We start from the raw sequence: 70689 nt of genomic DNA on the forward strand, positions 1-70689 counted from the left end.
TTTGTTTGGATTGGAAAACAGTGGTTTTCCAACCAATGCACTGGTGTGCAAACTATGTTATAACACGAATAGTACTGTATGTATATTATTGTTTTATGCTTTTAGTAGTTGTGATTAATTATGTAACACAGATTCTCACCTGTTGTTTTAACAATGTTTGAAGTGATGTCCATTTCCCACTTCCTCCTGAACATAAAGGAACCTTACTGTTCTCAGAATATCCACTGGGCCCCCTCCCCCTCCCATCTTATTATTGCTTACGGTTATAAGTTACCCTTTTGTGAACTCACAGACTTGTTTTTGCTTGTTTTTAGTCTGCGGTTGTATTTGCCGCCATAGTGTATTAGTTTCTGTTCTCACTATTGTTTCTTGCAGTTCATACCTTCCGTCATGGATCAACTTTTATTTCCTTGATGAAGTACGTTAACATTACTCTTATTAGAAATGAATGGTCTGTCTGAATATGTCTTTGTTTTGTTTTCTTTTTAAATAACAGTTGAGGGAGACACAAAATTCTATTTTTTTCACATTTCTTAGCACATTGAAACTGATCTTCCATTGCCTCCTGGAATCTGGTGTGCTGAAGAGAAATCTGCTGTGAATCTAATTGTGGCTTTATTCCCCTGTGGGAGTTTTAGAACTGTTTATTCTTGAAATCTTGACATGTGAATTAATATGTACCTTGCTCAGCATTTGAGTATACTTCTAAACTGTGGACTCACACCTTCTTTCAATTGTGTAAACAACAACAACAACAACAACAACAAAACAAAACCCACAAGAACAAAAAAAAAACCCAGCAGAGCTATTAAGTCTTAAAATACTAAGTCTCTTATATTCTATCCTTTTTTCTGGAGTCCGTATCTGATAGATCTTATCCTCCAAACTGATATTTCATATATATATATTTTTTTTTTTTTAAAAAGATCTTTGGGGCGTCTGAGTGGCTCAGTGGGTTAAAGCCTTTGCCTTCAGCTCAGGTCATGATCTCAGGGTCCTGGGATGGAGCCCCGAATTGGGCTCTCTGATCGGCGGGGAGCCTGCTTCCCCCCTCTCTCTCTGCCTACCTCTTTGCCTACTTGATCTCTGTCAAATAAATAAATAAAATCTTTAAAAAAAAAATAAAGATCTTTTCCTTTGAAATTTTTTGTTCTTTCCATACATTCCTTAGTAATATTTTGTAGTTTATCGGTTCTCTCTCTGATTGTGCCTAGTCTGGACTTTATCCCATTTATTGAATTTTTTGTTTTCGTGACTATGTGTTTTTGATTTCCAAGATTTCTAATTTTTAATAGCAATTTGTGCAAGTTCCCTTTTGTGTAATTGCTTTCTCTTCCTTAGTAGACGTTATTTCTTCATTTATCATGTTGATGACATCATCAGCATACACACAAGCCTTCTGTCATATTGTTTCATCAAATGATATTCACTAGATGTGAATTCACGTCATGATATATGATTTTTTTAAAAATTTTATTTATTTATTTGACAGACAGAGATCGTAAGTAGGCAGAGAGGCAGGCAGAGAGAGAGGAAGGGAAGCAGACTCCCTGCTGAGCAGAGAGCCTGACGTGGGGCTCGATCCCAGGACCCTGGGATCATGACCTGAACTGAAGTTAGCGACTTAACCCACTGAGCCACCCAGGCGCCCATGATATATGATTTTGTTGGCTTTCTTACTTGGTGTTAGATTTAGTCTCATGCCCTAGAATTTAGATTTCTGTGCTTAATTTTTTTTTTAAGATTTTATTTATTTATTTGACAGACAGAGATCACAAGCAGGCAGAGAGAGAGGAGGAAACAGGCTCCCTGCTGAGCAGAGAGCCTGATGCGGGGCTAGAGCCCAGGATCCTGGGATCATAACCTGAGCTGAAGGCAGAGGCTTTAACCCACTGAGCCACTCAGGTGCACCACTGTGCTTAATTTTTACTGGGGAGGGTGTCTTTTTGTTACTCTTATCCCATCTTTGCTTACTTCTCTCTGGTGGTTGTGAGGTCTTCTGCCTGGCTTCCTGTGGAAGCGTGGTTTCTGGTCTCTGGTGATATTGGTGGTACCTTGATCTAGCCGGAGAGCTGGGGTGACCCGATTGCTTCTTGGCTCTCCAGTCTCTGTGAGCCCGTGGATTGCCAAAGGTGCCAACCTCAGACAGTGGTTTGCATATGGATGTTTTTTCCATGGCTTTAAGCAGAGCCTGATTCTGGGCTCTTGTCTCACGGGGAGCTTGTAGAGACCATTTTACCCAACAAGAGCCAGACTGCTGGCTGCCAGAGCCTGTGGCTGACAAGATACCAGCATAACCGAGACTTCAACCCTATCCATCGTGTTTTTTTTTTTTTTCCTGTTCCTTTTCTGGTCCACAACAAAAGTTGATTTTGTTGTTAAAGCATTGCTTGTCTTTATGGTTCATTTTTTGGGGGTATTTAATCTATCACTGCTGTGTATTCAGAGCAGAGGGGGTGTTATTGGAGTTGAATTTATCTAGTTATCTTCACTAGAAGTAGGAGCTCGAGTATTTCTGTTTAGCTTCCAACACTTACAAGAAATAGAACCGCAGTTTCTGTAACTCTTTAACAAGGTCAGGAGCCCTTAGGGACCATGCTTGCCTTTTTTGTCTCTATTCGCATGTACTAATTATGATGCCTTGTACATAGGAGGTGCTCAGCCATATTCTTTGAGTGATTAAGTATCAAGTATCAATAGATGGTCTAAGGAGCTGAGACCAAATGCATATTTATCCTAACTTTCTCAAAACAGCTGAGCACCACTGGGGCAGTTCAGAAAAAGCAGAAGATTGATCATGATGCTTACCTGGGACTCATGTTGAAAACCGTCCTATATTATCGTCTCTTTGCAAACAAAGGAATATTAATCTCACTATTTTTTGTCCTTAAAAAAAGGAACATTACTGAGGGTTGATGGGGGGAGGGGGGTTGGGAGCGGGGGTGGGGTTATGGACATTGGGGAGGGTGTGTGCTATGGTGAGTGCTGTGAAGTGTGTAAACCTGGCGATTCACAGACCTGTACCCCTGGGGATAAAAATATATGTTTATAAAAAATAAAAAATTTAAAAAAAATTAATTAAAAAAAAAAAAGCAGGAACATCCCTCCTTCTATTAGACACTCTGCTTTCTGAAAATAGAACAGGTAGAACCCGAACCAGTAAAACGGATTCAGATTAAGGACGTTTCGGGTCTGCCTGACAGTGCTAAGGAGGTTTTCAAAAGGGTATTTTAAAACAGGGGTCTACGGGGGGGCTTCTGCAGAGGGGTTACGGTAACCCTCTGAAATTATAGGCAACTGTGTCAATTCTTTTGCTGTGGAACAAACCACCTCAATACATAGTGACTCAGAAACGAAAACTAATCACCATTTTGTGGGTCTGTGATTTGGGCAGGGCTCACTGGGGAGGTCTGTTGGTGTGGCTGACCTCAGCTGGGCTTGAACTTACCCCTCTGCGAGCAGTCAGCTGCCCAGTCCGCTGGAGGTTTGGAGCACGAGAGGACTCAGCGTGGAAGGCTTCTCTCTGCTCTGAGTGGCCTTCGTTCTCCAACATGGTAGCTCAGGCTTATTCATGCGATGGTTACGGTGGAGCTCAGAGTGGGGCCAGAAGTATCGACATGGCCACTTCGTAGCTATAATGAACCTATAAGGCCTGTTACTTTCTGTTCTGTTGACACAAACTAGTCAATGGGGAGAGAAATAGAGGCACTTCTTAGTGGGAGGAGCTACAAGGCCCTGTGGCCATTTTGGCATCTACCATGCAGGAAAAGGAGTGTTTCTCCTGGGGTGCGGTTGTGTAACTTTCACTGGAGTCTCAGAGCATTACTTCCAAAGTTAAGAACTAATATTTTAAATGGTCTCACTACTGGACAAAAAGGTGTTTGGGGACCTAATTGATGGAGACTCCCACGTAAATGCCACTTAGCGTGTGGCCCTGGGATTCTGTCTTGTTCCTGTGGAAGGTTATACCTTGTATCAGGGCATTAGCAGACTCGCCTGTGACCTCCGTACCTGAGGCTGAGAACCAGAGCTGTTGTGTAGTGTATCAGCTAGCTTTCGTTGCGTAACAAAGCGCTCCAGTGTTTCGTGTCAAACAACCAGCATCTCTTCAACTCCATTCCTAGGGCTTTCTCCCATGCCTGCTGTCAGCTGCAGACCAACCAGGGGCTCTCATCCCAGGGATGGCCTGGTTGTCCTGAGGGGAGTGTTTGGGCCACCTGTCTGTCACCACCCAGCTAATTAGACCAGGCCTGTTCACGTGGTGGCAGCAGGGTTTCAAGAGAATGACTGAGAGCATGCCAGATCTGCAAAGGCCTCCGTTTCTGTCTGTGGTTCAAAACGAGTGTCAAGTCCAGACTCAGGGTGGGGTAGGTAGACTCCAACTCTGGCCAGGAGAAGCTGCAAAGACATAGCTACAGGGAAGATAAAAAATCACAGCCATTGTTCCTTTTCCCCTAACTACTCCGTCTAGATAATTCCTCCTCCCACCTCGAGTGTAAGTTACCTTCTGTCTGCACCTTCATTCCTCCTATTAAAGAGTAATGCTGTATTTGCAGTCCCAGTGGGAATAGTAGCAGAAAGTCACACTGACATTAAAAGACCTGCGATCCTTTGACCATTAATGGATGGGAAACCCCTCCCCTGCTGTACTACTGATTTTTAAATTCACAGAAATATTTTAAAGGTATAAGCAGATCACGTTGGTGTGCTTTTCTAAGGAAAGCGATTTACCTTATTTTCAGCCCCCCTCCTTGTTCTCTAATGCAGCCCACACTGGAGCCAGACTCCCTTTGCTAAAAGGTTTCTCTGAGTACATACACTGTGTTGGACAAAGAATCTTTAGGGACTTCTCCAGCATACCTTTTAGCTTGGCATTTGAGAAAGTATGTGATCTGCCCTCTCTGTCAGCATCTGTTTTCTTCCATTCTCCCTCGATCACTAGTCATTGTAGTCAAACCAAATTTCCAGCTGTTTCTTGAACACATTTGCCCTCTACCAGTGGGTGAGTCTGAGCCATCTAGAGATGTTTCTGGTTGTCCCCACGTGGGTCTGTGTGTGCTGTTGGATTGAGTGGGTGGAGGCCAGGGATGATGTTAACTAGTCTGCAATGCCCAGGACAGCCTCCCGCAACAGAGAATTATCTGGTCTAAATGCCAGAGGGGCAAGGTGGTAAAACTGCGTCCTACACATTGCCTTCTTGGGGTGTTTTTCCACGCTGCCTTATGCTGCGAGACTTGTTCCGTGCTGCCTGTTGAAATGTCCCTTATCCTTAAATGGGCAGCTCAAATGCCAAGCCTTGTAGGAAACAGGTCCTGGATGTCCCCCCTTCTCTCCCGCACTTTGGGCTCCTAGAATCCTATGATCACCAAAATGCCTGTTACTTGGTATGTTTACAGTGATTCGTACCCAGCACTGTTTTGTCCGGATTTTTCCTCCCTTGTAGTTGACTTGAGTGTGCGTGTATCATGTCTTCTGCTGAACTGTAGGTTCCTCCGTAAGGATCTTATTTATCTGTGTTTCTACTAGAGCACCTACTGTGTACTTTACATACAGTAAAGTACTTTACATACTTTACTTTATATACTTTACTTTTACATACTTTATATACTTCACTTTTACATACATACTGTATGTAAAGTACACAGTAGGTGCTTAATTAATATCTGTTGCATGAGTGAGAAATATACATATTCTTATGTCCTTTGATTCGGTTCCTTGTTCCAACAATTTTCTTTAGAGGACTTAGTTCAAAAAAAAAAAAAAAGCAACGAGCTGAACATGAGCTTTTTTTTTGTTGTTTTTGTTTGTAGTAATTTGAGTCAAACTATGATAACAGATTGTACAATGCAGTTAACTTCTGTTTATTTCTGCAGCTGTTTAGTGAAAAAATAAGTGGCGTCGAAGGAACGAAACTAGATGACGAATTTCTTGACATGGAGAGGGTAAGAGAGCTTGCTAATGTCAGTTGTATTACAAATTTGATTTTCATCCTCATGTGAGATGTACTGATGATGTAAAAGGCTGTTAGTGGGAACCTGGGATGTGAAGACCCGCTGATGTGAGCTGGGCTGTGGCGAGTTGGTTCCCTCTAGTGGACTAAAGTCAGAATGTTCAAAACGTGGTCAATCTTGGCAAACAGTTACTGTAAGAAAAAGACCCACGTAATTGTGATGATGTATCTGGAAAATCAAAATGTATTTCTGGGATGAGACCCTTCAAATGCATAACGATTGACTGTGTGGAAGACTCTGGCTCTGTTCCCATGTGTTGCAGAAGCTGCATGACAGATAACGTTTATCTGGGTTCTGTCGCTGGAACCAGCAGTGTGAACGCGGATAAGTGCTTTCATTTCTTCCGACCGGTGACACAAGTTTGATAACGTGTGCCCTGCCTGCCTCACATGGATACTGGGATCATTTTGCAAAAAAAATTATGTGTGTGATAGCATTTAGGAAAATATGATGAGCTTGTTATAGACATGATTATAACACCCTCCAAAGGAAGATTGTAGAAACTCTGTCCCTTCACCTGTTTCCTGGTTAGCTGTGTGGAATGGCTGAGGCGGAGGGAGAACTAGGACCACTAGCAATTACCAGCATCCCCAGTTGCCTTCCCCTTGGTCTTGGGCCCTTTGAACATAGCCTTGTTTTAATAATGAGACTCCCCAGATGAGAGAGGGCGGACAGAAACAAAGCATCTATCCTCAGATGTAGAATCTAGAACACCATACATAGCAGGTTGTAGAGCTGTCATAGATGTGGGGGAGGAGGTCCAGTCCCAGGCCGTGGCTTGGAGGGTTCCTGTCGTCAGGACACCCCAGCCCTGGCCAGACTGTCCTTTCTGGGTGAGCACTGTACGTTTCTCAAAAATGCTTTGAGAGGAAAAGCTCACGTTGTTTTGCTTTTGAAAAAACTTAATTTCTGAAAATTGAAAAACAGAAATATTTTAACATCATACTTTTAAAAATCCCTTGGTATATAAGGATACCATGTGTAACTTTCTTACTAACAAAATGACCCAGTTTAAATGTCAAATTGAAAAGCACATCTCAGCAATTGTAGTTCCAGTTGACGGACAGAGATTTCTCTTGTTTACTTCCTTTTCTTCCTAAAACCCCAGTGAATGACAGAAGAAATATAAAAATAAAATCTATTTGTTTTCTTACAGCAGTGAAAAGCATGGAAATATCTAACGTGTGGCCAGAAATTTTAAGGACTTTCTGGAAGAGATTAATTAGATAGTATCCAATCCCCCTAAAACATGGTGCAGAAATGACAAAGGAGTGGAGGAGATACTCCAAGACAAATCCTAACCATATGGAAGTGGAGGGCTAATAGTAAAGTCAAAGTGAAATTTGATGGGAAAATAAACCCCACTAAGTGGAAAAAGTTATGAAAAGGGGAGCACCTGGGTAGCTCAGTCGGTTAAAGCAGCTACAGCTGACTCTTGATTTTGGCTCAGGTCATGATCTCAGGCTCCTGGGACTGGGCCCCTCATCAGGCTCTGTGCTCAGTCGGGCATCTGCTGGAGGATTCTCTCTCTCTCTGCCCCTCCCCCTGCGTGCTTTCTCTCTCTCTCTCTCAAATAAGTAAATCTTTTAAAAATTATATAAAAAAGATGCAGTCATACATTCCATCAGAAAATTGGGATAATTATGAACCATTATGCACCACATAACATGGCATCTAAACACATAAGGGAAAAGTTGTCAGAAATACATGGAAAATGGACAAATCCAGGGTGGAAGATTTCACATACCTCTCATGAATAATAGATAGAGTTGGTAATAATAAGTTGACTCATAGGCAGTTAGTATAAAATATGATTAGTAGTTTTGATTATATTATAAATAGATACAGAGGTCTACATTCTTCAAATTGAGAATCTGTATTCTTTTTAAGTCCTTTTAAATAATCATATGTTAGGCTCCAGAAAAAAAGTAAAAAAAAAAAAAAAATTCCCAGGGTAAAATCATAGAATACAGGATTACAAGGAAGGTATACATTCCCAATTCTAGGTGTTTGGAAATTTAAAAATGTGTAAAAATCGTTCTTAAAGAAGAAATGAAAAGTAAAGAGACACAAGAGACAGAATTCTATATATCAGAACTTGTGGTATAACGCTACATCTTAAATACACTTAATAGAAAATAAATGTTTGAAGAAAATGAATAGATCATTTAAGTCAAGAAGCCAGGAAAGTAACAGCAAATTAAATCACTTTAGGTGGAAGGAAAGAATCAACACGGATAAATGAGGGATTAATAAAATAGGAAACAATAACAACAAAATAGTAGAACCAATGAATAAAACCAAGAACTATTTTTTTTTTTTTTTTTCAAAAAACCTCCTCTACCAAGTGTGGCCGAGAGAGAGAAGGTTAGCGCAAATAGATTGCATAAGGAATAAGATGATACAGTGAGGTATGGATTCTTTTTAAAAATAATAATAAAAAAATAGAATATCTTGAATAGCCATTGAAACCAGGGCTGTTCGCAGCTCTCCAGCTCAGGCCGAGGCCTGGAAGAGTCCGTGGCATGGGCTTCGGGGCGCCGCAGGGGCAGGGTGCCCACATTTGAAGGAAATTCCAGATTTAATCAATGGGCAAAGGTGCCTTTGTACCAGGTAGACTTCACAAAAATGATTTTTACTTTCCCCCGTTCGACCCGATGGCTAGCAGCAAGCATTGCATAGCATCTCGTTAGCCTGAACATTTCCCACTGCCCACAAGATCCCCAGTTATGCTAGGAGGGAGCCTTTGCTTCATTTTTTTTGTTGTTTTGTTTTCAAACTGCATGGATTTTTTTTTCCAGTGTTCATCTTCATTGCTCGTATCTGCCTGTGTGGTTCGTGGGTATCTCAGTTTGTAAAGGCTTGATTCCCAGTTCCGACTGCTGGCATGTTCTGGAAGCTGCTCTGTCTGTGCACACCAGGCCTGTGACCCTGACCATTTGTTTCTTGGCTTTCCCCCCTGAAAGATAGAAAAGGATCTAAAGTAGAAAGTAGCCCTGCCACAGATCTCAGGGTCACCCTTCAGAGATGAAGCCTAGCTTCCTGGTGGCTTTTCATGTCTAAAGAAGGTTGGATACGTGGAAAGGAACATGCTGAGCTTAATTAATTAATTAATTAATATGAATTAATTAATATGAAACTTAGAAAAGCTTATAAATCTAAAACCTAGTTTTTCTTAAACTTAAGCTGAACCAATGACCCTCATTTATAAATTTAGTAATTTCGGCATAAAAACGATGATCATTTTCAGTTACTCTTCATTTTAGGTTCCTGTAAATCATAGGCTTAACAGATTAAACTCTTACACGTTTATCTTCACTGACTGAATTAAGCCGATCCCCTTGCACATTTCCGACGTCTAGAATCACAAATGCGACGTGTGGAATTTGCTCCAACGTCACGTCAAATTTAAAACAGGGTTTTCCTAAGAACTTGCATTTCTTGAAACTCTAGTAAAACGTAAACATTTAGGTGATCCTATTCTCTAAAACATTTCCTCTCAAACACTTCCTAAACAATCGGACACACTGAAGGGATCTCAAAGCTTAGAGAACGTGTTACGAGGCCACATGCACGTAGGCACGTGTGCATAAGATGAGCGTGATTCATGGCCTCGTCATTTACACACTGTCATGTTAAACCTTCCCGGGGCTCTGAGTTGAGGCCTTCAGCGATGGGGAACAACTAGAGCTTCAAGCTGGTGGAGAGCTGGCTTGGTTGAAAGCTGCTGACCCCGGCCAGAGCGTTTTCTTGAGTTACGAAAACGAATTTCTTGTTTTACAAATCACTCTACAACTTGCTTTTTTCCCTGATGTTGCTCTATGGGCATCTTGCTAGTACGCATGGAGCTCCCTTATATTTTCCGTCTGATGATTCAGTATTCCTTTCTTTGGATGTTTCACGATTGATCCAATCAGTCTCTTACGCTTGTGATTCAAGTTGGTTTCAGTTTTCAATATGACATAAAATGGTCTAACATCCTTTTACGTCATTGCACTTTGCTGGCATGTTTCCAGATGAGAAATTTCTGGAAGTCCAAGAGTGACACTAATACACCCATTACTACTGATGGTAGTGCGGAGAGGTCCTTCACCTTCATCTCCAAAAGCTGAATCTGTTTCTCACTCCGTGTGTGAAAGGGCCCATTCCCCCACACCTGTATCATACCTGATATTGGGACGAATCAATTAAAAAAAAATTTTTTTTGGCCAATCTGGTGAGTGAAAAGTATCTCCTTTTTAATTTACAATTTTTCTGACATTTTGTCAAGTGTTTGAACTTGCATTTTCCCCTGTTTGTGGATTGCCAGTTTATGTTCTTGTCTCTTCTGGTTGGGCTGGGTTTTGTTTGTTTTGTTCTTTAAATGGGAGTTCTGTATTTTGTGGATACTAACATGTGTCCCTTGTACAGTTTTCTTTCTCTTGCATTTTGCCAATTTTGTCAAATCTTGTGTACTGTGTCTTTTCATTGTTTAGTCTTTATAGGGTCAGAATTTTGGTCTTTTCACTTAGGACATTCGGATTTTGGGTCATGCTTACACGATTCTTCCCATTCCCATATTTCAGAATACACTGCTGTATAATTTATTACCCTTACACTTTGTTTTTAGGTCTGTATTTTTAATCCAGTATGTTTAGTATATTAATTTGCCAAGTTGTAACAAAAAAAGAAAAAAAATGAAAATGGAGATGAGATTTGAATTCATTTGACATGTTAATTTGGGGGACGGATTTACATCTTCGTATAATTAAACTTTCCCATTTAGAAGTACGGCTTTTGAAATAGATACTGTACATTTCTCATTACATTTATTCCTTATTGTTGTGTACTTCTGAGTTGCTCTTACGAATGGGATATCCTTTTCCCTTTTATTTTCTTTCAGGTTATTGATGGTATGAAATAAAGCTATTGTAATGTGCACATTTAACCTCATTGCCTAGTCTCAAGTTCAGTGGCTGGCTAACCAGCAGCCGGTGTCCAGGAATTTTTTTTTTCAAGATTTTATTTATTTATTTGACAGAGATCACAAGCAGAGAGGCAGGTAGAGAAGGGGGTGGGGAAGCAGGCTCCCTGCTGAGCAGAGAGCCTGATGCAGGGCTTGACCCCAGGACCCTGGGATCATGACCTGAGCCAAAGGCAGAGGCTCAACCCACTGAGCCACCCAGGTGCCCTCCAGGAATGGTTTTGTGGAAGGAAAGATTCAGTCTTAACACAGTAGACAGAACACCTGGGTGTATATGTTAGTGACCCACTAGTGAGAAGGATTCTTTCACTGTTGATTCACTGTGGCATTTTCTAATGTGAGTCATTATTAGGGCGTCCTTATATGAGTATGGGTGTCAAGTTCACCCGGCAGATAAGGAAAGTTTGGCTCAGACATGCCTAGTGTTGGCCTGAGAGACATATATCCAGTGATGAGTGGAGTGTAATGACTTGTCCGAGTTTTCCAGATATTATGTGAATACTCACTTTATGTTGAAAAGAAAAAGAAATGCACGTTCTCCATCATCAAGGGGAGAAAGAGCTGTCCCAGAATCAAAGTGAGAAAATAATTGCTTCTCCCCCAAAATGCTGAAATTCATTCAGGTTAAAATCACCATAATAACGTGTTCTAAATATCAAATTAATGCATATTACTCCTCTGTCTTTCTGTGAATTCAGTGTCACTTACCAACATTTTTATGTGTTTTTCTTTTAAAGAAAATAGACATTACCAATAAAGCTGTTGCAGAAATTCTTTCGAAGGCCACAGAATATCTTCAGCCAAATCCAGGTAAAGTTAGAAAATGTCTTGAAATATTCTCTTGTTCATTTGCTGTCACGGATCAGTCACCCGTGTTTGCTTGACGTATGGCTGACATAACTTAGAAACAACGTCTTTTGCATCCAAATAATAAAATTCAGGTTTTTTTAAAGTCAGGCCTCCAGACCAAAGGTATTTCAGTGAATCCCAGCAGACAGTGCTGTGAATTGCAGTGACTTCATTCCGGTGGGGGCTGGGCTTAGCCGCAAGGCTCTGCTGAGCCAAGGCAGCTTCGAGGAGTTGCTTCTGAGAGCCGGCAAACGTTTTGTATACATTTTCTTTTGGAGGCATCCCCTCTTTTAGGAAAAAAAAAAAAAAATCCCATCCTCCTGCTCTGAAGGTGTATATCCCCTTGAAATTACTTCCACAGGAGGATTTTAATTCTGAGGTCATGAACGACTACCCCTTGGTGAGTTTTTCCTGGGTTGTGAAATCCAGAAACCGACAGGGGGCAGGGCCTCCAAGCCTTGAACTCTGCGCATTGCCAAAACCGCCTTTCCCTTTTAGGAATCTAGTATTTGCACATGGCGACTGTGATTCCCTTGGCTATGGGAATCAGCATAGACCCAACAACCCTCCGAGGATCTGAACAGTAAAAATTTAAAAACATAAATTTTATAAAAACTGTGTCTGGGGAGGTTGGTGGGTGTAGAAGTCTTCAGGACTGTATCGGTGATTAGAATTTTAAAAACTATAATAAATACATCTCTGCCCTGGCCGCCTCCGGGATTGAGGTGAGCCACATAAGTTCCTTTTCCGGATAAATCAGTCAGCACATACTTAGCAAGAGCTTTCTCTTGGCGAGGGGTTTTCCTGGATCGTGGGGTGCCGTGAAGTTGGACCAAGATCCCATCCTCAGAGAACCGACGTTGGAAGGGGGCAGAGTGGGGATGGGGGGGGGGCAGCAGTGGACGCATCTGCTTGGACAGAGGCCTCTGTTATTTCCAGCTGCACGGTGACCCGTCACATGCCTGCTGCCTCCCGGTTTCTAACCTGACAGTGGGAAGGAGGAGCTGAGCGTGTGTGCGCGCGTGTGCATGCGTGTGTCTTTGTGTGCGTGTGTGTGCATGTGTGTGGTCTGTAGGAGAGTGAAGCCTTTGTGGGCAGGGACCGGGAGGACAACGGCTTTGAACCAAGGTGGGCACGATTCAGAAAGGCTGGGAGCGTCTGCGGCAGGACTGGCGTCCCCTGAGAGACTGGGGACACGCAGAATCCTCCCAAACCACCGGAATCAGACTTTACGTTTTCACAGGATCCTTGTGGGATTTGTATGCGCCTTACAGTTTGAGAGGCGCTGGTCTAGAATACGTGAAAACGAACATGTAATTATTAAAGCCAAAGCAAATAAAAGTGGGTCCCTTTACTTCCTAACATTATCTCAGACACCACAAGCTAGTGTGTGCTTCACACTCAGGCCTGTGGGATAAAATCCCAAGTCCTTAGCGTGGGATCAGTTCAGAGTCTCATTTTCCCCTGTAGGTATCTCCTGATTGTCCTGTTTCCACCCCGCGTAGGCCAGGCCGGCCGCTCTTTATCTGTCGGTTAGAGACCGCGGGCGCTCCCTCTTCCACCCTTTATGAACACGATTTCTGCCTTTTTAGGGGCATCTTTCCATCTTTATTTAGAATATCGCTATGGTTTCCTTTTCCCGACCTCATCCCCGACTTTATCAGCAAAGTACATCTTGTATATTCTGCCTCACAGTAACCAGAGTGAGCGGCGTCAGGGCCGGGGTCAGGAAGCGCCCCCTGCTTGAGTCACAGAGAAGTCCAGGAGCGTGGCCGCCCGTCATTTCCCTAGGGGACTGGGGACCTGACCGCACCCGGGGGACCATCCACACACAGACTCCCGCTCCCTCGGGGGGAAGCGGTTTCCTCCTCCTGGCTCCGTCCTGAGCCGGAATGAGCAGCAGCCCTTCATAATGTTATTGGATATAATTAGACAAGCACATTCTGGGGCACGGGCAGGGTGTTCGCAGCCCGCTGGTGGTCAGAAACATCAGCACCTCGGCAGTTCTGGTCTCCGTGATCCGTTGGGCCCCAGGAAGGACCGGCTGTCCCAGTGTCCGCACCTAACTTGATGTGGGCCACGGCAGGCCTTTCGGTGTCTCACCCTGCCCACGGGCTGGGGTAGCCCGGGTCCCCCTGTGCTCCATCCCGGCCACTCAGCTGGGCGCTCAGCACCACCCCCATTGGTAAAAGAGTCTGGGAAATCCTGTGAGAGATGGACTCAGTCACACCGGCCCTGTCCCTCGCTCCAGGCCTCCTGCAAGTTGCCCACCAGGTGGCCTCTGTTTTGTCCTCCCCGGTTCAATGCGACAGACCTGTGGCTTCACCTTGTCATTTTAAGGAATTACAAATGACGATGTTTTTAAGCATACAGAGCTAAGCTAGGAATGCTGAACACTGTGTCGAAGATTCGAGGGCAGGTGAAGACCACCGGCTACCCCCAGACGGAAGGCTTGCTGGGCGACTGTATGCTGAAGTACGGGAAGGAGCTGGGCGAAGGCTCCACGTTTGGTGAGTGCGCACACCGCCTGGGCCTGGGGTCTCCTGCGCGGAGTGTAGGTGCTGCACAATGCCTTTTTTTTTTTTTTTTTTAAGATTTATTTATTTACATAGAGAGTGGGAGAGGTTGGTGCCCCGGGAGAGGGAATCCTCAAACAGGCTCCCCGCTGAGCCCAGAGCCTAACACGGGGCTCGATCCCACAACCCTGAGATCACGACCTGAGCCGAAACCAAGAGTCAGACATTCAGCCAATGGAGCCACCCAGCAGCCCCCACAGTGCCTTTATTTTAACAAACTTATTATTTTTTTTTTATATCACCCAAGTCCTCCATGTTCATTGCAGGAAGTTTGGAAAATATAAGCGAGTAAAATATAAGAAAATAAATGCCAGTGTCACCCACTCTCACACATCCAGGGATAGAGTCTTGGTTCTCGTCTATGTTCACAAGCACCTTACAGAATCCGAGTGGGGTTGTGGTATAGATACCCTTAGACCGTTTTGTAACCTGTTTATTCCCATCGACTCTGTCCTGATCCGTGTCATAAAATAATCCCTCTTCTACGATACTGTTTCTAAACGCTGCATAATAATCCACGTGTGATGTCCTAGCTCGTCCCATCAATCCCAATTATTAGACACTTAAAGAGTTTCTCTCTTTATGCAAAGACTTTACACAGCATTTTTAACAACCGTTTTCATAGGTAAATCTGTGGGGATAGCCAAGATTATGTACTTAGATGAAATCCCGAGTCGTGAAATTGCTGGGTTGAGAGCATGCCTGTTTTTGCAGACTTTTGAAGCTTACTCCCCAAGAGCTCTCCAGAAAGAGGAAGCCTGCTGGACACTCTTGCCAGGAGTGAGCGACACTGTGTTTGTTTCCCAGCACAACTGATAACTGCGGGGATTATTTTTTTAGTTTACTTTTAAATAACTGGTAATTGGATGGTAGCATATTGAAATTGATCTCTTCGTGCTGCTTTAACTGTACCTTTTAGAAGACGCGTAAGGTAGAGTTCCTTCCTGTTCGTCGTCATTTTCGTCAGTTGGGTATGTGTATCCTTTGCCTCTTTTTTTCATTAAGGTGCTTGTTTTTCCCCTTCGCGGTTCATGAGCTCTTCCCATGGTCAGGATATTTGCTCCTTGCCTGGCTTGTATGTGAATGAAGTCAGACTCCGGGCAGGGATTTAGTTCCTGATATCCTAAACGGAGAGAGATTTTTACTGTTTACATGGTGGGACTCATACCTCTTCCTTTGTGACTTTTGGCTTCATTATTGTGTTCAGAAAAACTTCCACCCCCCGCCCCCGTATTGTATAAGTGTTCATTTATACTTTTATTTTGAAACATGTTTCTCTTCTTAACTTTAAATTTCCGACCTCCTGGGTTTAACAGGAAGATACTGTGCAATAATGGGGTTCTAATTTTGCTTTCTCACAAATAGCTAATTGTTTTAATACTTTATTGAAAAGTTCAACGTTTCCCCTCCAATTAAAGAGAAATTTTGTCACGACTAAATTTTTATATTCTCAGTTTGTTTCTAGCCTTCCTTGTTTGTTTTCTAGATCTGTGCCCTATTTTGATCCAGTGTTGTATTTTTTTTAAAGATTTTATTTATTTATTTGTCAGAGAGAGAGAGAGAGGGAGAGAGAGCGAGGGAGCACAGGCAGGCAGAGTGGCAGGCAGAGGCAGAGGGAGAAGCAGGCTCCCTGCTGAGCAAGGAGCCCGATGCAGGACTCGATCCCAGGACTCTGGGATCATGACCTGAGCCGAAGGCAGCGGCTTAACCCACTGAGCCACCCAGGCATCCCTCCAGTGTTGTATTTTAAGTATTATAACTTTAAAGTACATTTTAATGTACTTAGCTAAAATTTCCCTTTGCTGTCTTGTTGTACACATTTCATGGATATACTCACCCTTTTTTTTTTTTTTTTTTTTCGGATGAAACCTAGAGTCATTTTAAGTTTCCTTTGCTAAAAACAAAAAACCTATTACATTTTAATTGAGATTTCTTTAAATTAATACATTGGAGGTGAGTTGAACGTTCAAATGATTTAGTCTTCTAGGAGAATTTGTCACTTTTGCTATTCAGCAAGGCAGGCAATGGAAATTGAGAATTCAGATACTTGGTTATAGTAATTGATCTAAGAAATTGGGGGAAAAAAATCTGAGAACTTAAAAAACAAACAAATCCCAGGGGCAACTGGGTGGCTCAGTTGGTTAAGCGTCTGACTTCAGCTTAGGTCAAGATCTCAAGGTCCTGGGATCGAGCCCCGCATCAGGCTCTCTGCTTGGCAGGGAGCCTACATCTCTCTCCCCCTGCTTGTGCTCTTTCTCTTGCTCTCCTTCTTTCTTTAAAATTAACAAAATCTTAAAAAAAAAAAATCCCAAATGCTAAAACATTCATGAGTCACAGGGGGTGACAATATCCTTCAGAGCAGTAGAATGTGAATTGTATTTTATTCTGTGGGTGAATGTGGACAAGATGGCCTCTTCCTTATCCTGAAGGCAGACCTGTTGAGGGGACAGTGCGGGTGCTGGGGAGGCCCTCACAGCCAAGGCCACCGTGCGCCTGCCATGGCGACTGGGCAGGGGGCTGGATGGCCCGACCTGGGCGTCCCAGGTCCCTAGCAGTGTAGGGGAACTTGGGTTGAGGAGGAGAGCCGGTCACGGGAGGGCGTCAGGAACAGATAGGTTGCTTACTATTCTGGGGAGGAGACTACTGTCTGATGCTTTCCTCTCAGGGCCACATGGTGGAACCTTCCTGAAGTACAGAGGCCTCAGTGCATGGAGACTGAGCCCCACGTCCTCGTGGAATCTGTCGCACTAAGCCTGAACCAGGGGAGGGAACGGCAGGTCCATGGAGGTGATGGCCGATATTGAGAATTAACTTTTGGAGTCTCCAGAGAAACATTTGGAAATGTTTCTGTCAAAGTCGAATTTGACATTCCGGGGCCGAGGGGCCAGAACCAGTAGCTTCTGTTTCTGATCAGTTGGGCAGGAGACGGTCCCCAGGCTGGGAAGGGGTATCTCATCTTTATCTTGGAATGATTTAGACTCTGGAGACTGAGCTAAGGACATTTAGGGGGAATGAAGCTACCAGTGGGTCAGAACGGCGTCCTGGCTAGCCACAGTTCAATGTAAGAGTTTCTACTTGTATTTTGCGAGGTCCTGTACTATGTATTATCCACTTAATTAAAAAAAAAAAAAAGAGGCAAGTCTTCGTTGCTATCACTGTTTTGCAGGTGCATGAACTTTGCATGGCTGGACTAGTAGGGGCAACAACTTGGGGTCAGAATTTCCTAGAAATGCAAATTCTTGGGCTGGCCTCTAAGATCTTTTTCTAGCCAAAGAGTTGAGAGACCCCAAGCTCTACATGTTTCCAGGGTCAATTTGGAGAACTCTGATACAGGAAAAATAGTCTGGTCTGGTACATCTTGTCCTAGAGATGCCTTCAAGAGGAACTGCCACCCTCGTTCTGCTCAGCCACCAGGACTCCTGCTTGCAAATTCCGGTGGGTTAGCTGGCCCCGGGATACCAGGGCATAATCCAGCAAAAGCTGCTGATCACTGCCCAGGCCCGTGCGTGCCTGGCCTGGGCCCTATTGCAAGAGCAAACCGTGCCCGTCCTGCTGAAAGGCTGTCCCATGTCACCCTGCCAGGCTTTCTTTGACATCAGAGGGGGTCAGGAGTCTTAGAACCATCTAAAGGATATGGGAGTGATCTCAAGATCTAGTAGCTAGAAGCAGACAGGAGGTTTTGTTCATTCATTCCTATTGTAGCCTTTATTGGTTGATACTTAGCCCTGATGAATGAATCCTTTTATCGTTTACAAAGAGGGATTTTGTTCTCCAACTTCTAAGGAACCCTAGGTGCCAGTTCACTAAACTCGAGATTTCCCTGCTCTCTGAAAGTAGAGCATTCCTAGGAGGCCTTTTTTTTAAAGCAAAGTGGTATAAAGCAAAGAAGAAATTACTATGAATTTATGTGGAAAAATTCGGGGATGGTACCAGAACCCCAGAATCACCTCTCTTAGGCTTTTCTCAGATCTCAGGGCACGTCTTGCATGTCCAGGATAAATCAAGATAAAGCACAGACGCTCGCAGTCACAGCTCAGAGCCGCGGCGGCTGGATGCTGCGGTGCCGTGTGCTGTGCTCATGACTTGGGGCACACGCTTCCCCTCTAATAACTTGCTGCAGAGCGAAGGCTGAACGTTATTCTCACTTTTTGCTTTTTTTGTTTTGTTTTGTTTTGTTTTGTTTTTCAGTTAGCGGAAACAAATACTTCGTAGGTGTTCTGTGAAGGCGATGGTGTTCCGCGTGAACTTTGAAAAAGCAGGGGAGGGAGACCCCGTACCAGTTTTTAAAGAGGGGTTTTTTCGCCACCTAGTGGCCAGAGCGGGAAATGCTTTGGTCTCTCAGCCTCCTACTTTTGTTTTATAGAGTGGAGGGAGGACAGAAGGTAGAGAGAATACAGACCATAGGGACACCTTCTTTCTTTCTTCTTCTTCTTCTTCATTTTTTTTTTTTTTTTTTCCTGAGTCAGGATTCAACCGTCCCCGGGGAGGACCTTTTTGCACCGTCATCCACAAACTTTTGGGAAGGAATCAAATAAATACCACCATTATCCTCGAGTTCTCTGCTAAAGAACCTTTCTTGTTTGCAATTTCTCTTCAAGGCCACGCGCTGATAGAAGTTGGGGAGTCGATGAAGCTCATGGCGGAGGTGAAGGACTCTCTTGATATTAATGTAAAGCAGACTTTTATTGATCCCCTTCAGTTACTACAAGACAAAGATCTAAAAGAGATTGGGGTAAGTCTTCCAGCTGTAAATCTACCTGTTGCTCCTTAAAATGATCTCTGTATTTAAAATCGTTAGAATGCCTCTGTGGGGATTTGGTGAGAGCATTGTCTTGCCATGGTGCTGCGAGAATGATCCACACCGACCCGGCTCGCTGGGTCTTAGCCCGCCCTTCTGTATCTCACTGAAGCCAGCTAGACGCCAAGGTCAAGTGCATACCAGGATGACGCCATAACTTCACAGGAGAACCTTTATGATCAAGTTCATACCGTATTAGGTCCTCTCTTTTGATACTTTGCACCAGACCCGTAGTCATTATTTTTCACTGCTTCTCAAGGACATCAGTATCTGGGAATGACGTCTTATATTTGGAAAACTGTTAGAAATGGCCTCCCAGAGCACACACGGGAGCTCTCAGGGACCTGTCAGTGGTCGCATGCTGCTTGCTTGGTGGAGTTTTTGTGTATGTGCGAAAACAGCCTCGAGACTTCTACCCCGCTGGGACTTCTGCTCTGGAGGGGTAGCCTGTGCTGACTTCTGGCACCCTTTTAGGGACCTGCCCCGAGGACCTGCCTCCAAGCACCTTCAAGAGTGATCTCAGTGAAAGCACACACCAGCTTGGAAGTTATTTGAACCTTGGGGGTGTTCCCTTTCCTTGGGAGACCCCTGGACCAGCAGCCTCAGCATCACATGGGACAAAGGCAAATGCTTGAGCCCTATACCAGATTTCCTGAATGGAGAGTCCTAGATGCCTATATGGGCATTAGGATCTGTAAGGGAATCGGAGGGTGTGGAGGGGACTTCAGGGAGGTTGAATGAAAAACAAAAGCGGACATTCAGGGACTCCTGGAACAATCAGCAACCCTGACCCCCAGTATCCCTGTCACCCCTCACTCGCCTGGTTCTCTTTCCCGTCCACATCGGGGAAACAGTGTCCCTCCTGCCCCCTGAAGCCAGGGCTCCACTGGGCCCTGGAGTCCGTGGCCATGTCCTTCGTCCTCTCTCCTGAATCTCCATTCTTCCCCTTTCTGTCTTTTGGCTTCTTGCTTTAACATCTGGACACATCTGCCCAGGAGCCCTTGCCTCCCGGCTTCACGCCGCCCCCCGCCCCCAGCACATTCTCCATCACACCCAGGGCAGCCTTAGACGGAGACCATCAGTAGCTGCCCACTGGTGGTGGACAACAGACCCACCACCTTAGCCCCAGTTCTCTGGCCTCTCCTTCCCTCTGGGGCCTGCTCCCCGACCCCTTCCCAGCGCTGCCTCCTAGCCTCTCTGCCTGTGTTTTGCTGTGGGCAGTCCCTCTGTTCCTTGTCTTTCTCTCCTTTCCCTCCCTTCCTGGCACAGTGCTCACCTCTCAGATCTCAGATGCTCTTTGTTTTGGGAAGCCTTTGTTCCCTCCTCGCTGAGCCTTCGCTCCCCTGTGCCTCGGGCCTCCCTGCTTCTCTTCTCCTGTTGCTGGGCATCGAGTGCCTCGTGGTGAGGAGTCCCGCTTTGTTCACTTCTGGGACCCCGAGGCCCAGGACGGGGTTTGTGGTGGCAAATTATTAAAGAACAAATGACTCTAGAGAAGAAGGGCCATTCTGGGGATGTGGGGTCACCAAGACAGCCTTCCCACACGCAGAACCTTAAGACAAGAGACCCCCCCCCCTTGGCTGGGACATATAATACACTATTTCTTCTTGTGCTCTTGTCCATGGGGGGAGCCAAAAGTCCTCTGGGGATCGTCGCTCGGCCCTGGACCAGCTTCAGAGCTGGCTGTGGACGCGAGCGTGGACCAGACAGACGTGCAGAGTACGCCTGCCCTTCAGTGTCGGCGTCCCCCGTGCAACAGAACCGTATCTCGCGGGCGTCTCATTCCACAGCTGCCGTCTGATGCAGAAACGCCGTCCGTCTGCGCTGAAGTCACGTGACGATCCGGAGTTCAGAGTCTCCCGTTCAGAAGCTGTTCACGTCTCCGCTGTGCTGTCTGTGCCTCAGATGCCGGCAGGGGAGAGCCTGTCCACATCCGGCCAGCTGATCAGACCCGGGAAGGGTTTTAGGGATTCCAGACATTCCTTGGCCCGTAAGCAGCCAGGCTCGCCATCCCTGTTCGCTTTATGGCTGCACGGAGACCCGGAGGGAATACCAGATTTGCCCCGAGTCACAGAACATACAGGAAAGATGCTTCTGGCTTTTTGTTCATATGCTCTTTTCGCCTATTCATTACAGAAGCGGAACCAGTGCTCTTCACTCAAACACACAGTAACGTTACCGGTGTACGTCGGCAGGATGGTCTGTGTTTGTGGATCCATCCCATAGCAAGTACCTGTTTTCTGGGGATTAGAGGTGTGAGCTCTTCTGGGCCTGTCCCTTGCCCCACCACACAAAGCAGCCCATTCTGTGAATGGACAGGTTGAATGTTTACAGTTGTTACATTTTGTTAAAGAGATCCTATTTTTTTTTAAAAGAAATCTCACCCTTCAGAGGTGGTCAGTGTTTGTCCTCTGTGTGTACGTGTTCATTGATGGTATTTACTGAATGTGTTCTGTCATCGTTGGGAATTCTGTGGGATACACAGAAGTATTCTAGGGGCTACTAGAAACTTCTGCTTTTATAATCTACCTCTTAGGACTTGACAGTGGTGCCAAAGGAAATGTGCTTATTTTTGGTGTAGATAATTTAGTGGGAAATTATCTGGACATGGATAGAGCTTAAGTGGTCCTATACAGAACTTTGGAAAATAGAATCTGATACTGTTTCCTTACGTTCCGTATAGACACTGATTTCACTCTGCCATCCACCTATCCGTCCACCCACCCATCCACCCATCCGTCCACCCACCCATGCACCCATCTTCCATCTGCCCAGCTGCCCACCAGCCACCCAGCCAACCACCCATCCACCCATCCATTCATCCATCCATCCACGCACCCACCTACCCATCGGCATACCCAACCACCCACCTACACCCACCCACCCAACCACCCATCCTCCATCTGCCCATCTGCCCGTGCACCCACCTATCCAACCATCCATGTGTCTATCCACCCACCCACCCACCCACCCATCCAACCATCTGCCCACCCACCTATCCGTCCAGCCATCTTCCCACCCTCCCATTCATCCAACCTTCTGCCCACCCATCCGTCCATCCACCCACCCATCCAACCAACCATCTGCCCACCACCCTTCCATCCACCCACAAATATCCCTTGAGGACTGCAGTAAAGGTGGCCTCTAGTGGATGTTGGCGACACACAGACACGTAAGATGTGTCCTTGCCCCAAGAAGGTAGGCAGACAAAAAGCAGGGGCTACTTTCATGGAAACAACAAGGGTTCCTTCGCCCTGTGTTTTGAGTGTACGGTTCTCTGAAAGACTCCTTTGTCTCGTTTAGCACCACCTGAAAAAGCTGGAAGGCCGCCGCCTGGATTATGATTATAAAAAGAAGCGAGTAGGTAAGATACCAGATGAAGAAGTCAGACAAGCGGTAGAAAAATTTGAAGAGTCAAAGGAGTTGGCTGAAAGAAGCATGTTTAATTTTTTAGAAAATGATGTAAGTATTTAAACCAAACAGGAGACTTTGATGTGATTAAAAGCCTTGACTATATGACTAGGACCAACATGTGGAGAAGTGCTGGAGCCTTAGTTTACAAAAGTTCTGGAATTTTCCATAGCCGTTATCTCCTGCTTCAGAAATTTGGCAAATCCCGACTCAAACGCGGTGTGCCGCAGGCAGCCCCGGGGAGGGGGTGGTTTCGGGAACTAGACCGCGACTGGCCCTTGTACTTGAGGCCATGGCCTTGTGGGTTTGCAGGAGAAGGGAAGGCCCGTGTCGTGTGGTGACGTGTGGTTTTGCCGAGACTGAGACAGGCACTCTGCGAGGTGGTGGTTTGCGGAGGAGCCGCACTCTGATGCCGCGTCACCGCAAACGTTCAGGATGTCAGAGTGTGGCCTCCGTTCAGCCGCACCCGAGTGCTGGTGCTCGTGAGCTCGGCCAGCGTGAGGGCCTTGACACGGGTCCCTCGTACATGTAAACTCGTCCGTCGCACTGTGATTCCAGCAGCTTTTATTCTGTGTGTCCACGGGAAGCTGGATGCATCATACCCAAGAGGCATGGTCACCCCCACGGTCACGGGCGGCATGAAGGCTGGAGGCTTCCCTCCTTTGCCTCAACGATGAGGCCTTCGGCGTTTGTTGCTGCCTGATGGGAAGAGTCTTCTGCCACCTGTTTGTCCCTGTCCTGAACTTGGCCTTAGCAATGCCCGGTGCCTTTTTGGCCCTTTTTGGCCCAGCCTTAGCTTTGGACCCTGTTTGTTGACCTTTCAAACGTGTGCAGACAAGTCAGAGGATTGATTTATCTGCAAACCCATGTTCTGCTTCCAGTAGTTCACGGAGAGGCGTATCCAGGTCTCACATTTTCGAGTCCCTTCGAACAAAATGTATGAGCGGCTTTTGTGTGGTGGGGTGATGTGTGGGGGAGTTACGTTCAGTGTTGACAAGACGTTGATCCTGGAGAAAACAGTCTGGAAAACTCCCCACGTCCACAAAACCTGCATGGGGAAAAGTAGTCTCTGCTGTGCTGCTCCTTTTAGTAGTTTATTGTGAGGCGTTTTACATCTTGTGGGAAGCGGGAAGACGTGGGGCCCTCGGCTCTGTTTCTCCTGCTTGTTTTTTTCCCCTTAAAAATACCCGTTTTCTCTTGAAACTGTCCCAAAGCCATCGGCAATTTGTTTCGTCTCAGATTGTCATATTTGATTTTTCGAAGTGTTCGGCGCAGATTTAAACGGAGGTCGAGTCTCGTGTGTCGGGCAGGCTGGCGGCCCCGCCTGCTGCTTCCTCCACGGAGCGCGACGATGACGGGCTTTTGCCAAGTCCTCCCTTCAGGGCCTGCTTCGCTTTTTCTGAAGTTCCCCCAAGGGACCTGTTTTCCCTTCAAGGTCAAGTGGAAGTCAGGAGTGATCCCTTCCTCGGGGAAACTCAGTCACTGGTCCCTGCGCCAACAGTGACCTCCCAGCCAGCCCCGCAGGGGAGCTGCCGTGCGTCCCCTGAGGTTCCTGGGGTGGAGGGCACCCCCGTTCACCTCTGGGGAACCTGGGCTGCTCCCTCAGTCCCGGGCGGGGTCCACGCCTCCCCCGACAGGTGGTGCCGGCTCGTTTCAGGGATGGCCTTATTGCCTCTGCCCTGTCCTTTCACCAAAGCCCCTGGAAGCCAGCCACGCAGGTGGGAGGAGACCGGAATCCGAAGACGATTAAGGACTTTCGAGCCGCCGTGGAACTCGGCTCCTTCCCCTTCTCTGCCCTCGGCTCCTCGTGCCGTCTTTAGCTGCTGGACTCAGCCGGGTCCCCCGGCTTGCTGAGTGTCGTAGGAATGGCCAGAGCGGCGCTTGAGAGGTTGGGGGTGATGGCAGCGATGGTGACAGTGGCGAGGGGCCATCTGCTGAGTGACTCATGGTGCTGGGGGTGGCACCTCCTTTCACCGTTCCCCCTTCGCGGGCTCACAGTGGAGGACACTCGCAAGGCTGCCGTCCTCCTGTTCTCGGGGCAACAGCAGTCAGACCCAGAAGGGCACTCTCTTGACCTTTGCCTTGTCGGCGTGTCTGGGCCATACCCAGGTGGCCTGGCAGTCCTGTGGATGAGGCGTGGTCTAGAAAATCTTCTCCAGTTCAGCCCTCAGACCTGACAGGTGGATGGGGACGTGGTCGGTGTTTGGGGTTCAACAGCAGGTGACTTGGGGGAAAGACAGAGAACCAGGGCGTAGGGGGAGGAGGCATTCACAGAGCTCTCAGCCCTGCCCTCGCCCTTCTCTGCACCCAGGCCAGTCCCAGGGGCTCTGCAGCCCGCCGAGCCCTGACTTCCTGCTCTCTCTGGGTCACCAGCTCCTGCCCGGCCTTTGCCACTCGGCCCCTTCTAGCTGTGCCTGCTGCCGTTCTTGGTGAGGAGGCCCTGGAGGGGGAGTAAAGCTTCGGGACGGCTGGGTTTTCCTCCAGGAGCTGACCCTGCCACTAAAGGTGGCAGGAGTCTAACTTCCCAGGTAAAAGTGGTGGGTCTGTCCAGGGATTGGACGATGCTTTCTGCCTGGCCTGGCACCTGCTGTGGGGACTTCCTCCAGACACAGGTGGGAGATGCTGGTACCATCGTGAGCTAGAGGTTTGGGGTCAGAGCTGGTCGCCCCTCTGAGGAATGGACACAGAAGCCAGATTGGAACCAAGGGGCAGCCCTTTTCACCGATGAGAACACCCAGGAATGAAGCCTCCAGGCCTCCTGGCAGCGGAGCTAGAGGGGATGCCAGGGGCCCACGGGTGTCCAGCTAGGACCTCTGCTCCTTCTACCCTCAGCTGACGGAAGCCGCCCTAACTCAGCCCTCCAGATGCACTCTGAGACACGGGGCCTCCGGCTGCGCAACGCTGGCTTTGGGAGCAGAATAAGCCATCCAGTGATCAAGGAACGTTCCCTCATCTCCTCCCCAGCAGGAGTGAAGATGGGCTGGAGGAGGGAGATGAGCAGAGCGCCGCGGATGGAGCGAGGGCAGGGGCGTGTCCGTGGCCTGTGTGGCCCGGTGCTGCCCACCCATCTCTGCCTGGCACCAACGGTTCAAACCCCAGAGTGTCACTGTCCAGGGAGCGGCTGGTGTCTTGTCCAGCGCTCACGTCCTGTAGCCGTGGCAAAGACTCTAGAACAGCTTCACCAGATAACGCCAGAGATCCGCCTCTTGCCTAGGGTTTTCCAGCTAACGGGCCGTTTGTGGGGTTATCAGGGGGTGTCTGCTCATCTGTCCTCACATCTGTATTCTCCCAGCTGAGAGACAAATAGGCACAGCCGAACCAGGGACACGTACCGGCCCCTCGCCCAGAGGACAGAACTTTCTGGAAATCTGTGTGGGCCGTGTGGGCCTGGGCCCGTGGTGGGACTCCAGCTGCCTCCTCGGCCCTGAAGTCTAGACCTTGGACCCCCCGGGGCAGTGAGGCGGGCAGAGTGGGAAGGCGATCATGGCTTGCGAGCCCACGTTCTTAAGTACTCAAGACGGCATCAGGACCCAGTTATTGCCTGTTCGGTGCTGGGTGCAGACACCCTGCTTATCGGAGGCCCCCGACGCCCTCGGTCAGACAGAGCACCCCTGCACCTGTGACGTAGAAGGAAGGAAGGGGTGGCGTGAGGGACCCGAATCGGTCACTCGGACGTTCCCGAGGAGACTAGCGTCTGTCTTCCTCTCTGAGTTTGGCAGAGTTGCGAGCGGGAGAAGCAAAGAGAAGTCTCCTCTGGCCCCACACTGGGGTCCTCGGTTGTCCTGCCCGTCAGGGCCGGATTGGAGGCCTTGGGCATCTCTTCACCTCTCGCTCGCGGGGTTAGCCTCTTCTTCCCGGTGCAGACGCAAGCCCGCAGGTGTTTGGGTCCGCCAGCTTTCCCGGGGCCCCCGGAGGACAGGCCTGTGGCTGAGCCCTTGGGACGTGCCTGGCTGGGACTGGCGGGGCTCCCCCTAGGAGAGGGGCCCCTGCGCCCACCACAGTCCGCTCTGAGGTGGGGGAGCGGGAAATGGAGCAGGTCGGCTGCCGCCTTCACCATTTCTTGGGAACGGCGTATCCCCCGTGCCGGCCTGCTAACCCCCTCCTCCCTTCTTTGCAGGGAAGCTTATCCCTCCCCCTTGACGTCACGGAAGGTACGTCTTTGACTTTGACAGGAGCCCGAGAGAGCACCTAGAAGACCCCCATTCCAGGCCCGTGAGGACGGACAGCTGCCTCCCGCCTGGGCATCCTCCCTCTGTCCCTGGGCTCCCGCAGCAAGTGGGGTTTCTGGGTTGCACATTCCTGGGTTCTTTCCATTGGTCCCGAGCGGCATTTTTCCAAAATTCATTCCGTGGGACACAATAGGTCGCACGAATAACGTCTCTACAGTCAAGTGAGTTGGCAGATCCTCACATGGACAGAACTAGGTTTTCTGATCCCAAGAGTCTTCATGTGATAACGGGAGAAATTCACCTCGAAGAGATTCCTGAGACAGGGCGCAGCGGGGAGCGTCTCAGACTTGTTCGACCGGAGGGCACTTCCAACACCATCGTTATCGCTGTCATTTCAAGGGACTGGTGACATGTGGCACAGGGTCCATTAGGAGAAACTGGGCTTGTGGAGAGAAGGCACCCAACGAGGAGCAGACCACCTGATCTCTGATGTGGTCTCACTTCTGCTCAGCTCTTTATCCCTGGACAGTCACTTGACCTACATGTGTCTGGCACCATGTGACCAACTTCGTGCAGGAAACCTAACTTTAGGAAGGTGAAGTGGGGAATGGAAGCCCAAGGGGCTGTGACCCAGGTCACTGAGTTAATTGCCTTGTTCCGACTTCCTCAGAAACTCTGGGTAAAGCTCTCCCCCTCTTAGCAAAGACGTCTGTTTGTGCCCAGACTTCTGGCTTCTCCGGGGGGTCCAGAAGGAGTAGAGGTCTCTGATAGGACAGACAAGTGATCACTTGGACCACCACAGTTCAAATTGAAGATGCTCTCTCTGTTGGAAATGTGTCGTTTTCCGTTGTGGGAGGGGACGGCTTGTCGAGTTCCAGAAGAGATGCGTTTCCTTATCCGCACACACTGGGCACGCTGCAGATTTTGGGCATCTGGGGGCAGACGCTACCTGCTGCCAACCCTGTCCTCTCTCCTCGTGCCGTGTCCTTCAGGGTGTGCCTCTCCGCCCTGCTGTACGTGGCCACCTGCTTCCATAACCTGCAGAGAGCCGACCTTTCTACACGATGCAGTCCTCGGAGACATCCTTCCTTTGGGTTCAGCCCAGATCCTTTGCACTTGGTCTCCGGGTCACCTCAGTGGCCCAGATCCAATTCAAGTGTCCCTGGGGCCACAGCCCACAGTAGCACGGGGACGTCAGTGCTCTGCCTCCATCCACAAGGGCTCAGTACCCCCAGCAGCCTCACATGCGTGTAATCAGCCATGGGTTTGCAGCTAACGAGAGGGTCGTGGAGTAGAGAGCACCCACGGTGGCACCCTGGAGAGACACTGAGTCTTGCCACAGGGAAGGGAGCCAGGAAGCCCGGAGTGGTGTGGGGTCTGCCGCGAAGCCTGGGTGTCCTCATATGTCTGCCTCTGCTTCCCCTCAGGGACCTCCTTCTTGGACTCTGACCTTCCTGCTTTGCTCTCGTAGGACCCGGTGATGATATTGGGCCACCCAGATAACCCAGGTTGTCGTCTAGTTGAAGACCTTTAACTCCCCCGCAGAGTCTCTTTTGCCACAGATTTGGGGACATGGGTCTTGGGCGTCTATGGAGGCCATTTTTTAGTCCGTCACAAGCTCTTTCTGGTTCCATGACCCCCTCCCACCCCAGTACCTTCTTCATCCTCACCCGCCATTTGCCAGCACCTGGGCCTGTCTGGCCCCTCCCTCCCCCCTCCTCTAGCTTACTGGGCCGTCCGAGCCTCTTGCTTCGGGCCCCTGGCCGGGTGTGAGCCATCCTAGCAGCGAGGGCCCTTTACCCGGAGCCGGGAGCGCTGTGTGTGTGGTGTGAACCCTTCCACGGTGCGTGGTCCCACTTTGCTCCCAAGGTGGCCCCAGCAACGGGGCAGCACCGGTCCCGGCTGGAAGCAGAGTTACCGCTGTCTTCGCGTCCCAGGTGACCTTCCCGGAGTCAGCAGGCGGGTCGGCCAGATCGAGCGGTGTGGCCTGCGCAGAAACGCTCTGCCTTCCGGAAGGGTGCTTGCAAGGCCTGGCTTTAGCGCTGCCGTGGTTCTGCCTGTCTGGGGGTTGGTCCTGACCGGGGTCTGGGAAGCAGAGACCACCCGCGCGCACCTTGCTGCTGATGGCCCGGGGACAGCCGGACGCCTCCGCTTGTGGTACCACGTGGCTTCCAGCAAGCACTTTGTGGTGTAGTACCATCTCTCCTCCAGGCTGCATTGAGCGCCTACTGTATGCAGGCTGCTCGCGGCACTGCTGTTCTCAGTGGGCCTTGGGATTCCTTTCCTTCCCAAAGTCAGCCATCGACCGAAGAGTGACAGATGCCTCTCCAGGGTACAGAACTTGTTTGAGGCCCCCAGACCGGAGAGCTGGTGATCTTTCCCTCTCCACCCCCTTCCTCCCTGTACGTTTCCAGTTCATTTCCTCACTGCTCCTTTGAAAAGAGAAATGCCAAATGTATTTCAAAGTGGGCATTAAAATAGAAGTTGACTTTACTCAAGGCAGCGAGGTGGGGCTCAGCTTGGACCCGGCCCGCTGCCCCCACCCCCTGCCCCACCGGGGAGCCCGTTTCCTGCTGCAGATTCTGCTGTGGTCGCGCTGGGCCATGGCACGGGACGTGTTTCACAGGGAAAGCCAGAGAGGTGAACCTTAAGAAATCCGTAGAATTTCCAAGGGGCTGTCTTTGTTGTGTTTATCGGGTTTGGGGAATTTAAGGCTAGGCTTGGTGCTCTTCCTGCTGCGAGCGTGGAAAAGTGAATGTAGCACAGCAGGATTTCCTGTTCGGATGCGGAGCACGGCGGGTCACCAGTGGGATGCTGTGGGTCGTAAGTGCTCGCTGAATCCATGTTTCAAGTGGTGCGTGTGAAGGGAAGTGAGCGTAAGGGCAGGCAAAGCACGGTCTGTAGCAGCAGATGGAAGCAGCCTGGGTCTTTGAAGGTTGGTCTCACAGGGTACGTGCGGGGGGGATAATCGGGGCAAGTCTGTCCTCAAGCTGCTTAGCATGTGGGAATGACGCCTAGGCTTTGGGGATGCTTTGGACGGATGAGGGGGGATTGATTTTGGTTTGTGTCCTTCTCTGGAGCTGGAGGTTATGGGGCGCTAGCTGGGGTCCTAATCACCCCAGCCCAGAGGTCCTGCGTCCGAGGCTTGTCGACATCAGCGTCGTGAGTCCTGCTTTTCTCCAGCAGCTGCTCAGACACGCGGGGGAAGCCAGGAAGCTCCCACAGGAGACATGTCTTCCTCAATCCACACACACACCCCCCGGCCTCGCAGGGTTTCTTATACGATAGAGCTTTTCTACTTCAGCTTTTCCATCCGCTGTGATCTGGTCACACATCTCATGAATGTCTCAATTCAAGGGAATGAGAGATGCCAGAGGCTGTAGACGTCATTCCTTTCAGCTGTTACGTTCATGGCCATGATTTTGTGCGGACAGCAACGAGACACAGCGGGAGCTGGCAAGTCTTTGCCCTGGTGCCCACCCTGCCCCTGGTTTCCCTTCTTACGTGAGGACAGCTTTATTTACTTAGCTTCCTGATCTGACTTAGAAGATGCCCGTAGAGACGTTTCACAAGGAAGGGGTTCGTTGACTCAGGGTTGGCTTCCCATGTCATTGGAAAGGCTTTATCTCCCACCCCTGTGCTCAGGTCCATGAACTTCCCAGCATAAAAATCTCCCGAGAGTCAGGAAGTGAAACAGACCAGCGCCGAGGACGACACAAAGCCGGGTCCTTGGTGCTGGTACCCGCATGCTCTCCCTGAATGTTACCCAGGTCTTGGCATAATTTTTCACTTTTGCCGCAGGTAGAACAAGTCAGCCAGTTGGCCGTGTTTGTAGAGGCAGCTCTGGACTACCACAGACAGTCCACCGAGATCCTGCAGGAGTTACAGAGCAAGCTGCGGATGCGGTGAGGGCCTCCACCCCAGCCAGCCTGTCTGTCCGTCCCTCTGTCCGCCTGTCCCTCCATCCACCCCTTCCCACCGCCCCATTCTGTTCTGAATTTTCTTGGGTGGCTTTCAGGGTTGAGTGTGCGACAGCCCTGAAGGTAATAAGGACGTGGCTCTGGGCCATCGCCAGAGCAGACTGTCCTTTGCTGTGTCACCAAAGCCCTTTTCTGTGACCTGTGTTCAGGGCGACCAGACGGAGCTGCTCGTGCAGCAGAGTTGTCCCGGCTTCATTGCCGATTTGAGAGCCGGAGCTTGGGGCGGCGATGGCCTATATGTCCTCGCCAGCGTGTGGGGATGTGGAGAAGTGTGAGATGATACAGATGATGCAGAAAGTATGTCACTATCTGGAAAGAAGATGCGTTTCTCTTCCACCAGGACAGGGAGCAGGCCAGGCTCGTAACACTGACTTGGAGACAGACTGAGTCAAAAATACCTTCTGAGTGACCAAAGAAAGATGGCTGTTGCCCTCGGGCCTTAACGATGACGTATTCTGTACTTCTCTGAAAATTAGTACTCTCACAGGTGGTAGGCACGGTAACTCCATTAATATAATGGGGTAAAAAAAAAAAAAGACCCCATTCTTGACCAGATTTGATAACAGAATATTGTTTTCCCTGGGATGATGAGAATGGGTACCTTTGGAGGCAGGTTTGCTTGAATCGGTGGCAGAATTCTCAGGTGTGGCCGGTCCTCTACTCTTTTTGGTGGGGGGGCGGGAAGCCTGCAGTGCTCACCCGAGCACATTTGCGTATCTTTCTCTTTCCGTGAGCTCAAGGGGAGAAAAGGCAGGTGGTGTTGCTGGGTGCCCCGTAGAACCCTGACCCTCACAGGCGCCTCAGAGACCGTGAGAGGACCCCCCCCCCCAAATACATAGCTGAAAAACTACACCGGGGACATCACACCTTTCACTTTGAGCTACTCGCGAACCAATGCGTAGAAGTTACCCCCTTCCCGGCCACCACCCCTCCCCCAAGTCCGTAAGCTCCCCAGGCAGCTCAGAAACGTGCACTTGGGGGCGTGGCTTTCTCCATCTGGCGTCTGACGGGTCTTCATACGCGTGTTTCAGGATATCAGCCGCATCCAGTGTCCCCAGACGAGAGTATAAGCCACGGCCCATCAAGAGGAGTCCCAGTGAGCTCAATGGGGTGTCCGCTGCCTCGACAGCCAAGACAACAGGTGAGACGAGCGTTCTGCGCGGCTGAGCGTACTTAAGTGTACTCTGGGAGGGAGGCGTGGCCAGGAGGCGTGGCCAGGAGGCGTGGCCAGGAGGCGTGGCCAGGAGCCTCTGCCTCCTGCTGCATCCGCCTGAGACCCCGCACATTTTTCTTTGGTCGTTTGGTGAACCCCACCTTCCTCTCCTCTCAGGAATGCTCCTTTTCCAGCTTCCCGGTTTGGGATTCTTAGGTCAGGTTTCAAAAACTGGCACTTTGGTACGAACCCTGCCCCGTCTACAGACACTGTATAGACACGGTTTTAGACTTTTTTTCTGGTTGTCAAATACAAGGTCGCACGAGGGGTACTGTTCGCGGCTTCCTTTCTCTTGGAGATATTTCCGTGCCGGGCCTATGTATCTGTCTCTGTCCCCCGAGTTTTGAACAGCTTCATGGCTTTCCATTATATATACCATTTCCCTATTAACGGACACCAAGGTTGTTTCCGTTACTTGCTGGAAGCAGGTACTGTGTCTGCCTCCGTGGGCCGACGGGCACGTCTTCCTTGGAGGTTAGAGTGAGCGCAAATGTCAAACGCTGCTCCGGGGGTAGGAGCGCCTGTTTCCCCGTACCCGGTCGTTTGACTAACGTTTTTGCCAAGCACTCATGGGTAAAAAAGAGTATTCGATCTTAATTTGCCTTTCTGTGATAACCAGTCAGGTTGAACCCCACCCCCTACCCCCGTAGTTGCGTTTGCCATTGGTATTTTCTTAGGTCTGAACTGTCTGTCCGTGTAATGTATTCATTTCTCCTGTCAGTTGTTGACTTTGCTGTATTGATTCATTCGCATTCTTTACATATGGGGATAGTCATAGGTTCCCCCCCACCAGCTTATAGTTGTGGTTTTTTTTTTTTTTTTAAAGTTTTATTTATTTAAGTGATCTCTACACCCAATGTGGGGCTTAAACTCATGACCCTGAGATCAAGAGTGCGTTGCTCTTCTAACTGAGCCTAATAGGGGCCCCTATTGTTACGATTTTAGAGTTCTTTATGTATTCTGAATATAAGTCCTTTGACGAATCTGTGGCTTGCAAATGTTTTCTTTCACTCTGTAGCTTCTTTTTATTCTCCTAATAGGGTTTTCGAAAGATCAGAGTTTTTAGTTGTGGTGTGAAGTTAAGTTTCTCATTTCTTCCTTTTAAGATCCCGCTTTTGGTGTCAAGTCTGAGCTTTCTCTGTCTATCCCTGAACAAGTTCTCCTGTGCTTTTCCCCCAGAGTTGTACACATTTACATTTCAGTCCATGGCCTACTCTGAGTTAGTTTTTGTATGGGATGGAAGTTGAAGTTCACTTATTTGCCCATGGATTTCAAACTGTCTCTCTGTAACACACCTGCCCGTGGGATTTTCTTCCAACACTGTTGTTATCTTTTGAGATTTTTTTTCAATTAAAAAATAAAAATGATGGGACTAATATATGCATATAGTCCCAGAAAGAAATAAACAGGCTTTTTTTTTTTTTTTAAGATTTTATTTATTTGCCAGAGAGAGAGAGTACACACAAGCAGGCAGAGCAGCAGGCAGAGGCAGAGGGAGAAGCAGGCTCCCCGCCGAGCAAGGAGCCCAAAGCGGGACTTGATCCCAGGACTCTGGGATCATGACCTGAGCCGAAGGCAGCAGCTTAACCCACTGAGCCACCCAGGCGTCCCTGCTACCAGGCTTTTTTTTTTTTTTTTTTTAATTTTTTTTTTTTTTTTTACAGAGAGAGATCACAAGCAGACAGAGAGGCAGGCAGAGAGAGAGAGGGAAGCAGGCTCCCCGCCGAGCAGAGAGCCCGACGCGGGACTCGATCCCAGGACCCTGAGATCATGACCCGAGCCAAAGGCAGAGGCTCAACCCACTGAGCCACCCAGGCGCCCTCTGCTACCAGGCTTTTAATGAAAAGCAGCTGTCCCCCTTTCTACCCTCTCCCCATCTTCATTTCCTGCTCTCAGAAGAACCCACTTTCAACTCTTTGTTTGGTATTTAGCTCCATTGTTCTAAATGATACGCTTTTATTGCGAGTTCTTAATTTTTTGGTTTGGGATAATATCTGTGGTTTCCTGATACGGCAGATGAAGACTGTGCTCCCTGTCCTCAGCCTCCCACGTACTTCCCCTCCCTACCTCCTCCTCCAAGTTACTCATAATCACTGTTTTCATCGTGGCACCATCATTTTGACAATGCACAACTCCCCACCCCACCCTGTTATGTAAAATGTTGCCTCTACTTCTTGGTGAGGACATGGGCAGCCCTGTGACTTACGTGGCTCCTCTTGGGTAACATCAGTCTTCCGCTTACTTGAGTGTATGGTTGCAGGATCTTGATTTCAAGCTGGGCTCTCCCTCCTCAAGTTCTGGCCTGTTGTAGGGGAAAGATTGGTGTCAGCAAAGGGATGGTAGTTGGCTTCTCTCTTTCTCCATCCACTACTTCTGTTCTTAAAGCTCCAGGGAGCACATTTCAAGCTCTCTTACGGGTCTTTTTTAAAAGTCTCCCTTGACTTGATGTGAAATAGGGAAGAACGTAAACACCACCCCCACCCTCCTTCAGGCTCTCCAGAAATTTCTCTAAAAGCCCTTTCTGATCTCCATCTCCTGACCCATCTGTAGCATAGACAAGGTTGGGATTAAGAGTCGTGAAAACTGGTATCCCATCTCTTCTGATCTGGTTTGTGTGTTTGCGATTTCCACATGGTGGTCTCCTGCTGATCCGTTTTTTGTTTTTTTTTAACAATTCTGCAGCCTCAGTGGTAACTTGATATATTGATATATCCTATATCAATTATTTATGCTGTTATGAGAATAAAAATAACACTTAAGCCGTATCATGACATGTACTACCATTGCATGCCCATTGTCATTCAACTTTTTATAGTGGGTTACTCTAGCTTCATACTGAATCTTGAAGTTGGGTGGTGTTAGGCCTCTAATGTTGGTCTTTTTCCAAAGCTCTTTGGGCCGTTCTAGTAGCTTTTCTATGTGAATTATGGGATTAGCTTTTCAATTTCTCTAAAAGAAATCATGCTTAGATTTTGATTTGGTTGAGGTTGAATCTATAAATCAATTTAGTGGGGATTTACAGTTTAACAATATGGAGTTTTCCAAGCTTGAACACAGTCTATTTTCCATTTCAGTTTTCTTAATTTCTATTCTGCCATGCTTTGCTGTTTTTAGTAGATAAGACTTAACACAGTTTTAAATCAGTCTCCCAGTACTTTATATTTTTCATGTGACTTGAAACATCATTTTTACAAAATATCAGTGACCAATTTTTTATTGCTACTGTGTAGGCATACCGCTGATTTTTATCTCTTGGTCTTTCCTATAGATTGTTGACTTTGCCTTTATTGTACTTGCTTTTACATTGCCATGTTGCCAAATTCACTTACTAGTTTCAGCAGATTTTTTGTAGATCCTGTAAGTTTTTCTATAGAGAGGATCATGTCATCTACAAATAAAGACTTACTGGATGTCAAGATGCCTTTAACTATTTTTGTTGCCTTTTTACCTGCTGGAAGCTCCAGTATAATGTTGAATAGAATAGTTGGTGTGCACCTGCTAGTTTTTTCTTGATATGAGAGGGGGTAGCCTTCAGTATCTCATAATTAAGTATGATGTTAGCTGTAGGTTTTTCATAGATGCTTTTATCAGATTGAATTCTCTTCCCATCATAGTTTGCTGAGAGTTTTTATTAGGAATGAATTTCTTTGGCATCTGTAGAGATAATGTGTTTTTTGTTTTAGTTTGTGAACATGGTGAGTTATGTGAAATTAATTAAAGCAGTCTTGTATTCATGGGATAAACCCTTTGTGAGAAAGGTTTTTTTTTTAAATAAACTTAATTTTAGAATAGTTTTAGATTTATAGAAAAGTTGAAGAGATAGTACACATCATTCCTATATACCCTAAACTGTTCCCCTATTATTTTTTTCCCTTATTATTAACATCTTACAAGTTTGGTACATCCCGTGACCCTGTATTGATACATTATTAATAACTAAAGTCTGTACTTCATTCAGATTTTCTAGTGTTTACCTAATGTCCTTTTTCTGTTCCAACATCTCATCCAAGACACCACCTTACATTTAGTCATGATCTCTGCTTACAGTCCTCTTGGCTCTGACAGTTTCTGAGACTTTCTTTTGTTCTTAAGAGCTTGGCAGCTTTGGGGGTCATGGTCAGGTATTTTGTAGAATGTCCCTAGTTGAGATTTGTCGATATTTTTTTCGTGATGAGACTGGGGATATGGAATTGGGAGTATGGAATTGGAAGGCCACAGAGGCCAAGTGCCATTCTCAGGGTATCAATGTGAATCGTTACTATTGAAGTTAATTGTATCGATGCTTTTGCTGGCCACCTGGTTGAGGCGGTGCTTGTCAGCTTTCTCTGCTAAAGTTACTCTTTAAAATAAATGTTTCCCTGTGCAAAAGTTTTTAACTGCAAATCAAATTACCCTGTAGATACTAGGCTGTTGAGGTTATCTGTTTCTTCCTGAGTGAGCTTTGGTAGTTTGTGTCTTTCATGGCCTTTGTCCATATCACCTAAGTTGCCAGATTTACTGCATAAAGTCTTTTATATATTCCCTTATTTTCCTTGTGAGAGATAGAGACTTTGTAGTGATGCCACTGTTCTCGTTTCTGATAGAAAATTTGTGTCTTCTCTCTACCTCTGGATGCATGTCTCACTGTCTTCTCAAAAAACCAGTTTTCTGTTTCATTGGTTCTCTGTCACTTGCTGTTTTCTGGCTCATTGTGTTTCACTTTGATCTTTATTATTTCCTTCCTTCTTTCGATTTTGCTTGCTCCTCCTCATCACATTTCTTAAGGTAGAAGCTGAGGTCACTGAGTCCTTTCGTCCACCCCAGTCTGTGTGTTGAGTGCTGGTTTTTCCCTCAAAGCACTGCTTTAGCAGCATCCCATAGATCTTGGTATGTTGTCTTCATTTTCATCCTCTTCAGAATACTTTCTGGTTTCATGTTTGATATCCTCTTGAACCCATGGTTTATTTTGAGATATGTTATTTAGTTTCCATATATTTGGGGGATTTTCCATATCTTTCTGTTTAGATTTCCAATTAATTCCATTTTTCTTAAATAACAGACTCTGTATGACTTGTACCCTTTAAAATTTTTTGAAACTTCCTTTTGATGGTCCATGGTATGGTCCATCTTTGTAAATGTTCTTCCCTTGAAATGCGTGTGTGTTCCGTTCTTGTTGGGCGGAGGGTTCTCTAAATGCCAGTTTGGTCAAATTGTTTGATAACGTAGTTCAAATCACTTGTACCTCGTGGCTATTTTGTCTAGTCTTTTCTATTAATTTTTAGGCAGAGGGTGTTGAGGTCTCTGACTGTAACTGTGGAGTTGTCTCTCCATCCTGGCAAGTCTATCGGAATTATGGGAAGATCGGTTTACCCCCTCCCCTCCCTTTGTTCTCACTGACCCTTTAAATATGATTACTTATACTGTTTTTAGTGATGGGAAATCTTTTTTTTCCCTCCAAAGATTATTTATTTATTTATTTATTTATTTATTTGACAGACAGAGATTACAAGTAGGTAGAGAGGCAGGCAGAGGGGGTGGGGGAAGAAGGCTCCCTGCTGAGCAGAGAGCCCGATGTGGGGCTTGATCCCAGGACGCTGGGATCATGACCTGAGCTGAAGGCAGAGGCTTTAACCCACTGAGCCACCCAGGTGCCCCGGGAAATCATTTTTTAATGCTTTAAGTAGGCTGTTCGATTCTCTCTGATTTTTTCTTTTTAAAATCCTATTAGATGTTGAAACTTTGTCTTTTTCTCTTTGGCTCATCTATTCCTTCATGCTCTCTAGATCTCTGTTCTTTTTACTTTGTCCTCTGAGAAAATTTCACCTTGTATATTTTTTTCCTTGTACCCATTCATTTATTTAGCCCATCAGTTGAATTTCTTTTTCCAACTGAATGAACTTAAAATAACACAAATTTATTGTCTTACAGTTCTGGAGGTTAGAAGTCCTAAAACCAAGGTGTTGGTGTTCCTTTGAGAGGCTCTGGGGAAGAAGCTATTGTCTTGTCTCTTCTAGAGGCTTCTAGAAAGCTGCCTTCTCTTCTCTTCCTTTCTCTTCTAGAACCTTCTAGAGGCTGCCTGCATTCTGTGGATTGTGGCCCCTCATTCCATGTTCAAAGCCAATGGTGGACCATCTTCCAAGCTGTCTGACTTGTGTTTGCATTATCATATCACTTTCTCTGACTCTCACCCTCCTGGCTTCCTCTTCTAAGGTCCCTTGTGATTACTGCTGATAAAATTGGGCCTGCCCACATCATTCAGTTCTCGTTCCATCTCAAGGTCTGTAATTTAATCCCATCTGCAGATCCCCTTCTGCCACATAAGGAAGGAATCCATAGGTTCTAGGATGTGGGCAGGGGGTGGGGAGATGGTTATTACTCTGCTTATCACACAATTTTTTAGTTTTTTAGTCAAATTTTTTAGTTTTAACATGTAATTTGTTAAGTCATTAGATTCCTCACATCCCTGTAAGGGACTAAGGGATGCTCTGATGAGAGAGGTGCATTGGTTTCTGGTTTTCTGGGTGTTTGTGTCCTCACTACCCCAACTTTCTAGTTCAGGTCCCTGCCCTCGTGACTCCTTCCTGGAGGCGGATGCCTGGGCTCCCCAGTGCTTGGTGCGGACCTGGGGTGGGAGGACTCACCCGGCCTCTCTGCTCCCAGAAGGCCGGCCCGTCATCCAGCCTGCAGCTCGCACCAGCTCTGGGCTTCGGGCGTCCTCAGGGCCTGCTTCTGGAGCACCCCTCGTCAAGAACCACTCTGGGCTTCGTATCTTCCATCTGCCGCATCCTCTTTTCTGCTGTTCTGCATGTTCTTCACGATTTCTGGTCCTCCAGCTGTGTTCTGTCTTGTTTGCCAACATCTGCTGGAAATTTTAAAAATACCTGTTTTACAACGGATGGAGATTGGAGATTGGAGGGCAGGCTGCTGTCTCGTACTCAGCCCGTGGTGTCAGCACCAGCCTCCCTCGGGTCATTCAGCCCGTGTGTCCCCCTGGACGCGTCTCCCTGCTGTTTGTTGTCCCAGGGGGCTTTGGGCGCCCAGGGGCCACAGCATAAAGAACCTTGAATTATAGCATAAGATGATTATTTTTTTTCTCAATTCTTTTTTCATCATTCTGAATTCAAGGAGAGAAAGCCACAGTGTTTACTTAGATGGGAATGTTTTTAATGTCAGGTTTTAGCAGAGAAAATAGGCTTCGGCCCGAAAGCCTTCTGCAGGCAGGAGTACCCAGCTTGAATTGAACAAAATTGTCTATTTTGGGGCGCCTGCGTGGCTCCGTCTCTTAAGCATCTGGACCCTTGATTTCGGCTCAGGTAGTGATCACAGGGTGGACGGATGGAGTCCTGCATCAGGCGCCACACTGGGGTCAGAGTCGGCCTGAGGAGTCTGTCTCTCTCCCTCTGCCCCTCTCCTGCTCGCGCTCCCTTTCACGCTCTCTCTCTTCAAGAAAAGTTTTGTATTTTCCATCGTAATTAGTCTCCTGGTTACATTCTCTATGGTACGTGGCACAAGTTTTCATTTTACATCTTTGATGTGATATTCCATTTAAAGTTATTTGCTCTCTCTCTCTCTCAAAAAAAAAATCTCTAAAGTTATTTGAATAAAGTTGATTTTATTAAAAATATTAAAAATTTAATATTTTATTAAAATATTGTCAAGAGCACACCCAGGCATAGTACTCTGCAGAGTTCTTTTGTATTGTATTAGGATAATTCCAGTGTCTCTTTTTTTTTTTTTTTTAAGACCCCAAAGTGCAATCAGAACAAGATAGGGTTTTCTCCCTCATGCAGTGGTCCACGTGGGTGCTGCTTCCAGCGTCCGTGGAGTCACTCAGTCCTGGGCGATGGCAGCTCTGCCAGCTTCCGTGTTGTCCTAGCTGTCACCTTGCCAGCCAGAGGAAAGGAGAGAAAGAACAGCAGTCTAGGCTAGACATTTCCTCTTATGCCAGTGAGACAGAAGTGCCCCTCTCACAAGCCAGGGATGAGAACAGAATCAGAGGACCTTGGGTGGTGGCTGAGCTGGGGTCTGCCGTCTCTAGCTGGGCGGCCACACCAAGGCCAACGGGAAGGGCACAGCCAGGTGCCAGTGCATAGAGATGGAGTGGCAGGGATCCCTGGCTGTGGCAGAGGCTTCTTGGTTAGACCCTGGCTCTGCTCTCTGGAAGGTGCAGGAGACCTCCCTGGGCCTGTGTCCCCTGGGTCCCTGATTTGCCTGCTCAAGAGTCCTTCATATCTTCCATGTCCTCACTTCACGTTGGAAGAAGTAGGCTTTGGAAAGCTACCCCTGGGGAAGTTGTGCTTCCTGTTGCCTGGGGACCTTTAGGGTCCGTCAAGGCTGAAGGGAGGCAGGTGTGTTCTCAGGTGAGGCCTCTGCTTCCTTTCACACCTGGCACCTTCAGAAACCTGCTGGGCTTCCGATCTCTAGCTCCTGGGCTGGTAACCACACCCGAGGTCCCATTCTTAGACGGAGCTCTTAAGGCCACCTTCTTTCTTGCTCTTCTTGTCTACACTTCCTTACCTTGCGGAGGCTGCCTTGAGGCCATCTCAGTCGTAGGTGAGTGGGGGTGGGGAGGCAATGGCTTTCATTTCATCTTTGCTGCAGAGCTCCATCTTTCAGTTGGTGTAGAGAGTCTCGGAATAATCTGGAACAACAGCCTGCTTGTCTTCTGTTCTTTGGGACAGAGAAGCAGTTAGGTTCTCTCGAGGCGCTGGGACCCCCTCCTCTCTTTCTCTCTTCCCTTGTATCTTTGCTTACAAACCAAGCAGTTCTTGTCTTTCTTCTAATAATTCGCTGGAGGCACCAAGTTGCATCTCGTGCACACTAACGTTTTGTTCTATCCAGCTTTTTCTTTCGAGCTACTGGTATGTGATACGCTTTCAAAGTTACCATAGGCCACAGTTTCACCAGATGTTCTGCCATGCCCTAACGAGGGTCAGCGACCTTCACGCCTGTTATACCTGCTTCTTCTCATCACTGCCCGCCCACCGACGCCGCACCCCACGCTTGATGGTGAGGACACCCCTCTGCTGGCACTAGGTTGTGTCAGGTAGTAGTTACTGCTCCACAGAGACTCTGAAAAACAGTGGTTCGGAAGGTGGAGATCCAGGCTGGGAGCCCAGGCTAGAGATTTCTCTTTAGGAAATGGGCCCCAATTGGCTCACCTCACTTCTACTCCCAGCCTGGCGAGAGCAGCGTCCGATGGCGACACCTCGCTGCAAAGACTGGGGAAGGGGGTAGGGAAGCCAGAAAGCCACGTCCTAGCTGGGTCCATATTCCTGGGGAAGAAAGTGAGCGTGGGTTTTGGTGGTTAGCTTGTGGCTTCTGCCGCAGACACATACTACACCTTTGTTGAGGAAGCCAACATCTGTTCTCTCTCTCCCTGACCTCTCTGTGGGGTCCCATGTAATTCATTTCCGTTAGAGTGTGGCCCCGCGCCTGTGCCCAGCTGCTGGTGGGGATGCATAGTAAGGTAACTTAAGAGTTGGCAGATGTCTTGTGTCAGGGGTCAAGTGGAAAATCCTTCACGCTTCGTGGGCTCTATGGCCTCTCTTATAGCCCTGTAACTCGGTCAGAAGCGGCCGTAGACAATCTGAAAATGAATGTGCAAGGCTGTGTCCCATTAAAACATTATTTGGCCTGCGGACCAGAGTTTGCTGAGCCCTGGGGTGACTCACTGGGAAATCCACTGAGCAGTGTCTATCAAAATTAATGAAAATGTTTATGCTTTCTCAGTGGCTTCATTCCTGGAAATGTATTCTAAGGAAATAATTTAAGCAGCAGCCTACCCGTCCTTCTGTTACAGCGCTGTCTAGAGACGTGACAAGCCAGATGTGAAAATAACACGATGACCGGTGTTTGTTTATATGTATTTGTCAGTAGTAGGATACCGGTTAAGGAGATAATGGAACATCAAATGGGACCTTATGCAGCCATCCAAATGCATTAGAATGGATGTTATGTCAAAACGTGAAAATGTTCATGGTACGATGGTTGGGTGCAGAGTTAGTGCAGTGTGGACAATTATGCAGATCAGCGTCTCTGTGTAGACCAAGTTAAAGGGTAGTAATTTATGGGCTGTTTTCAAGATAGTCTTTAATATTTGAATAAAAAGTATATTTAATAATGGGACAGTTGATGGCCCTTGAGAAAAGGTATACTTCCTTCTTTAATGAAATTGTGCATTGTGTTTTATTGCCTGTTCTCCCTGGCCGCTGGGAAGCTCCGCGCCAGATGCCAGGGACCGTTGACGGGACCGCAGCTGCCTCACGGTCCCTTCCTCCCCTTCCACCAGGGCGCCCGTGTGTCCTCATTAGCTTGGGACAGGCCCAAGTCAACTGTCCCAAGACAGTCCTGTGTCTGTCACTTTAGTTCAGTTTTTAGTATTTTCCCCAGCCCCGACTTTTACTCTCGAAAGTTCTCTTGTTTGGATGAAAATCTGTTGTTTCCCTAGTGTTTGTGGCTTTGCTTTTTGACTTCTGGTACAGAAACACTCTATTCTGAATATGTGTATTATTGTAAGCCACTTCAGGATTTCTGTTTGGAAAGAAGCTGGATAGAAAAACAAACTTAAGTAAAAACTTTGAAAATGCGTCCAACTCCAGGCTGCCCGTCAGCCGCCCTCCCCGCACTCTGAGTGGAGCCCACCTAGCAGACCCCAGCACCGAGGGTCCAGCTCCCAGCTCCCTTGCTCTCTTCTGCTATCCGGGAAAACTCAGCTCTCCTGTGAAAAGAGGGTGTCTTCATCCACCTGTAGCGATACTAACTTTGACCTCTCAGACTCGCAGTTTAACTGAAGTGTCACTTAAGGGCATAGGGACATAGCATGCCGTCTTTTTCAGTGCCAGAAATATGGCAGGTATATATTATACCCCATTTCATGGCCGTAACACACACACACACACACACACCCCATTTCATGGCCATAACAATATTGCAAGGAAGTGGTAACAGTAGAAAATAAAACAGAAACAAATAATAATGTAACAATATAGCCGTTACACTTACCGAGTACTTAATATGGGTCAGCTAATGTACTGAAGACGTCCTTCACATTTCTCATGAGGTTATTGTGCCCATTTTACAGACCAGTACGTGGAGGCCCAGGGAGGTTAGTTGAGATTTTCTCAAGGCCACAGAGACAATAAGTAGCAGAGCCGGACCCTTCATTTTCTAGATCTTTCACTTTATATCCTTAAGAAGGAATACTGGGGAATGTTTAAAATGTACAAGAGCATTGGGAATGATTTAGTTCCAAGCTCCTCGATCACGGGGAATCCATGGCCAGCGAGCAGTTGCAAAGGGAGCCTGTTGTATGCATCTGACTTGGACAAAGGAAATGCTGATAGGACAGTGAGTTCCTTGGCTTTCTTTTCCAGACTGTGCATGTCAGTGCTTTTGTACCCTCCTCCTTGGCCAGTAGCTAGGGCCCCAGGCAGATTAAGTTGTTAGAAGAGCAATGGTCAGCCAGAGATCACAGATGTGCAAAAGATGTCTTTTCGGAAGGCTCAGCGTCCCAAGGGCTCTTGGCAGTGGCTTTGGCCCCCGACTCCAGTATCGGGCTTCAGTGATTTGTGGGTGGAATTTGCGAGTATAAAGGGTCCTGTACTGTTTGTTTCTGGGGCAACTTTTCAAAAGTTCTGGGGCAACTTTTCAAAAGAAAATGGCATTTTATAGCCTATATTAATGGGAAATTACTTTCCATTAGGATCCTGAATGATTTGCACATAGTGTTTATAAAGCGAAGGAAAAATGTCAAGCATTTCACTAACAATTTAAAGCAAAGCTCCCAGAACTGCGCCAGGAACACATTCCAAGAACATTTTCTTCATCATTTCTTTCTAAAGGAACAGAGAAGAGGGAGATGAAAGGACGCAGGTCCGTTAGGCAGAGTCCATCGTGGGGCCGAGATGGACTCTTTGATAGCACATTTCTCGCTGCCTGAGAGAATGAGTAAAGTGAGCCAGGAGCAGGGGAGGGGGCAGGGGTGCGGGTCACCTCTCGAGATGATGGATTGCGGGCAGAACCGAGTTCAGCCCTGGCTCGGAGGAGGCCCAGCCCGTCCAAGCCCGTGTGCATGGGGTCACGACGTCTCATCAGCGTGTGCTGCCCCTGTGTCCCCAAAGATACAGCGGGGCCAAGAAAAGCCCCCGGGCTGAAACGTGCGCCTGCCTTGTTCCCATAAAACCCTCAGTTTTGAAGAAAACAGGCTGGGAGTCTGCAGCCTAGGCTCGCGTGTTATCGGGGCCCCTTATTGTCACTTATGGAGTTAGAAAAAGAATACTTTGCATTTCTTATCAACTCCTTTATTTATGAGTGTTTTTTCCCTTTCCCCCATTTAAGTTCTTAAAGAGGGTGTCACTTTCTATACTCCCAACTTCGGGTTCATACGCTCCAGCTTGGGGTCGACTTTGAAAACAAGGAAGGCCGAGGGTAGGGAACACGTGTGGGTTCCAAGTGCACGCTACGGGCGTTGCAGAGTGAGGCGAAATAAATCTCTCAAATGGCTTCTGTGAAGACATTCTCACTCCCTCCAGGTATAAAAGAGACTTTTATATAAAGTTCTTGACACTGCTAAGGGGGCTTGGAAGTAACATCTGGAGTCTGAGTCGTTCCCCTCGTCGGAGCAAAAATCTCTGGGATTACATTAAAAAATAAACATTTATTCCAAAGTCAAGTGTGAAGTTCGCAACTTGAAGAAGACAAGCACTTTCCAAAGAGAAATATATGCTTTTTTTTTTTTTTAACCTAAATTTCCGAAGAGGAAATGAAAATTTTCACTCGCAGCGACCGTGGTGATCGCTCAGTGGGCAGGTTGTTTCTTGCATTTTCTTCTTTCCTTCCCACAGTTTTCTTATTTGTTTTTCGGTCACCAACCCTCCCCTTCTCTCTCCCCCCCCATAAGCATTTCTCTATATTATCAGTGGCGGGTGGGTCAGAGCTATTGACAGGAGAGAAGTAAACAAGGCCTGTAGTGCAGTTCAGAATCTGGCACTCATTTGCTGTGTGACTTTGGGGGAGTTTCTTAAGCTTTCTGGGCAGATTTGAACTTGCCCCTCAATGAAGTGATTGGATTGAATACATTGTAGGTTTCCTCCACTCTCAATGCTGTGGCTGCTGTAGTTCATGAGTATTTAGCTTTCCTAAAAACGTGAGAAGTGCACAGATTGACCATTTTATGGGTTCTCTGTTTAAAAAAATATTTCTTTAAATTGATGGAATGTGAACTGTGATTTTTACTGTTGATCAGCAGCCACTGACTCAGGAAGGGGGAAGAGTCCTTCTCTTACTTTTCATCCCAGGGGAGCTTTAGAGAGGAAGGCTTTCTCACGGCAAGGAATGGTTTCCTGAAATTCTTCTAAAGGGTCTGTAAAAAGAGTTTTCGGAAAGCTGTAAGGTGTGACTTCTGATTTAGTGGTGGGAATTTTACTGCTACTTGGCTGAAATGATGGCATGATTTTATTATCTCAGATGCTGCCTATTTAAACATTTTGATATTCTGCGGTGATGAAGCATTTGGTCTCCAAGCTAAAACTTGAAATGCCCTCATCTAAAGATTAACATAGATACTCATGTTTTTTAAAAAGAGTGTAGAAGTTGATGTTTCCTGGGATAACACAGAGGGCAGCTCTAAGGCACGGTCCCATAGGACTTTACGTTTGAGGGGCACCTGGGTGGCTCAATGGGTTAAGCCTCTGCCTTCAGCTCGGGTCATGATCTCAGGGTCCTGGGATCGAGTCCCGCATCGGGCTCTCTGCTCAGCAGGGAGCCTGCTTCCCCCTCTCTCTGCCTGCCTCTCTGCCTGCTTATGATCTCTCTGTCAAATAAATAAATAAAATCTTTAAAAAAAAAAAAAAAGGACTTTATGTTTGAGTCCATGAGAATGACCCCCCCTGGAGTTGTCCTGTGGGTGTGGCCCTAGCTGCAAACTCCAGTGCCAGATTATGGGGATGAGAGACACAGGGCAAGGGTAAGAAACCCGGCACCAGGTGGCTGACACCAGACCTCCATGACAGGTGCACAGAAGGGGAGAGGGGAGTCTGTAGCCAGGTATGGAATACTAGTCCTGTCCAAACCGGGGCGCTGACCGCCAAGAGCAGCTGTTTGTTGCCTCGGAATATGGGCCCAGAAGAGGCAGCCTTTCTGATTTTTCAAGAGAAGCCAGAAATCATACATTTGCTTACATGCAGTCTCCTGATTTTTAAGTATTGATAACTTAGCCACACTGTACAGAGCAGGGAGCAGGCCAAACAAAACCCATCTGCGAGCTTGAGCTCCACACTGGGGGCCAGGAAGTCGCCTCTGATTAAGGCCACCGTGTCTCATCTCCTCTCCCTTCACCGGGAGCCGAGAAGGCAGCCCACAAACGCGGGACCTAGTGGTCCCAGGAAGCTTTTTAGATAATGTCTCGGGACTCGCAAGGCTGTGCGAGGGGGAGGGCAAAACACTCCCTGCGCACACCCACCTCGTGCGGCCGGTGTAAGCTGTCGCAGGTTGGAGTTACGGCGGGAACAAGTCACACCTGCTTGTTTAATAGATTCAGTGTAATGAGTAAGCTTGAGCCCCCCGACAAGAGATTTCCACAGGTCACGTCTCCTGTGGGTGCATACAGTGTTCTTACTTCTAGAAAGAGAGTTCGTAGACTTTCACTAGACTTTTCTTAGTAACTTACTACCTGTCTTATGGAGCTTGGGTGGCTCTAACGGAATACCACAGACCAGGGGCCTCGAACAATGATCTCTCCCAGTGCTGGGGCTGAGAGCTCCAAGATCGAGGTGCCACCAGATTCCACTTTTGGTGAGGGTCTGCTTCCTGGTTTACGGGTGGCTGTCTTCTCATTGTGTCCCAACAGAGCAGCATTGTCCCATTCACGAGGGCACACCCTCATGGCCTGTTCGCCTCCCCAAAGCCCCCCATACCACTGCCCTGGGGATTAGGGCTCCAGCGTAGGAATTCGGAGGGGATGCAGACATTTAATCTATAGCATTAACCACAGATTAAGGCATAAAATTTGCAGCTAAGAAAATCTGGGCCCAGGGGTGACCTCATCCAGAGCTAGAAACCAGGGATCTGCCGTTCCCATGTAGTTTATTAGCAGTGGACAAAAATAGCATGTCAGAGGCGGCGGACAAAATGGTTTTTGGGGTGTTTATTACAATTCTGCACCAGCGCTGTGTCTGGGTCAGCTGCAGGGAAAGTGCTTAACTTCCAAATAATTTTTCTGCAAGGGCTTGAGATTTTAGATTGGGAAAAGAGAAATTACAATTTGAACCAAACCTCATAGGTTGAGGGGAGGGGGGTGCCTGGCCGGGAGGGAGTAAGCGCTCGCTGGGTGTTGGAGAGGAGTCAGAACTGGACTCCAGTTTGAATTTGAATCCGGTCCGTGCCCTGGCGGGTTAAAAGGCGAACTACCCCATTGTCCAATGGTGCAGGCAAAGCCAGCTCTCAGAGCCACCTTGGTGTGCAGCCAAAGCCTCCAGAGGGAGGCTCGGGTCCATTCCCGGTTGGTTCACTCCACCCGTGAACAGGAAACTTGCTCTCTGCAGCCCCACGGGTAGCATTGGTGGTAAGGAAACACCCCCCGAACTTCCAGACGTCCGCCCAGGAAGTAGGCGGAACGGGAGCCTACCTGGCCCAGGCAGGTGTCACCTGTTGGCCTCAGTATTAGATGGGCTGTGAGGTCACAGGGAGGTCCAGATCCTGGCTCTTGGTTACTCCTGCTGGGTCTCAAGCTCATGCTCGAGAGAGCAGATATTACCACCGTGACTGCACGGGGTTATCCTAAGATCATATCGATCGGAGGTGCTGGGCAGGGTGCTTGCCACGGAGCAAGAGCCCGCCCCCGCCGTGGCTGTTCGTGTGACCTAACTGGTTATCTGATTTCTTAGCCTACAGCAGACTGGAAGCAGCAGATTAGAAAGGCCGAGGGACGGCTTCGGGAAGGTCCACTGACGGCAGGAAAGTGACAGGTCACAGCCTGGCGACAAGGGAGGCAAGAGAAAGACTTAAAAAAAAAAACCAAACAAACAAACAAAGCAGGAACAAAAAGTCAAAAGGCACAGCAGTCTGGGGCATTTACTAAAAGACAAAGAGCCGTCCTCAGGTCAGTAGCTTCTGGTAGACGCCAGACCTTGTTCCCTGATGGGCACACACGTCGTATAACTCTCGTCTCTCTCTGCCCCCTTTCCCTTCCAAAAAATAGGAGTAGGGGATCGAGGGGGCATCACAGCTTACCTTTTCAGTGGGGACACCTTGCCCCAGGTGCCTCTAGGGAATGAAGTCCCCAGAGACAGCACTAGCAGACAAGAGCAAGTGGGGGGCTCCTGCGAGGGTCTGGAAGGGACCCAAGTTTAAGTCCAGCAAAGAAGAATGGCAGGACTTTTGTGCTACGGAGGGAAGCATGCCCCCTGCCGCGCGGACCTCTCCCTGCCTCTCCCCCTCCACAGTCAGTGCCAGGAGCAGGAGTCCAGCCCTGGAGAACTGGCCCCCAGATCCTGGCGTGGAGCAAAGGGGCAAGGGGAGCACAGGAGCAGAGCAGGCTGCAGAAACCCAGGGCCGGCAGATGCCATGTTCACTCTGGAGGCTACCGCGCCACCTAGAGTCAACTCCTGTGTTTGCTTTGTTTCTTTGTTTCCTCACTGAAGCCTGAGCTGCCCACTCAGAAGCAGGCGCTCAGGCAGAGGAAACAGGACCGGGAATAAGCAGCCAAAGGACATCTCTGGAGCATGTGGGACCTGGTAGACCTTTGAGGGCCAGGGAGGGCTGTAGGAGAGAACGCTTCCAAAGAACGCTTCCAAAGCAGGCCAGGCTCTGAAGTCCAACTGATAGACCCGGCCCCCTGCCCTCATGCCCACCCCTGGCCTGGGGTTGGCTCAGAAGCTGAGTGGGGATAATCTCACAGGCCAGTGATTTTCAGGCCAAGAGCAGACTCTGGACCCAGATGGAGGCCACGTCTCAGCACCACTGCTGAGTTGCTTTGAACTTGTGAATGCCTTCATTCCTCCATCCCCCAAACTGGGGGGAGTCATGGTACCAGAGTAAAGCCATGGATGTCAGAAAGCCACTTAGAATATTGTCCTGGCACTGAGGGTTATGATGTATCCCCGGTGCTGGTGGGACCATGGGACCGCGAGCAGAAGGAGAGCGCTGGGCATCTCCGTGTGAGTGAGGGGCCCTCTGCACCTGGGACTTGGGGACACAGAAGGGAGGATGGGGAAGGGCACTCCCCAGAACTTTAGTGTTGTTAAAATGATAAGAGGGGACCCAGTATTGTTAGGTACCAGGCCATAGTATCGCCAAGAGGGCAGGGAACATACTTTAGGGAAACTCGAGTTCCCTGCCTCTTGTGCATTCCCAATGCAGTACGCGCTCACCGCACGCCCGGCCCCCTTGAAACTCCTGTGTTATGGTCTCCTTTTTCTCTTTTTTCTCCTAATGGTGTGGATCAGGGCTTGAATAATAAATATTTAACAGGGACCCTCCTTTTTCTCTGTTAAAATAATCTTTGTTGTGGTGCTTTCACAAGGAAGACTGTTTTTCCCACCTCCGCTCTCACGTTCCGTTAAGCCAGGGCTCGGGAGTAAGAGAAAATAAACACAGGCCCCTTGGCCAGGGCAGGCAGGCGGAGGCAGCATCTGTGGGGTGGCCCGGACTGGGGCTAGGGGCGTCAGCCACCTGCCGGACAGCATGGGCCACTCCTCAGCCAGCAAGGTGTGCCCAAGCTCAAGGAGCAGTGGCTGCGAGGCCCCAGGGGACAGAAGGAACGAGGTGTCCCCAGAGACAGTACACTGGATAGAACCCACCTTTCCTCATGGGAAGGTTTCTGCAGAGGTGCTAGCTTCTGATGGTGGGAAGCTGGGGGTCCCATGCAGGTGTTTGTGTCTGGTCTGGCGAGGAAGACCCCCCCCCATTCTGCCTGGCCCCGTGGGCTCCATCCCATGCTGACTCCGACCCCTCTTCGGTGGAGAGGGGAACTTCCTACATTATCACTTCGGTGGGCAGAAGCTTGACTTCTCTTAAGTGAACTGAACTTGCTTATGCGTCTCCATTTAGAGCAGTGGGGGAAACAAGTTAATCTTTTTTCCATTTCTACTGTTGGCCAAAAAAAAGAAAAAAAATTAATCTTTTTTCCATCTCTTCTAATGGTGGAAAAAACCATAATCTTGCCATTTTAAGGTAACCCAGTCTCTTCCAGTAGAAAGTGCACTAGCCGTTTATCACTTGGTCAGTTCGGGACTTAATCCCGGCCTGTTCCGTCGAGACTCCCTGTCAGGGCAGCTCGTCTTTCTCGCAGACCCCCTCCTCCGCACACCGCCCCCCCAGGATGTTGCCGGAGGCTGGGGACGCTGCGTGGACGTCATGGTGGCAGGCAGCGGGGCTGGTCTGGGGCTGAACTGCTCGCACCGCTGGGATCATTTGTCACTCCAGGCCCAGCTCCGTGGGCCAGACCCCCTGCTCTGGCTTGTGGGGGCTCAGCATCCTGCCCGCCCCAGGCCATCTTTGGTCCAGCTCTCCCCTTCCCCACAGCACCTCCTCACTTCCGGAGGGCACTCGAGATGTGTTCCAAGGTCATGGGGAGCCAGGGGTGGCTCCCTCAGGCCCCTCCCTGTGTAATTACACCTCCCCACCATGCTGGCTGGGAGCACTTGGAGGATGTGCGTCCTCCCAGAGTTCCAGTGGGAAGTGGAGCCTAAGACCCCCCCTACCCCCCACCCTGGGTAGACTCAGGGGAGCATTTCAACCTTCTTGCCCACCCTCTTCTCTCTCCAGCCCCTTCTCCGCCTCTAGAAAGAGCTCATAGCTCTTCTCCAGTGGCAGGAAATAGCCCTTCCCTCTCCATGGCTTGTAATCAAATCTCCATGCTCTGGGTTCTTCACATCCTGGTTCCTTGGACTCCAGAAGTCAGCCTGTCTGTCTGTCTGTCTCTCTGCCTCTTAAATCTCATAAAAGCCCACCTGGCTCTGGTCTGGGCATGAAAGCCTGTAAACCTTGGCTTTCACACCAGTTTGTGGCTGAAATGGCATGATTTGGGAACCTAGAAGTTACAACATTGACTGCGTTGTTCATGTGCAGGCTCTCCGCTCTCCCTCAAGTAAGGGAGGCTGCAGTCCTTGGGCTGAAGGCCCCCAACAGTGGAAATGACCCAGCTCGACAAAGGCACTGGGTGATATTCCAGAATATCGTCCTGCTGCTGCTGTAGGCCAGGACAGCCAACCCCAGCTCTGGTGGCACTGTGTGCGGTGCTGGGGGCCATGCAGACATGGCCGGAGAGCCAGGTGCTCACGCCTTGCCTGAGTCAGGGAACTGTGACCTGCCTCGTGACGCCAGCACACCGCCTCTCAGGAGAGACGCCATGTTTGGGGCTCACTTGCTGATGGAGTGTGATATGAGCGCTGGTCGTTTTCCAGCTCTTAGAAAATCAAAGTGGGCAGCGTGGCAATGGTCCCTTGCCTAGAATAAATGAAGTGAGAAGTGAGTGATGTGTCTTTTCCCTGATTTGTTCAGCGTGTGTGCCAGCCGTGCACACGTAGGCACATGCCGCTGGCTGGTGGGCAGGGTGAGTGTGTGCCTGCCATTCAGCATTGATTTTAGTCACTGCAGGTAGCTTGCAGAGTCAACGGGAGGAAAAAATGTTATGTTGTTAGACCCTTGGTCAGTGTGATAGCCCATAAAATGTCTTGGCGACCCTTAGCAGTATCCCAGATCATGTAGGAGGTGACATCAGGGTAGATCCCAGGCTGGGAGCCCTGGTGTCTGGTTCTGGCTTTGCCATTAGCCGAGGGGCCAGGCTGTTGTGACCTCTTGGAGGTATCACTGTGTCTTCTTCAAAAAGAGAGCGGTCCATGGACGGCCACCAGATACCCTTCTAGCACCGACATTTCATGTTCAAGGAAATCTTGATGATTTCCAGGATCATCTAAGATGACCGTGTGGTTTGGCACCTGACTCCATCTCCCTCTTCAGTGCGCTGGGAGGGCAAGACATGCTATAAGGCTAGTAATCACTTCGATAGACCACATTACAACTGGTATTCATTAATAGAGTTGACTTCAACTCAACAGTCCAAGTTGGCGTGGATTTTCAGTGCCCCAGCTCACCCGGCTAGGCATTGCCTTTCCAAAGGAAAATGAAAATTCTGCAGGCTAAACTCAGTTTCCAATGCTTTGAAGCGATGGAACGTCATTCTGTTCAAATGCAAGATAACGAACTGGACCTCGTGTTGAAGTCCTTCCACGGCCACTATTAGGACAAAAGGAATATAGGAAGTTGGGATGGGATGGAGGCATGTCCTGGAAGGAGCCATCCAAGTGCTAGAAACATTGCCTGCCTTCTAGAGACTACAGTGCACGTGGATTCAGGTTCTGAAAGGCTCTTCTCCCTGTAAGTCACCACACGGGAAGGAGCGTCCTCCCTGGAGAGGGAGAAGTGGGTCACCTCCCCTTTCCCTACCGGCTGAAACTCCTCTACACTCCCAAGCTCTGGTTGAAGAAAGTGACTGAAGGGAAGGCCGTTAGGCGGGTGATTTGCAACCTCCCTTGGACCCTGGAGACACCTGAGAAATTTTAAAAATCCTGAGGCCCTGGTCCCAGGGTCAGAGCTTCATGATATCACTGGCCTAGGGTTCTGCTGACAAAGAGCTTATTAGTCAGCCGCCATGTTGAGAGCCACTATGACAGGAAGACAAGGGGTCATCTCAGTTCCATGGAGAATTTCACTGATAAACAGCCTGCAAGGGAAGGAGGGCTTGGCTTCTGCTCCCACCCGGGTGTGGACAGCGTGCTGGGAAGGTCAGGAGTGGGGCTGGCCTGAAGGAGGGCCGCCCCGCCTGTCAGAGAAATGAACGGGCCCCATGCAGGGATCTGCTGCCCAGGACTGAGGGGCTCCTCATTTGACCAACCAGAGAAATACCCAAATTTCTCCTATCTTTCCGGGGACATGAAAGGTTTGGTGAGGAAGGAACATAATCTTGAGCAGAACTTGTTTCAACTCTCAAAGTCAAGAGAGAGAGAAAGAAGGATGTTTTGTTAGAACAGAAAAAGGAAGTAAGAACAGAAAGCATCAAATAGGATGGCAGAGGTGAGACGACGTGAGTGGATAGTTCAATCCTGTGCAGGGATTAAGCTCTTCCTAGAGGACTTGGACCATGAACCTGGAGTGGTCTCGACCTGGGACACTGCCTCCCACCTTTGCAGACCTCGCTGTGCTAGTGTGACCGAAGAAACAGGGCCATGAGGAGTTGGCTCTGGATGGTGTGGAGACCTCCCTGGTCTCCTTCTGGACGGCCTGTTGGGCCTTCTGCTGGAGGCCTCTGCCCCTGGGGTGGTTGCCAGGTAGACCGGGGGTGTGGTTTTCCTGGGGCGGGGCTGGCTTCCTTCCAGCTCCATCTTCCCTGGGACAGTCGTGTCTGCGCTGGACTCAGCAGTGTCCATGCCCTTGACCTGTCTGGGTCGGGCATCACCTCCCCTGCCCAGGGCAGCCTCAGCTACTCCATGTGGAATCATGAGAACCACTGAGGCCACATGTCCCTGTGAGAGGCTATGGTGAGCTGGACCAGGATGACCCCCTCTCCTTCCCAGACATTCTACGTCACCATCATAAACTGTCCGAGAAAGCATTCTACATTCAGAAATCCACAAGCCAAGATAACTGGGGGCAAATTGTTTCAAATCTTCAAGTTCGAATATTTTAGAAAATAGAAAAAAATTTTATTTTTTAAAGCTGACATGCTCTGATATCAAGGCCTGACCAGAGTATAAAAAGGGAGGAATTTCACTTTTAAATATAGATGGAAAAATTTTAAATAGTAACAAATTTAGTCTAGCTCTAGGATAAAAGTATCACCCACGAGAAAGTCGTTCCTGCTGGGCCTGCAGTGGTCATCAGTCATTAAAAATATTCCGGGGCTGCCTGGGTGGCTGAGGTGGTTAAGCAGCTGACTGGATTTTGGCTTAGGTCCTGATCTCAGGGTCCTGGGATCGAGCCCCATATTGGGCTCCACGCTAGGTGGGGGAGTCTGCTTGAAGATTCCCTCTCTCCCTCTGCCTCTCGCCCTGCTCATGCTCTTCCTCTCTCTCAAATAAATAAATACATCTTTGAAAAAAGAGTAGTAAAAAAATACGATCCATTTAAAATCAAAATGAGATTTTTTAAGAGTAATTGCTATGCCCAGTGTGGGGCTCGAACTCACTATCCTGAAATCAAGCACTGTATGCTCTACTGACTGAACCAGCCAGGTACCCCCCAAAATGAAATTTCGAGGGGGGGAACTCAATAAAGTTGACCAGGTGGAATGATTTCATGGTTTAGGAAATGAGGAGCTTACCTTGTTAATTATTAATGCTTAACCTTAAAGCTACAATATTTAAAATGATACATTGTTAGTTTCCTGAGTGGAATAGTGGAAAAAATAGAAAACCCTGAAATACGTCCAAGTGCACGTGATCATTAAATATATGACAAAGATAAAAGCAGTATTTGCAGTCAGTGGAGGAATAATGGGTCCTTTAATGAGTTGTCTTGAGATAACTGCTTCGTGTCATCAAAAATAAATAATGCCTCTGTTGGCCAAAATTCAGTGGAATTAAAAGTAAAAATTTTCACATGAAGAAATTAAATCATTCCTGGGATGCATTTAGTTGAATGAATGTGGAGGAGAAACTAGGGACGGAAAGGTCGATGAGCTTGACTGTGCTGATTAAAATTTCTGTGTGTTCTCTCTGTGTGCCAGAAACCCCCTTCCCTGCCCATCCCCAAGACACGCTCCAGAAACAAATGGAAGAAAACATAATACATATAAAAAATATTTATGACATTTTATAAGGGGCTCCTGAAACTTTTAAGACAAAAACAATGGACAAATAAACCGGTAGTAAAGGTTTAAAGTCTTGGAACAATTGATGATCCTATGAATAGTGAATTCCCTTCTGAAGTTTACCTTCAGGTGTTGGTAGTGCATGTTTGTAAATAAACATGCATTAGGATGTTTTTCAAAGAGTTCTGTAGGAAAGCCAAGAGAGAACAAAAGAAAAAGAAGAAAAGGAGAGAGAGAAAGGAAGGAAGGACCTTATCTATCCAGCAATATAGGAGGTGGGTTATAGAAATTATGTCATACAGTATGTCATAGCATGACACAGTGTGTCTGTGTCATACTGATAGAGTTGACAGCTGGTCAGCAATTGAAAGTCTTCCGGAAAGAGATTCACAATAATATGGATAGGAATGTTCTTTGATGAAAAGAATATATTTATGTAAATACACAGATATGTTCATCAAGACATCTGGAAGCTTCTCCACCAAAATGTTAATTTAACATTGGTTAGCTCTGGGTTAGTGGGTTACAGGTGACTTCTCTCAATTTTACATGCTTTCCTCCCCCCTTCCCTAGTTCCCCCTCTCCCTCCCTTCTTTCTCCTCTCCTCCCCTCTCTCCTCTCCTCTCCCTCCCTCTCCCTCCCCCCCTCCCCTTCCTTCTCTCCTCTAACCTTTTCTTACTATTGCCATGTTTTAGTTTTGAAATTAGAAAATAACTATTTGAAAAACCTTTTTCTGAGAACTTCTGGCTTCACACAGGGAGCCCAGCACGTCAGGCTGGTCTGTGAATAGTTTGTCCTCTCCCGTGTCATGCCCTGCCTCATTCCAGCTCCTGGTCACCAGCTCCGGGAAGATGTCCCAACCACCCAGGCCTTTCCTGCCTCCTTCCCTGAGCTTCTGAGCTATAAGTGATTCTCCACCTCATCTGTGTCCTTTAAATCTCATCTGTGTCCTTTAAATGTCCCACGCATACTGTCCGGTGTCCCCAAAGAAACCATAAGCTCCCTGAGGACAGGGATCGGGCCTTGGAATTCTGTGTCTCCCTCGGGCTCCAGGCCAAGGGGAGGAGCTGCTTTTGGGGAGGGGGGCTGGGCCTGACTCCTCCAGATGGGAGTACCCAAGGGAAAAGCCAAAAGCCTTGGGCCCAGGAGGTCAGCGAGGGCGTCCTGGGGCTGGCAGCAATGAGTGGCCGAACTGGCCCTGTGGGGAGGAAGCTGGGACCCTGCTGCTCATGACCTCTCCAGCTCCCACTCCTCCAAGGACAATGTATCACATTAACCTGTACTTTTTGTCTCCATATAATGTGGACAGGTTCTAACGTTCCCATGGACCAGCCCTGCTGTCGTGGTCTCTATGATTTTGAACCAGAAAACCAAGGAGAACTAGGATTTAAAGAAGGGGACATCATTACATTAACCAATCAAATAGATGAAAACTGGTATGAGGGGTTGCTACACGGAGAATCTGGATTCTTCCCCATTAACTATGTTGAAGTGATCGTGCCTTTACCTCAGTAAATGTGTAACTCACACTTCGGACATACTTTCATAACTGAAATGAATTCACACCAGTGTTCTCCCAGTGTGGTGGTCTGTGACATCCTTGTTCTTTGACCAACCTAATGACTTTTGTAGGTGTGTTCTCTTTATAATGTATTTTATATCCATTTCATTTGTATAAATGATTTTCCTGTCTTAGCTACATGAAACTATAGTTTTTTGTTTTGTTTTTGTTTTTGTTTTTTTTGCTTATTGTCCTAAAAGTTACCGGTTCAATAAATGTTTGTGCTTCTTGTTGCTAAAAAGAAATCGCAGTTATGTCCACGAATTGCCCGTTTTTATCCCTCAGCTGCAACGGAATGCAAAATTTGAAACTTAAGAAATGCTAAATATTTTGTTTCCTGACATTACTGGTGTCATCCGGTCTTTCCTTATGTTCTAGCTGACTGTGACTCGCCCAATAAACATGACACACCATGTTGGCAAAAGGCCTCGGCTGTTCTTCATGTTGAATTAATTTCCAGGCGTGGTGGTGGGGTCCAGCTGTAAACTGGCCCCTTGCCCCGGGGCTGGCCAGCGGGTCCCAGTGTGGGTGCCTGGGTGCTTTTTACTGAGTGAGCAGTGTGAGAGGGAGGCTTCACTGTCCCCCAGTTCAGACACAGCACACCCTCCTTCCACCTCAGGGATAGAAAACTCTTCCATGCACTGTCAAGTCCATTTAAAGAGCGTGTAGCACAAGCTTTGGCTGCTGCCCGATACCCGGTAGGTATTTCGCGCCGGTCCTGTTGGGGTGCTCAGGAGGGAGCAGGAGCAGGAGTTGGGTTGAGGTACAGTAACAAGACCGCTCGGGGTCAGAGAACCAGCCCCTGGCCTCGCTCAGAGTACAGACTCAGGTGTACTTTGATCCAGGGGTGCCACAGCACCATCAAGTAGGGTCGAGTACGCTTTCTCCTTCCACAGAGAAGAAGACTCATCGGATGGCTTGCCCACCATCCAACAACCCGTGGTGTGAGGGGAGTTTGAACTGCACCCCACTGCCCACTGAGGTGCCCACGGCGGTCACCAGGCTGGACCTTGCTTTTCACGGATGTTAGTTCCAAACGCTCAGCAGCCAGGTTGGTTCCAGGAGACCAGAACCAGACTGCTCAGTCTTCTGGGTCCTTGGTACATCAGTAAAGTCCCAACAACATTCTGGACATTTTTCCTCCTTTCTCTTCCCACCAGCTCCCTTCCCTGACGCCTTCTCTAAAGCAGCTGTATACATAGCGTCCATAATAAATAATAATAATGACTAACACTGATGGAGTGACTACTGTGCGCCAGGTGCTGCTGTGCGTGTTTAAATGAATAAACTCAATCCTCCTATCAACCCATTTTGCAGATAAGAGAACTGAGACACGGCTCGGGCTGGGGATAACCTGCCCACAGTCGGTCATGGAATGCCAGAGCCGGGCTCCTGACCTAGGTGGTCTCCCTGCCACGCCTGTGTTCTCCCCACCTCTCCCACACTGCCCCTCATCCTATGTGTTTGCCCCCACATACTCGCAAATTAGCTTTTTATACCCCACCAGCTCTCCGTCTCTAGTGGCCATGTTTGAAATTTATCAAAGAGAAGAAGTGCGGAGCCATTCTCGCTGCCGGTAATACGCTTCCGAGTCTTGTCTGGGAAAGAAACTAATTGCAGTTCACTGAGTTAATAAGCAGTCGCTGCAGAAGCTGCACTTACAGACTGGGGCGGGGGGCGCGGGGCGGGGGAGGTTTCAGTAAATGGCTCCCCTCTTTCCCTTGTGAGTTCTAAATAAGCCGGGTCATTAGTTGGGAGTTAAAACAGGTAAGAGCCAGTGTGCAACCTGCATCGTGAGGCTGTGTCAGACAGTGGAGCAAAAGCATCTGCTAACGGAACCCCAAAGGGCTCAGACGCACTCACCTGGTCCAGTCTGGGAAGGGTCACCCGCTCTTACAGGGACGAACCTTCAACACCGAGCGTCCCGCACGGCTGCCAACGGTCAAGAACGCCCGTTCCCTGTGTGCAGGCCGCCTTCCAAGGAGGGGCTGGGATACTGGTGCCCCGTTCCTAACCCAAACTCAAGCCAGGGAACTCAACTAGCTAGGGCTATTTGGAGAAAATCCCTCCTCACAGAAACTGGGAGAATTCCATTCGGGGAATGAAGATGAGCATAGTTCAAAGAAGACCCAAGTTATCAGAAGCCCAGACGGACCTATGTAGAAGGGGAAATGGAGCATTTATAAGAAATAGCCTTTATAATGGTTTTTAGAATGAATTTATAACCAATCAGTACGGTGAGAAAAGAAAAAAAAAAAAAGGCCTGAAAATTGAAAAGCAAGAAATAAAACTGTTTATCTCTCCCTCTCTCTCTCTCTTTTTTTTTTCCTTTCAGAAAACAAGAAAACAAGGTTGGATATGTAGAAAATTCTTAATCTACAAAAAAAAAATTAGAGCTAACATATATATACTAATATATAGTATATATACTAACATATATACTACAAATTTATCAAGATCATGAGATAGCAGACAAAAATCAATATGTTTCTGTATACTAGAAATAATTATTAAATGTTAGATTTAATATAATAATGAAAAAATTTCATAAGAGCAGCAGAAAGTACAAAAACAGTTTTGAACAAAAGCTATGCAAGACCTTCACACTGACAAGTGCACAAATTTGCATATAGAAATTGCATACCTAATAAATGGACAGAAATGCAAGTATTGTTAAAATGTCTGTTCCTAGGGCCCCTGGGTGGCTCAGTCAGTTAAGCATCTGACTCTTGGTTTCAGCTCCGGTCACGATCTCAGGGTTATGGGCTCAAGCCCCGCAGCAGGCTCTATGCTGGGCATGGAGTCTGGGATTCTCTCCCTCCCTCCCTCCCTCCCTCCCTCCCTCTTCCCTTCTACTCCTCCCCCTGCTCAAGCTCGCTCACTCTCAAATCTTAAAAATGGGCATAATTTCTTAGGACACAAAAAAGCACTACCCCCCCCCAAACAAAATTGATAAATTAGACATAATTAAAATTAAAAACTTCTGGAGTGGCTTGGTGGCTCACTTGGTTAAATGTCCAACTCTTGATCTCGGCTCAGGTCTTAATCTCATGGCCATGAGTTTGAGCCCTGCATTGGGCTCCAAATGGGGCAGGAAGCCTACTTAAAAAAAAGAAAAAGTTTTTTAATTTCTGCTCATCAAAGAATGCCATTTAAAAAAGTAATAAAAAGACAAACCACAGATGAAAGTATTCATAATGCATGTCTGGAAGAAAATAGTCACAATACATATTATCTTCGACTATAGACTTATATTCAGAATATGTCAAAAATTCTCACGAGTCAATAATAAGCAATTAAAAATGGCCCAAAGATTCGAAGACACGCTTCCCAGAAGAAGGTGTGTAATTACCCAGTAAACACATGGAAAAGTATTCAACATCATCCGTCATCATCAGGGACAGACCCTTCAGCCGTACCAAAGAGGCTTAGAAGTCTATTCCCAGAGACATTAGCAAACGTGGGGTGTAGGGCTAACACATTTACAATCTAATTTGTAGCAAATAGGTTCTAGTGATCATTACTGAAAAAGAAACCATGGTTTAGAGCTGCGTTACCTACAGGAAAATAGGCAGTGGGCATGGACGGTTGTGTCCCCCTGCTTCTAAGTCTCTGCCCGAGGTTCCAGCATCCGTAGACACAAAAACAGCCATCAAAGATACCTGAGTGACAGCGTAGCCCATAACGTTGAAGCAACTCCTGCTGAAATCCACATCATTGGAGCAAGATCAGAAATTGACTAGACATATATTTAGGACACTAAGAAGGGTAGGGATGAAGGGAAACGGAGAGAGAAGGCGCAATTGGGTTAGTTGACAGTGTCCTAATTGGAAGTCTCTTCCTGCTTGAGAGGAAGGATTGTAGATCAGGTTGGGTCCGAGGTAAGGGGATTAGGGCTCCTAGGGATGTCTTGTGAATTTGTGCTACACTGCACGAGATAGCTTGGCCTCCAGTCCATGTGTTCTTGACAACACTGGGTCTGGGTTAAGGGACACCAGCTGGTGTGGGCAGTACTACATGGCCATGTCTGGACAACAGCTTTGACCTCACCTCAAGCTGAAGATACTTTTGATCGCTCAAGAAACCCTGTAATACACCAACCAAAACATCCTGGAGAGAGGAAATGCCTGAGTTATTTGCGTTTTATCATTCCTTGATCTATAGGAAAAGTCCCTTCTGCTGCAGATGGGTAGGCGCTTAGAAATAACTCCGTACTCCATTTAAGGAGCAGAACGCTGGCATCTGGCCGTGTCACAAATCCTCCCCGCTGCCTCCAGGGGGCAGTCTCACAAGGGCGGGTCAGTGGTAGCCCCTTTGACGAGTTCTGTTCCTTGGATCCTCCGTGGATTTCTTTGAAACAACCCCGGAATCCTATAAGCAAGAAAGTGTTATGGGCACATCGGTAAGTGTCCATGTTGCAGGCAAACAACAGTTCGTAGCTCGGCTGGTGAGCAGGGCAACTCGGCTAGACTGGAAGGGATAGAGAGCGTGATCTAAGGAGCGAAATTCAAAATTTGATGGGAATGTTGGCGTTTTAGGAAACGTGGCAGGCAAAACACAGGAGGACAAGGTCAGGAGTCCATGCCGATCTCAGACCCTGGAATTCAGCCCAGGAGGCAGGGCTGGCTCCCTGTGCAGCTGCCTTTTTAGAGGGAGAAGGGGAATTGGCCGGGATTATCGTCAGAGATGCTATGTACTCAGGGGAGCAGCCCAGCATTTGTGCAGGGAACTTGATCGGTCACACTTTCAGGATCATCAAGGGGCCTGGGGTGAGTCACCAGCAGATCTTGTACTTAGCATCAGCACCCAAACACAAGAAATATAGTCGTTTCCTGCCTGGGAATTTGGTAAAGGAAGAAATTTTATATCCAGATTTGGGGCATGTTTACGTTAGCATGTTGCTGTTAGAGTAGCTTCGCGTCTTTTGGTCTCAGTTGTACAATCTCTGATAAGCTATGTCAGACAACGAGGTTAGACGTACTTTCAGGCGGCATCGAGAATACAGAATATAGAGTTCAGGTCTTGGTGGTGACAGTGGATAGAAGAAGGGTCACCAGAAGCTATGTCCAAGGCTTAACCTCCCAGAACCTGAGAATGTGAACTTACTTGGAAATAGGGTCTTTATAGACGCAGTTAAGTGAAGGATCTTAAGATCCTGGATCAGGGAGGGGGGCCCTAAATCTAATAATTGCTTCCTTACAAGAAAAAGGAGAGGGACACCTGTCACAAGGCAGACATGGTGGGAGGGGGGGTTGGTCATGAGAAGATCACGTGGAGACAGGGGCAGAGTTGGGAGGGACTCAGCCCATAGTCGAGGGAGACCCGAAGCCACCAGAAGCAGGAAGAGGCGAGGAAGGGTTCTCCCCCAGGGCCATCGGCCAGAGCGCAGACTTGGCGACACCTTGACTTCCGACTTCTGCCCGCCGGAGCAGCGAGAGAATGCATTCGTGTTGTTTTCAGCCACCCGCTGCGGTCGTCTGTTACAGCGGCCCTGGGGAGCTCACGGAGTGGCCTTGGAGTTCATTCGATTCTTGCATGTTTTAACTCACGTCAGAGTCCTCTGGGGAAAGTCTCCCCCGTCCCCGAGGACCCCTTTCTGCTGTGATATGTCTAACGCGCAGAAGCAGCTCCGTTAACGTGACTTCCCCACCCTCTCTGTGTCGTCTCGTTCCTGAGCCCGGGGTCCAGAGGGAAGCAGAGTCGGAGGGCAAGCTTGGGAGAAGGGACTTAGGGACGGGGCCGACATGTGCTGTGCCCCCCGTTTGCCCCTCTGGGGAGCAGCTCCCCTGCAGAGAGCGCCCAGATGCTCGGTCGCCGGGAGATGGGGTCTTACCGTGCGCTCCTCTTCGGGTTTAAAGCAGTGGTGTCTGGTTTACCGAGACAAGAGGAAGCGAGGGGAGGAAGCTGGCAAGAAGCACCCAGGAGGGGCACCTGGGTGGCTCAGTGGGTTAAGCCGCTGCCTTCGGCTCGGGTCATGATCCCAGGGTCCTGGGATCGAGTCCCACATCGGGCTCTCTGCTCAGCAGGAAGCCTGCTTCCTCCTCTCTCTCTCTCTCTCTGCCTGCCTCTCCGTCTACTTGTGATCTCTCTGTCAAATAAAGAAATAAAATCTTAAAAAAAAAAAAAAGAGGCACCCAGGAGGGTACCACACAGGGGAGACCCCTCCACACCCCCTCACACTCACACACATGCGGAGAAGGCCGGCAGAGAGCATCCTTAGCCTGGCTCCCGGCGCAGGGTCGACAGCAATCCGCTTCTAATCAGCTACTGGAAAGAAGACTGGGTCGTGGGCTTGTGGGGTGAGGCCCTCCTGTCAGCCCAGTTTCTCATCCGGGAGTGTGTGGAAAACGCATATCCAGCCTTCTTCAAGATGTTCTCTCTCTCTCCCAAAGCCCCGGCATTCCAGCAACCTCCCCTTCTCCTTCTCATCTCTCAGACTCTGCACGCTGCTCTCCTCTGCCCCATTCCTGGATCCCTTCTTCTCTGGGTCACGGCATATAATTTATTAGTGGAAATTCTTCTGGTTCTTTCCAAGCCCAGGAGAAGTCTCCCAGCTGCTCAAGCAGGGAAAGAATGTCCAACTTTTTTTTTTTTTAAAGATTTATTTATTTATTTATTTGAGAGAAAGAGAGAGAGAGAGAGAGTGCGCACATGAGCAGGGGGGGAGGACAAAGGGAGAAGAAGATTCCCTGCTGAGTGGGGAGCCCGAAGTGGGACTCGAGCCCACAACCCTGGGATCAAGACCTGAGCCAAAGGCAGGTGGTTAACCAACTGAGCCCCCCAGGCGCCCCAGAATCAGCCTGTCTTTAAAGACAGAGGGGTAAAGCATCATTGCCAACTGCATTGGTACTTTTCTTTTTTGCGCTTGTCCCCTTGCCTTCCCTGGAGAGCCGAGGGAGGACGCTGACGGCTGGGGTGGTGCGTAGCTCCCTTCCCTGGTCATGAGGGTGCTTGTCGGCAGAGCGACGGCTACTTGCCGTACCTCATCTCGGTGTCTCAACTATGGGGAGGATTTTTTTCCCCTGGTTTCTGGCACTTTTTAAAAAAATTTTTTTTAAGATTTTATTTATTTATTTGACAGAGATCACAAGTAGGCAGAGAGGCAGGCAAGAGAGAGAGGAGGAAGCAGGCTCCCCGCTGAGCAGAGAGCCCGATGACCTGAACCGAAGGCAGAGGCTTAACCCACTGAGCCACCCAGGCGCCCCTTTCTGGCACTTTTATATCATCTCCGTTTAGTGGTTATGTTTAGATGGTTTGAGTAAAAAAATTTGAGTTCAATTCATCTTGGATCCAAAGTCTCTACCTGACCTGAAATTTCATGTCAATACCAGGGTTTTTTGTTTTTTGTTTTGTTTTGTTTTGTTTTAATTGTCTTTTCCAATTTCTTTATGCTTTGCAGAACACAGGACATTGTGTTCTCAGTTTTCCTGACGACATACATGAATTGAGGAATATTTGTTTCATGCCATCTTTCGGTTTCTTTCTTGATGTTCAAAAACAACAATAAAAACACACTGCTCTGGTGTATAGTTAATGGAAGAGCATTTAACAATTTCATGGGGAGTGCCGCACAAGTCCCACTTCTTGCTTTGATGGTAAACCAGGGACTCAGGCTAGGACTGAATGTCCTACTTGCCTTGGAGGACTTGGGGGCTTCTGCGTGTGTCTTTCAGGCTGACGCTCACAACGGAAGAGCAAAGGAACAGAGTTGAGAAAACATGCTTCAAGCCTGAGTTTCTGAGCCATGAGCAAATGATGGATGAAGGCAGAAATCAAAATCAGAAACAAGTGTCCTCCTCTTCCTCTTACTTTCTCTGTATTAGTGAATGACACATGGTCCATGTAAAAAATCAGGGAGCCAGCCTTCATACATCTCTCCCTGGCACCCCCACCTTTTAAGTCATTCACCAAGTCCTGTCGATCCTGTCTCCCTAACAACTCTCCAGTCCATCAATTTCCTCCCATGTCCATGACCACTGGTGCCAGGTTATGCTAATAGGACTCTCGCTTGGGTTATTAAACACACAGTCAGAGTAATCATTCCAATCTTATCATGCCACTGCATGGGCAGATACTATACTAAGCAAGCCCTTGAGCTTAGGGTAAAGTCCAAAACCCCATGGCACGGCATGAGTGTCCTTCACAAACTTGACCCCTTGCTCACTTTTCTGCCCATTTAACTTGAGCCAATCCCATTTTCACTTTGTGCCACAAATGTGTGTGTCTGCAGAGACTGCTTTATGCTACAGCAACAAAAAAAAAAAACACAGATTCGACAGATAAATGTAATTGCTTATCGTGTAAGTCCCAACATATGTGGGATGACTCTCTAAGCCAGCTGTCCTCGGGTAAGCAATCCAGCATCCTTTAACTCGTGGCTCATCATGGCCACGTACAGCATCTGTGTTAACTGCCCAAGGGGAAGAGAGGGACTGGAGAAACCACGGGGGCTCGTCACTGCCTGGACTCGGAAGAGATACACAGCAATTCCACTCTTATTTCACTGTCCACAATGAGTCACATGGCTCTGTGAGGATGCTGGGTATTGTAGGCTCCAAGAACGAGGCATAGGAGATGGGATCTGGCGAATGTTCCGCATTTTCTCTGCCACAACAAACATTTACAAAGCACATGGTGGTTGAATTGGAACTTTTCATCTTTGGGCCTTTGCACGTTTTCCTTTTCGTCTGGAATTCTTACTTCACACCCAAACCTTCTCATGGATAATTCCTGCCCAGAACTATTTTTTGCAAAGGAATGCATGGGAATGCCAGACTAGAACCTCTTTCTCAGGATCCTGAAAGCTGGAACAGTATTCTCGAAGCTGGCTTTTAACAGGCATCCTGGAAATGAGAGCTAAATGACATCCCTTTAAATTCGATTTTCTAATAAAATAAAAATGTTTACTTATATAGATTTTCATATCTCCCTGTGTGATAAAAAGAAGTTATGTTTAAATGGTGGGTTCAAAGTCAATCCAGAACTCTCTAGCTCTGGGTCTAGTGTGATATCCAGCCCATTTCACAGCTGGTACCATTGAGAACATACTGGAAAAGAGAAATGAGAGGAACAAGCAACAGATGAACTACTTCTTAATTCTCTCTCTCACTCTTTTTTTTTTTTGTTTTGTTTTGTTTTAATTTTATTTTTTATAAACATATATTTTTATCCCCAGGGGTACAGGTCTGTGAATCGCCAGGTTTACACACTTCACAGCACTCATCATAGCACATACCCTCCCCAATGTCCATAATCTCACCCCCCCAACTCCCCTCCCCCCATTAACCCTCAGTTTGTTTTGTGAGATTAAGAGTCACTTATGGTTTGTCTCCCTCCCAATCCCATCTTGTTTCATTTACTCTTCTCCTACCCCCTTAAGCCCCCATGTTGCATCTCCTCTCCCTCATATCAGGGAGATCATATGATAGTTGTCTTTCTCCGATTGACTTATTTCGCTAAGCATGATACCCTCTAGTTCCATCCACGTCGTCGCAAATGGCAAGATTTCATTTCTTTTGATGGCTGCATAGTATTCCATTGTGTATATATACCACATCTTCTTTATCCATTCGTCTGTTGATGGACATCTAGGTTCTTTCCATACTTTGGCTATTGTAGACATTGCTGCTATAAACATTCGGGTGCACGTGCCCCTTCGGATCACTACGTTTGTATCTTTAGGGTAAATACCCAGCAGTGCAATTGCTGGGTCATAGGGTAGTTCTATTTTCAACATTTTGAGGAACCTCCATGCTGTTTTCCAGAGTGGTTGCACCAGCTTGCATTCCCACCAACAGTGTAGGAGGGTTCCCCTTTCTCCGCATCCTCGCCAGCATCTGTCATTTCCTGACTTGTTAATTTTAGCCATTCTGACTGGTGTGAGGTGGTATCTCATTGTAGTTTTGATTTGTATTTCCCTGATGCCGAGGGATATGGAGCACTTTTTCATGTGTCTGTTGGCCATCTGGATGTCTTCTTTGCAGAAATGTCTGTTCATGTCCTCTGCTCATTTCTCGATTGGATTATTTGTTCTTTGGGTGTTGAGTTTGCTAAGTTCTTTATAGATTTTGGACACTAGCCTTTTATCCGATATGTCATTTGCAAATATCTTCTCCCATTCTGTCAGTTGTCTTTTGGTTTTGTTAACTGTTTCCTTTGCTGTGCAAAAGCTTTTGATCTTGATAAAATCCCAATAGTTCATTTTTGCCCTTGCTTCCCTTGCCTTTGGCGATGTTCCTAGGAAGATGTTGCTGCGGTTGAGGTCGAAGAGGTTGCTGCCTGTGTTCTCCTCAAGGATTTTGATGGATTCCTTTCTCACATTGAGATCCTTCATCCATTTTGAGTCTATTTTCGTGTGTGGTGTAAGGAAATGATCCAATTTCATTTTTCTGCATGTGGCTGTCCAATTTTCCCAACTCCATTTGTTGAAGAGGCTGTCTTTTTTCCATTGGATATTCTTTCCTGCTTTGTCGAAGATTAGTTGACCATAGAGTTGAGGGTCTATTTCTGGGCTCTCTATTCTGTTCCATTGATCTATGTGTCTGTTTTTGTGCCGGTACCATGCTGTCTTGATGATGACAGCTTTGTAATAGAGCTTGAAGTCCGGAATTGTGATGCCACCAACTTTGGCTTTCTTTTTCAATATTGCTTTGGCTATTCGAGGTCTTTTCTGGTTCCATATAAATTTTAGGATTATTTGTTCCATTTCTTTGAAAAAAATGGATGGTACTTTGATAGGAATTGCATTAAATGTGTAGATTGCTTTAGGTAGCATAGACATTTTCACAACATTTATTCTTCCAATCCAGGAGCATGGAACATTTTTCCATTTCTTTGTGTCTTCCTCAATTTCTTTCATGAGTACTTTATAGTTTTCTGTGTATAGATTCTTAGTCTCTTTGGTTAGATTTATTCCTAGGTATCTTATAGTTTTGGGTGCAATTGTAAATGGGATTGACTCCTTAATTTCTCTTTCTTCTGTCTTGTTGTTGGTGTAGAGAAATGCAACTGATTTCTGGGCATTGATTTTATATCCTGACACTTTACTGAATTCCTGTACAAGTTCTAGCAGTTTTGGAGTGGAGTCTTTTGGGTTTTCCACATATAGTATCATATCATCTGCGAAGAGTGATAGTTTGACTTCTTCTTTGCCAATTTGGATGCCTTTAATTTCCTTTTGTTGTCTGATTGCTGAGGCTAGGTCTTCTAGTAATATGTTGAATAGCAGTGGTGATAACGGGCATCCCTGCCGTGTTCCCGACCTTAGCGGAAAAGCTTTCAGTTTTTCTCCATTGAGAATGATATTTGCGGTGGGTTTTTCATAGATGGCTTTGATAATATTGAGGTATGTGCCCTCTATCCCTACACTTTGAAGAGTTTTGATCAGGAAGGGATGCTGTACTTTGTCAAATGCTTTTTCAGCATCTATGGAGAGTATCATATGGTTCTTGTTCTTTCTTTTATTAATGTGTTGTATCACATTGATTGATTTGCGGATGTTGAACCAACCTTGCAGCCCTGGAATAAATCCCACTTGGTCATGGTGAATAATCCTTTTAATGTACTGTTGAATCCTATTGGCTAGTATTTTGGTGAGAATTTTTGCATCTGTGTTCATCAAGGATATTGGTCTGTAGTTCTCTTTTTTGATGGGATCCTTGTCTGGTTTGGGGATCAAGGTGATGCTGGCCTCATAAAATGAGTTTGGAAGTTTTCCTTCCATTTCTATTTTTTGGAACAGTTTCAGGAGAATAGGAATTAGTTCTTCTTTAAATGTTTGGTAGAATTCCCCCGGGAAGCCATCTGGCCCTGGGCTTTTGTTTGTTTGGAGATTTTTGATGACTGTTTCAATCTCCTTACTGGTTATGGGTCTGTTCAGGCTTTCTATTTCTTCCTGGTTCAGTTGGGGTAGTTTATATGTCTCTAGGAATGCATCCATTTCTTCCAGATTGTCAAATTTGTTGGCGTAGAGTTGCTCATAGTATGTTCTTATAATTGCCTGTATTTCTTTGGTGTTCGTTGTGATCTCTCCTCTTTCATTCATGATTTTATTTATTTGGGTCCTTTCTCTTTTCTTTTTGATAAGTCTGGCCAGGGGTTTATCGATCTTATTAATTCTTTCAAAGAACCAGCTCCTAGTTTCGTTGATTTGTTCTATTGTTTTTTTGGTTTCTATTTCATTGATTTCTGCTCTGATCTTTATGATTTCTCTTCTCCTGCTGGGTTTAGGGTTTCTTTCTTGTTCTTTCTCTAGCTCTTTTAGGTGTAGGGTTAGGTTGTGTACCTGAGACCTTTCTTGTTTCTTGAGAAAGGCTTATACCGCTATATATTTTCCTCTCAGGACTGCCTTTGTCGTGTCCCACAGATTTTGAACCATTGTGTTTTCATTATCATTTGTTTCCATGAATTTTTTCAACTCTTCTTTAATTTCCTGGTTGACCCATTCATTCTTTAGAAGGATGTTGTTTAGTCTCCATGTATTTGGGTTCTTTCCAAATTTCCTCTTGTGATTGAGTTCTAGCTTCAGAGCATTGTGGTCTGAAAATATGCAGGGAATGATTCCAATCTTTTGATAACGGTTGAGACCTGATTTAGGACCGAGAATATGATCTATTCTGGAGAATGTTCCATGTGCACTAGAGAAGAATGTGTATTCTGTTGTTTTGGGATGAAATGTTCTGAATATATCTGTGATGTCCATCTGGTCCAGTGTGTCATTTAAGGCCTTGATTTCCTTGTTGATCTTTTGCTTGGATGATCTGTCCATTTCAGTGAGGGGAGTGTTAAAGTCCCCTACGATTATTGTATTATTGTCGATGTGTTTCTTTGATTTTGTTATTAATTGGTTTATATAGTTGGCTGCTCCCACGTTAGGGGCATAGATATTTAAAATTGTTAGATCTTCTTGTTGGACAGATCCTTTGAGTATGATATAGTGTCCTTCCTCATCTCTTATTATAGTCTTTGGCTTAAAATCTAATTGATCTGATATAAGGATTGCCACTCCTGCTTTTTTCTGATGTCCATTAGCATGGTAGATTCTTTTCCACCCCCTCACTTTAAATCTGGAGGTGTCTTCAGGTTTAAGATGAGTTTCTTGTAGGCAACATATAGATGGGTTTTGTTTTTTTATCCATTCTGATACCCTGTGTCTTTTGATTGGGGCATTTAGCCCATTAACATTCAGGGTAAGTATTGAGAGATATGAATTTAGTGCCATTGTATTGCCTGTAAGGTGACTGTTATTGTATATTGTCTCTGTTCCTTTCTGATCTACTACTTTTAGGGTCTCTCTTTGCTTAGAGGACCCCTTTCAATATTTCCTGTAGAGCTGGTTTGGTATTTGCAAATTCTTTCAGTTTTTGTTTGTCCTGGAAGCTTTTAATCTCTCCTTCTATTTTCAATGATAGCCTAGCTGGATATAGTATTCTTGGCTGCATGTTTTTCTCGTTTAGTACTCTGAATATATCATGCCAGCTCTTTCTGGCCTGCCAGGTCTCTGTGGATAAGTCTGCTGCCAAGCTAATATTTTTACCGTTGTATGTTACAGACTTCTTTTCCCGGGCTGCTTTCAGGATCTTCTCTTTGTCACTAAGACTTGTAAATTTTACTATTAGGTGACGGGGTGTGGACCTATTCTTATTGATCTTGAGGGGGGTCTCTGAACCTCCTGGATTTTGATGCTTGTTCCCTTTGCCATATTGGGGAAATTCTCTCCAATAATTCTCTCCAATATACCTTCTGCTCCCCTCTCTGTTTCCTCTTCTTCTGGAATCCCAATTATTCTAATGTTGTTTTGTCTTATGGTGTCACTTATCTCTCGAATTCTCCCCTCGTGGTCCAGTAGCTATTTGTCCCTCTTTTGCTCAGCTTCTTTATTCTCTGTCATTCGGTCTTCTATATCGCTAATTCTTTCTTCTGCCTCATTTATCCTAGCAGTGAGAGCCTCCATTTTTGATTGCACCTCATTAATAGCTTTTTTGATTTCAACTTGGTTAGATTTTAGTTCTTTTATTTCTCCAGAAAGGGCTTTTATCTCTCTGGAGAGGGTTTCTCTAATATCTTCCATGCCTTTTTCGAGCCCTGCTAGAACCTTGAGAATCGTCATTCTGAATTCTAGATCTGACATATTACCAATGTCTGTATTGATTAGGTCCCTAGCCTTTGGCACTGCCTCTTGTTCTTTTTTTTGTGGTGAATTTTTCCGCCTTGTCATTTTGTCCAGATAAGAGTATATGAAGGAGCAAGTGAAATACTAAAAGGGTGGCAACAACCCCAGGAAAATATGCTTTAGCCAAATCAGAAGAGAACCCAAATCGTGAGGGGGGAGAAAGGGGATAAAAAGAGGTTCAGAAAGAAGAAAAAAAAAAAAAAAG

The 70689-nt window shown here is 47.3% G+C and overlaps 1 protein-coding gene across 1 annotated transcript; it reads left to right on the top strand.

Moving 5' to 3' along the window:
• Window positions 1-5876: 5876 nt before the first annotated feature.
• On the top strand, window positions 5877-56732 carry LOC111152657 (SH3 domain containing GRB2 like 3, endophilin A3). The gene is made up of 8 exons (XM_022511203.1): window positions 5877-5942; window positions 11712-11784; window positions 14190-14333; window positions 18998-19131; window positions 22498-22656; window positions 30576-30679; window positions 31786-31895; window positions 56063-56732. Exons 1-8 carry the CDS (start codon window positions 5934-5936, stop codon window positions 56266-56268), a joined length of 939 nt encoding a protein of 312 aa, XP_022366911.1. The 5' UTR covers window positions 5877-5933; the 3' UTR covers window positions 56269-56732.
• Window positions 56733-70689: the final 13957 nt, after the last annotated feature.

The sequence above is a fragment of the Enhydra lutris genome, unplaced genomic scaffold, assembly GCF_002288905.1.
Source record: "Enhydra lutris kenyoni isolate GAN:26980312 unplaced genomic scaffold, ASM228890v2 scaffoldscaffold29, whole genome shotgun sequence".
Taxonomy (NCBI): Eukaryota; Metazoa; Chordata; class Mammalia; order Carnivora; family Mustelidae; genus Enhydra; species Enhydra lutris.

Bases quoted from the DNA above. Each gene is read 5' to 3' on its own strand.
- LOC111152657 (XM_022511203.1), top strand. The intron at 22,657-30,575 runs GTAAGTATTTAA...CTTTTGCCGCAG, and splicing joins TTAATTTTTTAGAAAATGAT to GTAGAACAAGTCAGCCAGTT. The intron at 31,896-56,062 runs GTGAGACGAGCG...TAATGTGGACAG, and splicing joins CTCGACAGCCAAGACAACAG to GTTCTAACGTTCCCATGGAC.